General features: G+C 39.8%; 2 protein-coding genes across 2 annotated transcripts in view; one reads left to right on the top strand and one right to left on the bottom strand.

Moving 5' to 3' along the window:
• Positions 1–13,328: 13,328 nt before the first annotated feature.
• MTTP (microsomal triglyceride transfer protein) lies at positions 13,329–51,401 on the bottom strand. The gene is made up of 18 exons (XM_060779178.2): positions 51,242–51,401; positions 42,654–42,841; positions 40,715–40,858; positions 38,385–38,492; positions 37,448–37,555; positions 35,852–35,991; positions 35,043–35,193; positions 30,601–30,761; positions 29,332–29,500; positions 27,485–27,592; positions 25,890–26,102; positions 23,845–24,056; positions 22,379–22,476; positions 22,160–22,281; positions 19,991–20,218; positions 16,330–16,454; positions 15,517–15,687; positions 13,329–14,605 (listed from the first exon to the last, which is right to left on the bottom strand). The coding sequence occupies exons 1-18, from the start codon at positions 51,300–51,302 to the stop codon at positions 14,434–14,436; spliced, it is 2,679 nt and encodes an 892-aa protein (XP_060635161.2). The 5' UTR covers positions 51,303–51,401; the 3' UTR covers positions 13,329–14,433.
• A 7,958-nt stretch (positions 51,402–59,359) lies between these two features.
• The window catches only part of TRMT10A (tRNA methyltransferase 10A), a 12,872-nt gene continuing 12,312 nt past the window's right edge, over positions 59,360–59,919 (top strand). Inside the window, exon 1 of the mRNA XM_060779180.2 lies at positions 59,360–59,580. Within this exon, the coding sequence (XP_060635163.2) occupies positions 59,372–59,580 (209 nt within the window). The 5' untranslated portion in view covers positions 59,360–59,371. The remainder of the gene's footprint in view (positions 59,581–59,919) is intronic.

Raw genomic sequence — 59,919 nt, 5'->3', positions numbered from 1 at the left:
TTTGCCATCATGCTAAAGCTTAAAGATTTACCTCAAAGTTCTTTCATGGGAGAAAAGTGAACACTGTAGCGGGCTTTCGAAATTGGAGAGATGTTTTGTAGGAGGTTTACTTGGTGCTGAAACTGCAAACTTAACTATGCTAAGGACACATCCGTGCAAAAGAATCCTGAGTTTTGCAGAGGGTGCTTTAATGTAAAAGCAGCAGGGCAAGAAGTAACATCCAGAGAAACAGATATCACGTTGTATAGATGCTACCATATCCTTCTCTTCCTGATGCTAATCTTAAGATTCTCTCAGTTTGCCATATCAAATAGATACCTTGTGGCTCATAAAAGGTGCACGTACATGGACACCTCAATCTAGGGGCAGGTCAGAGCATTGCTGATCCAGATCAGCCCCAAATTCAATGGAACCGTTAAGACGCTCCCCCTGAACTGCAGCAGTGGCGGCAGCAGAGTCCTGATCATTCTGTTGGATTCTCACCTTTACCTGGCCTATTGTCTCTGCAATAATTGCTACCAGCTAGGGATGAAACAGCCCCATGAGCATAGGGGAAAAGGGATGGCGACATCAGGCCATATGGACAAGATTAGAGCCAGTTCAGCTGCCCACACTAACACTGAAGTACGGGGCAACTTCAGAGTTTCATCAAATCTCTGGAGCATCCCCCAATGTCCCCTAATGGAGGATAAAATCGTGTTAACTAGTTTTGCCCTACATTATGAAGTGGAAGCCCTTGGATACCCAGGAGCGATGTCTGGTTGACTCCGGAGTATAGAGGCAGTGTAGACAAATCCAAAGAGAATACATGATCTATTTATTAAGCTCATAATTCATATTATTACTGTAAACTGCACTGAAATCTATACAGTTTAATAATAAGTCAGAGTTGAGGTGCTATTTTTCCTCGTGTGGCATGTCATTTACTTGTCTTGAAAGCAGAGTTCTCATTACAGTCATTTTTCTTTTCCATCAAAGAAAGCTCAATGGAAGCTAAAACAATGTCCATAATGTCCTCAGGATGACTTCACAGATCTATTAGCTATAATGATATTTTGCCTAAAGTGAATTTGAAGAAATTCTGAAGGAATTCTTTAAAGCAAGCCAAAAGGGTTTCAATATAACATGTAACATTTCTCAGGGGAGTTTGCATGCATCTTTAAATTTTGGTGAAGGTGTTTGTGCATTAACAGTACATTATCAATGAATATGTGTTTATTAGTTGCATTCATTCTGCTGCTCTAAGTATAGTAGAGATTCATTAGCAGTGTGTAAATTAGCCTATACAAGGGAGAAAATTTTAAAACTCTGTAAGTAAATTGTCACTATGTAACTTGTTTGGGATGCCAGATCTTAACATAAGATTATCTTTTATTTCATAATGATAAGTGGATTTGATGAACCAGTCTTAACGAGTGCATGGCCAAGACACTTCATAGCTACAGTTGGCCCTCCACACTTGTAACTTTAACTTTTGTGGATTTGATTATTCATGAAGTTGATTAATATGTCTCTTTAGGTATCTCTAAGTCTTCCATCACAACTCTGTGGTCAACTACTGCCAAAAGCTGACCATATACTTGTCCTGAAGGGCCTAGAAATGCATAGGGAGATGTTTTCTCAGGTAATAAAAAATATTTGTGGCCTTTCCATTTGTGGCCCTTCCCATGCAAAAATACATCGTCTACTGTATAGTATGCTCCAATGCTATAGCCAACAGCAAGCTACACTGAAAGTACTGCCATACATTCATCCTTCCACATTTGCAGTGTTGGCTTTTGCAGATTTGATTATTCCCAGAATTGATTACAAATGTTCTTTCTTGGAATGTCTATGTCAATGGTTCTCAACCTGGGGTCCCCAGATGTTTTTGGCCTTCAACTCCCAGAAATCCTAACAGCTGGTAAACTGGCTGGTATTTCTGTGAGTTGTAGGCCAAAAACATCTGGGGACCCCAGGTTGAGAACCACTGGTCTATGTCTTTCAGTGTGGCTCCACGGTCAACTTCCTTCACTCATTCTGGAGGACCTAGAGATTTCTAGAGAGAACAGCTCTTAAGGAATGTGCAGGTTCACCAAAGCAATTCCATGGCTACCTTCCACCAAAAGTTGACCATAGAGCAATATCCTTCTGAATTTCAGTTCGTTTACTCTAGCTGATGGATCTTCTGCAGACATAGTAAGTTTATAGATGCCACTTTAAACCAAAATCATTTTTTCTGATATGTATATCTGCCAAAGGAGCTATCTTGTGCCATCTTAGGAATGGACCTCAGTTGTTTTTTTCTATTTTATTGATTTTTTTTAAAGAATGTTTTAAAAGTTACTTATCACTGTAGTCACAACCCAACATTCTGTGATATAAATTTGTTTAGTAGGGCTCTTGATGGTGGCCTTGTTTGCAAACCCTCGCTCTGATACTCTGATACATTTGCCATGGTATAAGAACATTTTCAGACATGTTTTCCCACCCCCAGCCCCCAAATCTCATGTCTGTGATTTTTTTTTGTATGGCCTTTGCTGACAGCTAAATAGGTTTAATGTTGTACACATAGCTGTGTTATTTTAAACCATGTCTATGACATGGTTGCTGCAGAAAGTCATGGTGAATGAAAGATCTTTCTTTTTCACAGGTGGCACACAAATATCTTGAACGGTTGCAAAAGCAATCTACCATGGTTTCATCAGTTCAGTTGGAGCCTCATCATAATCATTTACTTGTGCTTACAAATAACATGAGAAGCTCAGAGATACTTTCTGTGGCATGTGTGAAAAAGCTCTGAGGTCTTATATCCTTATTAAATCCCCTGCCAGGACATTACTTGTCGATGAGACCTTTAAGATGTGCTGTTTTCATTGTCTTTTATTACAACACGAAAGGAAGTCTTGCTAACTTTGAAGAATTAATATAGCTTTCTATGATACGAAAATTTTATTTTTCTAGCTTGGGTTTGTTTTTCAGTGAAAAAGAAAAAAAAATGAATGCTTATGGGCTGTTGCTTTTTAAAAATATAAGATATCCCCTAATTCTCCTTGGAATGCTACATAAAATACTTTGGTAAATATATTCAGTATTTTCAGATTTATAGACAGTATAGTTTCCTATGTAGTTCAGGTATATTCTCAGGCACATGTAATGTAATTACCCCTTCCCAACATGGTGCTCATAGATACGTTTTATTCTGTTGTTTACAAGATACAGGTTTGCATATGCACACAAACACACCGAAATCCAGAGTTAGGCGCAGTTAATTTGTGGATTGTGGACCCAGACTTTCAGGGGTTGCTTTGTTCAAAAGTAAGTGTAGAATTATAGGTTATTGGAGGGTGGGTCTGCTTCTGAAAATATCGCTCCTTCCCCAAAGCTTGACTTTCCTTCGTACCTTCCATAAGAAGTCATTCAAATTACCCAATGCTCTCATATCAGATAAGTCTTTCTGATAACATAGGGTGCTTGTACACTCTAGAATTAAGGTGTTTTACACCACTTTGATTGTTAGGGATCAATGCTATGGAATCATGGAGTTGTAGTTTTATAAGGCCATTAGTCTTTGTTCGTCAAATCTCACCAACCTAAAAAAATTCCAGGATTCCACAGCATTGAACCATGGCAGTTAAAGTGGGGTCAAACTGCATTAATTCTACACTGTAGATTCAGCTATAATTGCATCCTGCAACAAAGATAGTGAAGAACTCGGAGTTTGCTTTTTAAGTGTTTGTAGAGATTTCCATGCCTGTAAAAATATTTTCTCAGGGCACATTTCCTCAGTAGGGCAACTAAATGCAAAAGAGGACTGTTCCTCTGTTTTGGAGTGTTGTGTCAACTGTAGAGTTTCGGTAGGTGTAGTAAGCTGTGGTGCAAACTACATCAGAAAATTACTTTATGTACACGTTTTAAAGGTGGAGGATTTTCTTTTTGCTTCTGCCGTCCCTCCTTCTCGACATGAAACTTTTACATATCAGAGTATGCTTAATTTCTCCTTAAAGTGCTATAAATATACTTTGTAGTTGTAGAAAGATTGTGGTTTAATGTGATTGCTGTGTGTTTCTTGACTTAATGTTCTGAATCCAGGCTAGAAAGGTATTAAGTATACAGTTTAATGTATTTCTGAAGATTGTTAAATTCAAGAGATGAAAAACAGCCAAAAACTGGGTGCTCTGCTTGTATTTCAGTGCTCAAGTAGAGCAATAGTATATGTGTTCTGTATCATGTTTCGGATTCAATGCACTTGAAAGATCTCAGGTGGCAAAGCTGCAAAATCTTGTCTGCTTAAGACCTTTGAGAACTGCTGCCAGTGAACATATATAGTACTATAGTAAATTGATGGTTGGTCTGATATAAGTAGCTCCTTTCATCTAATAACACAGGAGTGATCAAACTAGTTTAAAAAAACTATTGCAGATACCATATTTCACTGCATAATAGTCGCCACCGCATAAAAATCACATCCTCATTTTTTGAGTGCCAAAATTTGTATTTTTGTTCTCCTCACATAAAGTGAGGAGAACAAAAATTTTAGGCTGTTTTTTCCTTCTTTCCTTCTTTCTCTAAAGGCAAGGCAGTTTAAAAACTATAAAATGGACACCTCTGAAGCTTCATTCACATCCCTCCTCCCCCTTTCTTTTGGGGAAAGGCAGTTTATAAAACATGGAGTAGTGTTCTTTTGAGAAAGGAAGAAGGAGGGCATTTTTTTTCCTTATGTAATAGTTGCACCCCTCTTTATTCAGAAAAGTGCAACTTTCAGATGAGGAATACTCAACATATACCAAAAAATCACATAAAATTTCCTTATTTGCTCAAAGCTTTGCAAATGCATGCTATTTGGAAGTGGGGATGGTGAGGGCATCAAGAGTCAGATTTTCTGAGACCCTTCATGCTTCTCCATTTATCCTAATATAGTTCCATCTGTTTTGCTCCTGCCTGGAATGCAGGAGTTTATAACTGTTCAGATCAGGACAATAATTTAACCTCTCAAAACTGCCTTATTTCAAGAGATTTGTTACCACAATTGTTGATGTAAAGCAGCATTTAATAAATCACATCATCAAATAAACAAAGTGTATTCATTCTGCTATGCATCAAAGCTACAAGATTGATGAATAGGTCTGTAATCAGCAGAACTACTCATGCTATTGTGTGAACACCTAAGCACTTTTTCAGTTCTGTGATAAAAAATATTCTTTAGTCTCAAAACCAAACCTTTATCAAAACTTTCTAACCTAACTGAACACAGTGGAGCTTTCATCTGGCTAGACAAGCATGGAAAAGCAGTCTAAGATAATTATTAGAGTTGTGTGCGGAATTCGTTTTTTACCATTTCATTCATGTCTTTCATTTCTTTGGGAGCATGAAACAGGAAGCCCTCTCCCCACACAAAAATCAGCTCAACACAACAGCAATCTGGAGCCGATCCTGGCTCCAAGCCTGCTTTCATCCACACCTCCCAGAACTTGCCTCCTTGTCTTAGAAAGAGAGAGTGTGTGTGATGTGCAGGCCCAGAAAGCATATGCGCCTGCCAGTACCTGCAGCTGAGCACCTCTTGCTCAGTGTAAGGTACTCAGATGCAGGCACTGGCAGACACACATGCTTTCTGGGCCTGCATGCAATGCCACGTGTGTGGCGTGGTGTGCTGGTAGCCTCGGAAAGTGTGTGCACCTGCCAGTACCTGCAGCCAAGCATCTCCTCTAAAGTAGAAACAGCAGGTTAGAACTTGAAGCCTCCATAAAACATGTGCGGGGATGGGGAGCCTGGGTGGGAAGCCCCCCCCCCCAATTGGTCCAATAGAAAACAGATCTTTCGGGGACCCAAAACAAAAACAGCTATCTGCCCTCCCGAGTTTCCAAAAAATGGATCAGGGCCTCCACCAAAAACCAGGTCACGAAACATGTTTAGCTCGAATGCACAACCCTAATGTTTACATCAAATTAGTTAATATCATTTCCAGAGTTGGTGCAAGTTACAGTTCCTAATCAAGTGTATCAAGTTGAATTTGAATTTCAAGACCATAGTCGTTTGGTTTTTTATTTATGGTGAACCATGGCATTTCTGTATACAAGTGGAACTGGTAGTAATGTTTTGGTTTTCAGATTGCAATTCTGGCAGGTAAAATTAGTTTCACTTGGAAAGGAAACAAAACTTTTAGCACTTAAAATGTTTAGGTCTACACCAGAATCCACAACATTTAAAAGAGCAATTAATCTCACAAGTTTTAAATGAGACTAGCATCATATCTAAAATGTTATAGTTACTGTCTCTGCAAATGGTTTTTACATTTGCTACTATTCAAATGCACTGTATGGTGTAGCTGCTTCAGGATATCACTAAATCATGTCTTTATGGATCATAGTCATGGTGTCATTCCATTTCTTTATTTTGTTTCTTGTTTCAAAGTGCATCACAGGTTTGGTTACTCAACAGCAGCAAAAAGAAAACCCCTTGGTTTTTGTTTTAAATCCTTACTAGTGCATAAGGTGTTGTTAATGGTTTCCCACCCGCTATTTTTGTACAGGGAGCATCAGCGTCAAGGGATTGAAGAGTGGAAATGTAAAGTAGGTGCAATGCTCAAGACAGAGAATGTTGGTTGTGTGATTGAGATGAATGCAGTGGAACCAAATGGAAAGGACAGGATGCTTTGGAGACAGTTTTGATGAAATGAACTGTTGCTTATGGGAAATCTACAAAAACAATTATCTAGGATTTGTTTTTGTTTTTAACTCTTGTTTGCTGCTTTAAAAATAGATGCTATTTTGGCATGTCTCCTTAGCTGATGCCTGAAGTGATGCCATTATAGAATTTAAGAACAGCGAACCTAGCAAAAGAGATTGAGGAATTCTGCTTTGGGTGTGTTGCGCATAGTGAGGATTTAATTGTATGAGGATCATGAGAATATATAATAAATTGTTTAAATACTTTAAGCTTCAATAAACCCTTGTAAGCATACCGGCAAGCTTTTGTATATTTTTTGAATGTTATGACAAATAAAATGTATTTTTCAATAAACTATATTATAAACAACCTATTCTTATACTGCCTGGCTTATTTAAAAGTATGACTGAGGATAAATCTGGAAATCTAAAAAGCTAGGTCAGAAATGATTGATTGTATTTATCTTGACAAAGCATATCAAGATATTTAGCATAAAGGGAAAAATTCTCATATAAAGAATTTTTCAAGGACTTCTGTTCATATGATTCAGTTGTTGTTACTGTGTGTTTTCAAATAGTTTCCAGCTGATGACAATGATAAGGCAACATATTATCTCTGAAAGGTAACAATTTAATCAGAAAAGTCTTGTAATAGTTGCAGTTTTTAAATGTATACAATTTAATGTGATTTTGCAATTCTGGTAGTCCCACAAGGTGCATTTGGGCCTCCTTTTGGCAGTCAGCATTCTATCTGTGCATATTAAGTTTAAAAACAATGTTCAGTCCTCTTATCTGATTGATTATCAAAGAAGCCAGAAGAATTAGGATCTCATTTATTTATTATTTTATTTATTTATTTGCTTTATTTCTATACTGCATTTTCAGCCTAATTAGGCGACTCAATGTGGTTTACACAATACAGGTTATCACAACAATATCCTAAGCAATTAAAACACATCATATACAGCAGACAAAATCAAACAATCATTATCATATCATAACGCCTCAATAACAAATCAGAATCCGTTCTCATAATCCTTGTACCATTTCCTATGTTCAATTTTACCGTCTTCCTGTGTTCAGTTGCACTGCTTAGCCGAACGCTTGTTCGTAGAGCCAGGTCTTCACCTTCCTCCGGAACGCCAGCAGCGAAGGGGCCTGTCTGATGTCTACAGGTAAGGCATTCCATAGCCGAGGGGCCACCACCGAGAAGGCCCTGTCCCTCATTGGAACTTGCAGGGAATTTAATAGAGTTGTGCATGGATCCATATCCCTTCATTACAGCCGTTCTTTTGTTACCTTTGGGAGCACGTAACGGGAAGCCTCTCCCGGTACAAAAAGCACCTCGGCTCCCACTCTGCTTTCGTGAATACTTGGTGCTCCATGCCTCCTTGCCTTGGAAAGAGAAAAAGTGTGTGTAGTGTGCAGAATCAGTGTGCAAGCATACCTGCCTGCACCCAAGCAACTCCTCTAGGCAGGCATGTAGCCGGGGAGGGGGGGGCTTGAGGGGCTTCAGCCCCCCCCCCTGAAATTCTCATGGTGGTCCGCGAGAAGGCCTTACTGGTGCATTATTTAAACTGTTATGTTTATTCATATCATGGTCTGATCGCCATACTCAATATATCACATATGCATGGGGGTATTGGGGTAACAATACAAAAGGTTTGCTAGGGTAGACCCTCTTTAACTCAGACTCAGCCCCCCCCCCCAAATCAAACTCAGCCCCCCCCCCCAACCAAAATCCTGGCTACCAGTATGCGTCTAGGTAAGAAATTCAGAACTTGCCTCCTTGCCTTGGAAAGAGACAGTGTGGCACATCGGTCTGTAGCTGACTGCCTCTCCTCTAGAGTAAAACAGCTTATATGCCTAAAATGACAGGAAGGGGAGCTTGGGAAGTGTCCCCCCCCCCCATAATGGGCTGATAGAAAACGGATCTTTCAGAACCCCAGAGTGAAAATAGATATCTGCCCTTCCTATTTCAGGAGGCTCCCAAAGATATTGATACTGAATGCACAATGTTCTATGTGTTCTATGGTCCTATAGAGCTAAATTTGACCGTGACCATGTTTTTGTTCATTGTACGGTTGCCATAACAACATGGTTCTTTATGTAAGTAAACCATTATCTTTTGACAGCCAGCTGTTGAGTGAAAAAAATCTGCCTGGAATCCCCATTATGTCCAGCTGTTTGGGGTCAGATATCTTCAGAACCAAGAGCATGATTATGGTATGAGGAAGACTCTGCAAGGGCATTTATCACTTTGAAAGGAACAAAGCTGGACTCAGAAGCTTGCATTTGCTGATCTGTTTTGATTTAACTGAAAGAAATACTTTCAAGAATAAAGGTTGCTGGAGCTCTAATGCTGGCCAAGCAGAGCAACTGTTGGACTGCAAAGGGCTTGTTTACACTAATAAGATTTTCATTCCCCTACCCTTCCCACCACACTCATGATCACTGATAATTAACCGGAAGATAATCTGCACTACACTATTGTTGGAATGTAATTGCATATCATCTTTCTGTCTGGCAGGGAATTTGACATTGTTGTTTGAGGAAGTTTGTTTCAGAATTGAGGAGATCAATTCAGAATTTCTTCTCAATCCTTAAACAGACTCCAACATGATACAATGTGGAAACCAAGGACAATTGCTTCAGAAAGAGTAGGGTGTTTTAGTAGAACAAAGTTGGGGAATGTGTGGATTTCCGGTTGTTGTTGCCATGCAATCATTATCAGCTATAGCAGTGTTTCTCAACTTGGGGGTCAGGACCCCTGGGCGGGTCACGAAGGGAGTGTCAGAGGAGTCGCCAAAGACCATCAGACAACACAATATTTTCTCTTGGTCATGGGGATTTTGTGTGAGAAGATTTGTCCAATTGTAGGTGAACTATAAATCCCAGCAACTACAACTCCAAAATGTTAAGGTCTGTTTTCTCCAAACTCCATCAGTGTTCACATTTGGGCATATTGAATATTCACACCAAGTTTGGTCCAGATCCATCATTGTTTGAGTCCGAAGTGCTCTCTGGATGTAGATGATGCCTTCCGGTATTTACTCTTAGTCATGGGAGTTGTGTGTACCAAGTTTGGTTCAATCCCATTGTTGGTGGAGTTCAGAATGCTCTTTGATTGTAGATTAACTATAAATCCCAGCAACTACAACTCCCAAATGACAAAATCAATCCTCCCCAACCCCACCAGTATTCAGTTTTGGGCATATCAGGTATTTGTGCCAAATTTGGTCCAGTGGATGGAAATACATCATGCATATCAGATATTTACATTACTATTCATAATAGTATCAACAATTACAGTTATGAAGTAGCAACAAAAATAATGTTATGGTTGGGGGTCACCACAACATGAGGAACTGTGTTAAGAGGTTGCGGCATTCGGAAGGTTGAAAACCACTGAGCTATAGGCGTCATTACCAATGGTCAGAATTGGTGCGAATTGTAATCCAACTAAAATGCTGGTAGTAGACATTGCCAGGGAAATATGAGTGGTGCCCCAGCAGGTATGTTAGTATGCTTTTAAAAGCAATTTTATGGCCAATGGGCCGATTATTAGTGCTGATAACTAAAGAGAACACCCACTTTCAAGTTACATTGATCACAAAATAATGGAAACAATAATAACAAATTGTGATTTCTATATTCTACTTCTGAGTTTTCCAGAGGCATTTAGCTCTCTGCTTTTAGATGTAAAATGTTGGACTAAATGGCTATTTAGCCATTTAGCAAGGTTGGGTGAGCAACCACAACTAGAACTAGAGATATCGTGTCAGATGTCCACCTCAACCCCTCAAAATCTATATCTTCATAATCTGACAAGATCAAAGGAATCACAAACAATCTGACAGATCAAAGGAATAATAAAAATCACTATATTATTCAAAATCAAAAGCATGACAATCTTCTCATTCAACTTTTCCAGTTTTATTTAATAGGTTCTGTATGGGCATGCAAGTTTGTAGTTGTTGACGACAATATATAATGTTTTTAAAAAGTATAATCATCCTGTTGAAATGTGATTCACTAGGCAACAAAGGTGAACACATCTTCCATAATCCAACACCTCATTGAAGGCAGGAATTCCAGTGCATGGATGCAGCCTTCCCATTTATTTCCATGCAGGATCCACAGGTATACACAGATGGAAAGTACGCTTTGGATTAGCTGGATGTCCTTGCCTTTCTAATCATCATTGGATGGTTTATGGAAGAATGTGTGTGGTGTTTCCTATTTCATCTTTTTCTGCTGTTCCTCCAAGATGCTCAAGGCAAGACACACAGATCTCCTTCTAGTCCCCCAAGACCTCTATGAGGTACGTACATTAGGGACTGTCCCAAGCTAAAATGTCTAAGGACTGAAGTCATATCTGTCTTGTCAAATTCCAACAGCAGATCTTTTAATTAGTCTCAGCAATTTTATGATAGACTTATGTCATGATTATTTTACCTGACAAGAAATTACAGGTGAGTAGTCATTTCAGGAAGATCAAATATTCAATGGGGGACATCTATCTATCTATCTATCTATCTATCTATCTATCTATCTATCTATCTATCTATTTCACAATAGTAATAAAAGTATCAGGGTAGCTGCGGTCATTTTGATGAATTTGGCCAGCAAAGTATTTGAGGAAAACCAGAGAACTAATGTGTAAGTTATGGTTATGCAGAAGGATTTTACAGATTAAACAGAATAAATGGGACCCATAGCTGTCTTAATGCAATACAATGTAAAAATGAAGTATCTTAGGTAAAGGTTTTCCCCTGACATTAAGTCTAGTCGTGTCTGACTCTGAGGGTGGTGCTCATCTCCATTTTGAAGCCAAAGAGCCGGCAGTCAAATTTGTGAAATGATCATGAGAATCCATTCTAAGCCACACAGTGATCCTGTGAACCCACATCAGTTTTTACAGTACACAAGGGGCCAGTGCCTTCGTATTCTTCTTTGGTTATTCCAGGCATAAACAGCTCCCAAACCACTACATTACACTGGCTCTCAATATTTCTATACATAGGTAAAGGTAAAGGTTTCCCCTGACATTAAGTCTAGTTGTGTCTGACTCTGGGGGGTGGTGCTCATCTCCATTTCTAAGCCAAAGAGCCAATGTTGTCCGTAAACGCCTCCAAGGTCATGTGGCTGACATGACTGCATGGAGCACTGTCACCTTCCTGCCGGAGCAGTACCTATTGATCTACTCACATTTGCATGTTTTCGAACTGCTAGGTTGACAGAAGCTGGGGCTAATAGCAGGAGCTCAGCCTGCTCACTGGATTCGAACCACCAACATTATGGTCAGCAAGTTCAGCAATTTGATGGTTTAACCCACTGCACCACTGGGGGCTCTACAGTATCTTAGGAAGACATTAATAAAGTATAGGGAGTATTTTGGCCCTGATATTTTCAGATCTTCTCTTGATCCCCAGTCAAGAGATTTGTTTCAAAACTACAGACCAATACAGAATATGTATTTTTACTGAAGTCACATGTTGTTTGCCATTTTTGAACATGAGGAAGAACTTCCTGACTGTGAGAGCTGTTCAGCAGTGAAACTCTCTGCCCTGGAGTATGGTAGAGGCTCCTTCTTTGGAAGCTCTTAAACAGAGGCTGGATGGCCATCTGTCAGGGGTGCTTTGAATACAGTATTCCTGTTTCTTGGCAGGGGGTTGGACTGGATGGCCCATGAGGTCTCTTCCAACTCTATGATTCTATGGTTCTCTCAACAAATACAACCAACACTTTATTTAGTGTTGTATCATTTCTGAGTGTACAGTTTGTTAACCTAAATTCTTAAGAATGGAGAGATGGGGAATGTGGTGGTGAAGCAAAATGAACATCCCATTCCCCATCTAGAATCAGGCTGTAATCTTAAATGCACTATTAGAACATTGAACACTAGGGGTCTTCTGATTATTCTGTAAATTACAAATTATATCTCATGGAGCCCCCAGTGGTGCAGTGGGTTAAACCCTTGTGCCAGCAGGACTGTGGACTGACAGGTCAGCAGTTCGAATCCGGGGAGTGTGGGTTGAGCTCCCTCTGTCAGCTCCAGCTCCCCATGCAGGGACATGAGAGAAGCTTCCCACAAAGATGGTAAAACATCAAACATCTGGGCGTCCCCTGGGCAACGTCCTTGCAGACAGCTTCACACCAGAAGCGACTTGCAGTTTCTCAAGTCACTCCCGACATGAAAAAAACAAAACAAAACTATATCTCATGTGAATAATATGTAGAATAATTATTTATGAACATATATAAATGAAACATAAAAGGTTTACTGCTGTTAAAAATAATTCCCTAACACTATTTTGTCTCTCTATTCCAATTAAACAAATCATGCAACAATGTGCAAGGGAGAGGGAAACATCCATTAGGAACATCTACTGTTACCCCATTAAAATGTATGGGGTTGCCCTAGAACATAACTCAGCTTTTCTATTCAACTAATTTTGAAAAATATGCCAAAAATAAAAATAAAAAATGCCCACAAATGTGCATGTTAATTTGTACATGCACAGAAAAATGCAAAAATATAAAAATGTGCATAAAAATACATAATAATTTCTGTGCAGAAAAAAACTCTCATACTGAACTGTACAAGTTTGGCAGTGGGGGGAAATGATATATCTCAAGGAGATCAAGGTTCCAGTTTCACCAATGATTTGCACAGAAAAGTGTTTTTAAGAATGTCATCATTTTAAAAAAACAACACCACTAAAACGATAATCCCTTCAACAATGAGTCTACTGTGGATGGCAAAGCGATAAATACACCTATAAATAATAACTGTTGTACTGCGTGACTTTCAAAATTGCCTATCACAGTATTTCGTACTTCCTGGTTGAGGAAACAATGTACATTTGCTGTGGAGCCATGGTGGTGCAATGAGTTAAACCCTTGTGCCGGCTGAACTGCTGACCTGCAGGTCAGTGATTCACGAGATGGGGTGAGCTCCCATCTGCCAGTTCCAGTTTCTCATGCAGGGACATGAGCCTCCCACAGGATGGAAAAACATCTGGGCAGCAACGTCCTTGCAGACGGCCAATTATCTCACACCAGAAGCGACTTGCAGTTTCCCAAATCACTTCTGACACAGAGGAAAAAATAACATTAAAGTGACATGGATCTTTTGGGATAAGCTAGATATAACAGGACAATTCCCAACTATATCTGCAATCTTTGGTTTTCTATAGTTAAAGGAACTATAGCAGTGTAATGTTAAGCAAGGAAAGCTCATGCATTTCCCTGCATTCCCCTTCCCTGACATGATTTTCTGCTATTACATTACTTGAAATATTATTAAATAGGGAGAGGAGAGGAAAGATACAACACAAATGTCTTTATTTTCCTTCTGAGATGAGAAACACCTTTAGAGGAATTTTTAAGTTTTGGGATTGATGGGAGGGAGAATGAGCCAGAAAATATCTTTGCCCAGCATTGTGACCCCAATCCAAGTTACACCTTCATTTTACACTAGATACTTTTGGGGGGGAAATCAAAGAAAAATACGTTGTGAAACATAAAGTGAGGTGCCATATCACATTATCCTGTGTGAATCCCTTGAAGCAAAACCCGCCCTAACCCACCCTAGCCCAGACACCCACTTCTTAAATATAAGTAAATATGTAAACAAGTATATATACACACTCAAGACTTGATTCTGGGCCTCTTGAAGTTGACAGCAAAGTTCTCCTAGACATGACCATCACAGATTCAGGCCCTAAGTTGGCACAGCAGTACATGGAAACCAACATGAGGCATGTGGTTGGTCAAATGTCTATTAAAACCAACTTTCTGATGAGGAGTCAGATTGGTCGCTGAAAACTTTCCTGCACATATGGGAGTTTTCTTGGTGGAGGGGATATTCAGAACCGTCCAGAAGCCCCACTTTTCCTTTCCGGGTTACATAGGGTTTTCCAGGTGTTAGACCTTCGTATTTAGTAACAAATTGCCTATCAAAAACAAACAAACAAACCAAGGTCGTTATATACAGTAGAATCCCACTGGATAAGTGAAAATGTTGGATAATAAGGAGGGATTAAGGAAAAGCCTATTAAACGGGAAATTACGTTATGATTTTACAAATTAAGCACCAAAACCTCATGTTTTACAACAAATTGACAGAAAAAATCAGTTCAATACATGCTAACATTATGTAGTAATTACTGTATTTACGAATTTAGCACCAAAACATAGCAATGTATTGAAATTGCTGTGGATCCGGGCAGGAGGCAGACTATGTTGGATAATACAGAATATTGGATGAAGAAAGGTTGGATAAGTAACTCTATTATAATACAATTTGCTATACTGAAAAAGTATCTTATCCTTTGAATGATCCTTCTTCACTATACAGTCAACTGCAAAAGTTTATGGGAGAATTCCTGCCTTTCCAGGATCTTCTAAAGCAGGTGTGGGCTACCTATTGGAAGTGTAGGGAACAGCGTTCATAATTCACTGAAGTGGCATCTGCAGCTTGTAGTAGCTGCTGAAAATGCAGATTGAGGCCCCTTCCACATATCTGGAAAAAAATCCCACATTGTCTGCTTTAAACTGGGATATATGGCAGTGTGGACTCAGATATTCCAGTTCAAAGCAGATATTGTGGGATTTTCTGCCTTGATATTCTGGGTTATATGGCTGAGTGGAAGGGCCTGGCATCATCTTCTTTAGTCGGTTCTCTCTTCTGAACCGGTGAACTGTTTTAATGTATATTTATAACTGTTTTTAATTTATGCTAACTGTATTTTATGTTATGTTTTATATTGTGTCAGCATTGAATAGTTGCTTGTTGGAAGCCATCCTGAGTCCCTCTTCGGAAGTTGAGAAGGACAGGGTATAAATGTTCTAAATAAATAAATACCTGAATGGGGTCTCTGTTCTGTCCATCCGTATGCAGACTAAAAAGGGATACTGTGAAAACTGTACAGTGGTGAGCACATCCAGTGTCGCTTCGACTTCAGAACTGGTTTCCATGCCAGCCTTCACAAAGGAGGCGTCCACAACAATGTTGCCAACGATTGCCGCAGCTCCCCTACAAGAAGAGATTGAGAAACAAGGAGAATGTCAGAAACACTGAAAGGCATTGAGAACACCTGAAGGACATCTCCCCAGCAATTGTCCATAACATGTTATTGAAGGCTTTTGTGGCCAGAAAGACTGAGTTGCTGTGAGTTTTTTCAGGCTGCATAGCCATGTTCTTGCCTAGTTTCCAACAGACCTCACAACCTCTGAGGATGCCTGCCATAGATGTGGGTGAAACATCAGGAGAGAATGCTTCTGGAACATGCCCATACAGTCTGGAAAACTCACAGCAACCCAATCACCCATAACTTTTAGATAAAGTTGCATGATGTCATTATATTATCAAATCATTCTCCCAGATGACATACTTTCTTTGCCCAACATTTACCAATTGTTTTTGTTAAATCTTTACCAGTTTTGATGACTGATTAAGATTTCTACAGTTACATTGAATTTAATTTCCCTAGGTTGATAGCATTATTTAGTGCAAAGGTATCTTGGAGCACCTTAGAGAGAATTAAGCTGTTAGAATAAAGTTTATGCTACCAAAGTTGTTCTCTCAAGATCCCTTTGCATACCGACATTCCAGATTAACACAGCTATGTCTTTGAATTATTCAGTGCATTTTCTTCAATGATATTTGATAGCTTACTGGGTTTTGACATTTGTTTTGGATTCTCGGTACCAAAGGCTGAATTCTATCCCGCCTGAGACATCAATGGCAATGCCTCCCTGGAATTCAGTGCTGCAAGTCAGACCAGATTGCAGCTGGATTACCTGAAAGCAGAAAGAAGCTCATAATTAATATTCCTTATATTATTCAATGCATAATACTGTGGTTCTATGTCTATAAGTGGAAAGACAAACATGAAACAATTCTGGTTCATTTGAGGCTGTCAATGGGTGCACTGCAAACATCATTTGTCTAATTTAAAAGCAGCAGAAGACAGAGCAAGCTAGTTTTCCGTTGTTCAAGACTAGAACTCAAACCAATGGATTCAAATGACATAAGATTCTAATTAAACATTTGGAAGAATTTCTTGCATGTAAGAGCTATGTGAGAATGAAAGAAACTTTCTCAGGGTGTGATGAACTCTCCTTCTTTGGAAGATTTTAAACAGAAGTGTGATATACCGTACATACTTCAGTATAAGCCGAGTTTTTCAGCCCCCGCCGGCTTGTACTCGAGTCAAAGTTATTTATTATTTTGCTCTGTTATTATTATTATTATTATTATTATTATATTACATTTATTATTTTACTCTATTTATTATTATTACATTTACATAATTTTACTCTAGTATTATTTTATTATATTTATTATTTTACTCTATTTATTATTATTACATTTATTATTGTACTCTAATATTATTACATTTATTTACTCTATTTGTACTGTTATTATTACATTTATTAGTTTACTCTCTTTATTATTATTGGAAGGATATGTAAGCACATTTACACTGAAGAGCTGGACTGTCATATCTCAAATTATAGTTTTATGTAAATATTCAAAAACATTTCACCTACCGATACCTCAATTAATGTAATTTTATTGGTATCTATTTTTATTTTGAAATTTGCAAGTAGCTGCTGCATTTCCCACACTCGGCTTATACTCAAGTTAATATGTTTTCCCAGTTTTTTGTGGTAAAATTAGGTGCCTCGGCTTATATTTAGATTGTCTTAAGTCTAGTTGTGTCTGACTCTTGATGGGGATGGTGGTTCTCATCTCAATTTCTAAGCCAAAGAGCCGGTGTTGCCTGTAGACACCTCCAAGATCACATGGCCAGCATGGCTGCATGGAGCACTGTTGCCTTCCCACAGAAGCAGTGCCTATTGATCTACTCACATTTGCATGTTTTCAAACTGCTAGGTTGGCAGAAGCCGGGGCTAATGGCGGTGGCTCATCCCACTCCCTGGATTTGAACTGCCAACCTTTCGGTCAGCAAGTTCAGCAGCTCAGTGGTTTAACCCACTGCTCCACCAGGGTACCCGGGTTGGCTTATACTCGAGTATATATGGTAGCTTGAAGAGTGCTTTAATTGTGTGTTCTTATCTGCACTAAAGACTTAGGAGGATTTTAAGCCCATTGCCTTTTCTCCAAAGGAAGTTGTGAACAGGACTAGTGATCTGCTGCATTAAATGTTCATTGTTCTAATCAAACACAACAAAGCTCTTTTTTGTTGATTTTCTTATCCAGAAAAGCAAGAAAGAACCCATACTCATTTGAACATTACATGTGAGATATGGAGCAGCTTTTAATTGCCCAGCACTGTGTACATACTCCATAGTGCCAAAATTGTTTTCCAAAGAGAAAAAAAAGCCCTCTCTTCCTCTCCAATCATATACCACCTACTGTGATCATAGCATAAAAGAGATTCTGTAAGAAGTGCCAAACGATTTTCCACATAATTCGGCAGGAGACCCAACTTCATGGGCTGGCAGGAGGTGGTTGCTTTCGCTGAGCTTTCTGCCAAAGCTGGCTCCCAGCTGTCAGAATCTTTTACAGCTGGACTGGAACTCCATCCCTCAGAGTCAATTTTGGAAGTGATAATAGCTCAGGGTCAGAGCAAGTCATTTCATTTGAATGCTGATAGACAGCCAAGATTTTAAAGTTCACACAGCTTGGAAACCAGATTAACGTTATATATAGCCACCCTACAGAGCATATAACAAGGTAAAATACAGTCCTAAACATGCAAATTTATTTGGAAGTCCTGTATCTTAAACTCAATGGGGTTTGTGTGTCTTCAAATAATCTGTCAGTTTATGGAGGTGCCATGAATTTCATAAGAAGGTTAAAATATACCAAGAGATGGTGTTGCCAGAAAAAGAAATGGGGGGGGGGGGGGGGGTGATGGAACAGCCCATTGGAAGTGAAATGAATATTCATCTGAAATATAGGTAATAACAACAACAACAACAACAACAACAACAACAACAACTTTAACCTTATATCCTGCCACCATCTCCCCGAAGGGACTCGGGGCAACTTACAGGGAGACCAAGCCTAGCATCAACAAGGAATTCAAAGATACATAATTAAAAACATAGAAATAAACAATATAATTTACACAATTAAAACCAGAAAAGTCAAAACATCATAAATTATATCAATCAACCACCAATAACCGGAAACAGTGGGCATGTTCAGATTCAAGATGGCAGTGTAAGGCTTATGCAAGATGCAGAACAGCTGGGGCTGGAAGTAAAGTGCTGGAAAAGGCCAAAACAATAATTAAGGCTGGGTAGACCTGATCGGGAGCTAAACAGACATTTAAAGGCACACTGGAACATCCAAGTATTCAAGCCTTTATGGAAAGTGGACAGAGTGGGGGCTAATCTAATCTCCCTGGGGAGAGAGTTACAAAGTTGGGGAGCCCCCACCGAGAAGGCCCTCTCCCTCATCCCTACCAATCGTGCTTGTGACAGAAGTGGCAGTGAGAGAAGGGCCTCCCCGACAGATCATAGACCTCACGCCAGTTCATAGAGAGAGATAGGGTCACGAAGATTAGCAGGACCCAAGCCATTTAGGGCTTTATAGGTTATAACATGCAATTTGAATTGGGACTGGAAACTTATTGGCAGCCATTGGAGCTGCTTTAGTAGAGGTGTCATCTGCTCCCTGTAACTAGCTCCAGTTGAAAACCTGGCTGCTGATCTTTGCACCAGTTGCAGTTTCCGGGCCATCTTTAAAGGCAGCCCCAAGTAGAGTGCATTGCAGTAATCCAATCTAGATGCAACCAAGGTGTGGACCACCATGGCCAAGTCAGGCTTCTTGAGGTACAGTTGTAATTGGCACACAAGTTTTAACTGTGCAAAGGCCCTCCCAGCCACCACCAACACCTGAGCATCAAGGCTCAGCGCCAAGTCCAGGAGGACCCCCAGACTGTGGACCTGTGTTCTCAGGGGGAGTGTAACCCTATCAAACACAGGTTGCCATCCTATGACTGACTATAGTACCTAGTATATTGGCCAGCCAAATACTAACCAGAGTAGCCTAAGCTTCACTTCCAAAATCAAGAAGTAAACTTAGTCTACAAAAGTTTATGCTACCGATTTTGTTCTCTCAGTTAGAAGGTGTTACCAAACACCTCTGCGTGGTGATAATGAGCTGTTGCACATCAATCATTAGTTTTGACGCCTCTGCCTACAATGGCAGAACATGTTGTACAGGGAATAAAGAAAACTGACTAAAATTGAAAATAAAGTTAGGCATCCTTAAAACCCATTGCATTCAATGGCCTTAAGCATGTCTATGTCTGTACTCCATTTAGGTCATTATGTACAGTTGAATATTTAGTGCTTACCTGGGAGTAATCCATCAGGAGGATGAGTCCTTTTAAAACATTTACGGGGTCTCCAGTGGCTGAGAACATTTTAGACATTAAATCACCATATCCTTGGAAAAAGGTGACTGGTCTAAGCTGAACATCACACACAATTGCTGACACACCAGAAAAGGACTCCAAATTTTCTTCACCTTCATCTGCATTTGCAGCTATTAAGGATTCCAGACCCTGGGCCTCAAGGACCACCTATAAGAAGACAATGGTATATTGTTTGTTTGACAAAGGCTGGCCACATGCATGTAATGACATTGTTTCCATCCAGGCATGCATTCCAACCAAGCCTGTGTAACTTCACCAATGTTGTCCATTATGCATCTTCAAGAAGACCATGCCCCACATTTTTCTTAAGAGCAACTAAGTGTGGGAAACACAGGGCTCCTTTAGGTAGCAATTGCACAGGAGAAGAAAGAAGACCCAGCAGCTGCAGATCTTGGAAGTAACATGTTAAAAATAACATTGTTACTCATGATTTCTTTTCTTAGTAGCAAACACTTTAACTCGTTTTAATTTCAATAACATACATCAGTAAACACAGCAAAACAATATTTGAATGGCAGGTAATACTCATTCAAAACATCTTAAAGCAGTCATCTGGGAATTATTATTTTTTTAAAAAAAAAATCAGTTTTCAAGTATTACATTAATAACATGTTACCCACTACTAACATAACTGTAGAATATTTAAATTGTGTACTAATGCATTTATGTTAAGCTGCTTTGAGTCCCCTCCAGGAGAGAAAAAGCGGGGTATAAATAAATGTAATAAATGTAGTAACAACAACAGCAACAACAACAGTTATGATCATGCTAACAATTAGGTTAATTACAAATAAATATTTTGGAAATCCAACAATCTTTATGTTTTTGCCACCACGGCCTACTTCCACTTTCAAGGCAGTGACTGTGATAACTCCTGTTCATTTTTTGGAAAAGTGAATTAGGTAGCTGATGGGCTCTCTCTCTCATGTGTGAGAGAGAAATGAGAAAGCCTGGAGAGAGACCCAAGGGTTTGTGAAATGGTGGGAGGAATGGATTTGCACTGAGCACTAATATGGATCCTCAGTCCTCTTCAATAATATTTGCAGAATGATTCCTATCCTGGCAAAAGATAGCAATTGCAGGGAACTGCAAACACCAAACAACAGAAGGCACTTCTTTGTTTAAGAGCTGTTTGACAGTAGAGCAGTGGTTCCCAACCTTTTATCGACCCGAGACAACTTGACCAGGGACCACTCGCCAACATTAGTACCAAAAAATTACAAATCGGTTTTTGGTCAACTTTAGATCAGTTTGGTTATTTGGGGTGCCAATTCAGAAAATTGTATTGGATAGACCACATCAGCTCTAGTACAGAACACATGACATCCAGTAGTCACCATCTGCTCGCCCACAGAAACCCATATTCAATCAGCCTCAGCACTACAAGAAGTTTTTTGCGAAACCAGTTGCTCTTGTCGCAACAGTGTATTAAACATGAGGCCGTGGACCATATTTTAGTTCTTGTGGACCACTGGTGGTCCACAGACCACAGGTTGGGAATCACTGCAGTAGAGGAGATGATTTGCTCACTTCTGTTAGAAGTATTTAAGCAGTGCCTGGACAAGCCATCTACAAGGGATGCTGTAGCACTACCATACTGACCACCCAAGGTCCCTTCCCACTCTATATTGTATCATTCCATTAGAGTTTGATAATAGATGTGAGTCTGATATTCAGGGATGAGAAAAATGCAGCAACACCCATTCTGATCTTCTCCACAATTATTAAAATGCAGGATGTTTGTACTCTTTTGCATTTGCCTTCATTTCAATAAAATACTTTTTAAAAGGAGATGGCAATTCTATTCCTTAAAAAAGGACCTAAACTTCAGCAACACTGCCCATGCTTTACATGCCAAAAGTCTCAGGTTCCTTCCCATCTCCACTTACAAGGCTCAGGTGATGGGAATAACCTTTCCCTGAAACTCTGGAGGAACTATGTTGGTCAGTATTAACACTTCTAAGCTGGATGGACAAACAATTAGATGAGATATAATGTTTGCAAATTGAGACCTTGCCCCTGCTACACCACCTTCTTGGCTCTCAGTATGGTATAACAGATTTGTTATATTATGTACAGGGGTCTTACCTGGGTGGCTTGCAGCCGAGCAAAGTCATTGAAAAGTAAGATATTCATGTTACTTCTTCTAAAGATGCCTGAGCCAGAGTAGAGGATGTCAAGGCTATAGGTAGATGAGGCATCTGGGCCACCTTGAATAAGCAAAGGCATACATTGTGATTCTTTTGGGTGGAAACGGAGCACCAAGAAATAATGCCATAATTATATCCAATGTTTAGTCACACATACGTTTTAGGTGTCCAGAAAAGGCTGAAGAAGAACCCATCTTTGAGAATCGGTCATAGTTGTGAATCAACATGTCCTTCAGAACTCCGCGAATCATTTCGCTGAAACACAAAGAAGTGTCCTTAATTAGCAGTAAAATTACACCAGAACCAGCTTACATGACCAGATCTTGCACTTTTAAAATATTTAATATCTAAAAATAGGGGGGAAAGGTATCACAGGGATTGGGGATAAAATGGCACCGCTACACGACTGCCAGGTTAAATAAGGGGAAGGTTCCCTTTACTGTTAACAATAAGTATCACTCTTATATGAGGGATGCCTTCTTTCCTCTTTTGTGCAACCATTAAAGGGACAAGAGCTCTTTGTAGGGTTGCCAGTCCAGGATAATCCCAGGTCATGAGGTTTACAGGCCAAAACCTGAGCTCTAGACACAGCACCTGGTGAGTCAATTAAGCCTCATGCATTAAATACTAATTAGAGTTGCTCACAGATGGCCATTTAAAAGATCACACTGAGGTCATATGTTCTTATTTGCCAATTAAGGACCTCATCCCATTAGCAGGAGAAAAGCAGAAGGAACCATCTTACTTTGTTCCCTACTGCCAAGGTCCATCTTCTGGGGTTTCCTGCCATCCCACATCCTTTTCCTGTCTATCCTACATCTTAAGCCATTTAGAGTTGGGTAGCACCTGACTCCTGAAAATGCATTCCGGTCTCTGTTTCCATGCGCTGCAGAAACAGAGTCACATCAGAAGTGCCCTTACATCATGTGATGGCTTCTGTGGGACTCTGTTTCTGAAGCACATAAAAATGGAGCTCAGAAATCATGGGATGAGGTCCTAAGAGAGAAATTATAGATAAAGGGGCCATTTCCACAGCAAGGTCAATTGAGGGAATTATCCTTCTTATCTACTCAGAGAGAAAACCAAGAATCATTTCCTTCAAGCCAAACGGTGACTGCAGAGCCAAGTGGAAAGTGAGCTCTGGCCTACAACAACTGATAATGAAGGAGAAAGCCAATTAAGTAAATAAAGAGACATTATGGAGAGGTTTTGCAAGTTGCAGGAAGAAATCAATTAGGTCTTGGAAATTATGGCTTTGATAGGTGAGCTTGAGATTTTTACATAGCCCTTTTCTCTTTCCTGGAGCTGTACCCACCAAAACTGGAGAATTTGCATCCTCATCTCCTACCAAGACATAATCCATGAAAACTGGAGACTCAGTGTATGCCTGAGATGCAGTAGCTCCTTGCTCTCTCTCACTAAGCAACCCTACATCACAATTGTGAATGAAATAGGATGGTTCATAAATTGGTTTTAATTGCAAAGAGTCAGAATCTTTCCTCAACTGTAAACCGCAGAGCAGAAAAAGTATGTTCATGCTACATCCCAGTCTACAAATCTCACTCTTGTCTAACATGTGGAGGCACGCATGGATACATAAATAACAAATGTAATTTGATATACCTGGCAGGCATTTCAAAATGCAGAATGTCCTGGACTAGAGAAAGCATGTACTTATTCATTTCCAGTGGCAGCTCTCCAATTGAGAGCAGGAGGTTTTTAACTTCCATAAAGGAAGGATTGTTGCTCAAAATAATAGCAGCCGCGGTGACACGCACAGTTTTCTCATGGACTTTGCGGTTCTGGTGATAAATCCTGTTCAATGTTTTCTTCACCTAATTGAGATAAAATCTTAGTCAGTTACATAGCTGGTTCAGAATAGGCCAAAAGGACAGTCTCCAAGCAATTGAAACGGCTAAGTTACAGGGATTTCACAATGCATCTCAAATACATGTATAAATGTATTACCGAAGGCTTTCATGGGTGGAATCACTGGGTTGTTGTGAGTTTTCCAGGCTGTATGGCCATGTTCCAGAAGCATTCTCTCCTGATGTTTCACCTGCATCTATGGCAGGCATCCTCAGAGGTTGTGAGACCTCACAACCTCTGAGGATGCCTGCCATAGATGCAAGCGATGCAGGTGAAACATGGCCACACAGCCTGGAAAACTCACAACAACCCAATAAAACAAAGATAATTTTCAGGACAGATCTCTTGCAAGGAATATTGTTTATCTCAAACGACAGTGGAGAAAAAAATGAAGTGTAACATCTAACAAGTAGAGTACACATTTGAAGTTTTGGTATTTGCAGATTTGATTATTCATGGATCTGATTAAAATGTTATCCCTAGGAATCTCTAGTTTCGCCATTGTGACACTATGGTCAACTTCCTCTGTTCATGATGGAGGACCTAGAGATTTCTAGAGAACACCACTTTAGGGACCATTTTAAATGTTCAGGTCCAGCCTACCTTGCATTAAATGGGGTCTATTTCCCTTAGGGTCATTCCATACAGATATATAACCCAGAGCATCAAGGTAGATAATCCACAATATCTGCTTTAAATTGGGTTATCTGAGTCTACATGACCATATAATCCAGTTTAATGAGGATTTTATATCACTGTGTGGAAGGGGCCTTAGGCTTCTTGAGGTTAGAGTGCAATTTGTCTTTCAGCAAAGGAAACAACTGTTGTAAGATGTCACCCAAGTCGTACTTTGCTCACTTTTGCCCTAGTTCAGTGTTTCTCAACCTGGGATCAGGACCCCTGGAGGGGGTCGCAAGAGGGGTGTCAGAGGGGTCATCAAAGACCATCAGAAAACACAGTATTTTCTGTTGGTCATGGGAGTTCTGTGTGGAAAGTTTGGCCCAATTCTATTGTTGGTGGGGTTCATAATGCCCTTTGATTGTAGATGAAGTATAAATGCCAGAAACTACAACTTCCAAATGGTGGAGTTTCTCCAAACTCCACCAGTGTTCATATTTTGGCACATTGAACATTTGTGCCAGGTTTGGATCAGATCTATCATTGTTTGAGTCCATGGTGCTCTCTGGATGTTGGTGAACTCCAAAACTCAAGGTCTATGCCCACCAAACCCTTCCAGAATTTTCTATTGGTCATGGGAGTATTAAGGGGTCGCAGCATTAGGAAGGTTGAGAAACATTGCTCCAGTCGGATATATCTTGTCTAGTGATAAGGGTATACAAATGCACACAAACATCCATCCCTCCCCACCAATCCTCATTCTTGGTCCCTTGACTTGGAATAACACTTGTCCAGGGCAACAAGTAACTTCTTAGTGCAGCCTTCCTCAACATATTGTCTTCCAGGCATGGTAAACATTGATCTTCAACATCCCCAGAGAGCACAAGCAATTGCTGGATTGATGAAGTTAAAGATGATGGGCACTGTAGTCCAACACATGAACTAGTTACCTCACCTATGCCTTCCAAATATTTATCAAAAGGTCTCCTTGGGAAATATTTTAGAATGATGTCGTGTAAGACTCTTCTGGATACATAATGAGATGAAGGAGTAAAAACAGATGGCAATATTTTGCTTTGCTTTTAAAAAAGACACTTACTATTTAAAATACAGGGTCATCAGGCTAGAATGTACTATCTGAAAGATCATCTAGCACTTGTGGGATTTTTTTTTATTTTTACCTCACTGGTAATGAAGGAATAGTCATATCTCTGCAAGGCAGTCACAGCAACGGTGCTGATGGGCCCCTCTCCTGACTCCGCATATTTCAGAAGCACGGGAATAGCTTCAGGCAAAAGAGCATTCTTCAGCGCCAGAAGGTAGACCTTCACATCATCAGCTTTTTCTGCCCTGTTCAAGCCCCCGAAAATCAGTTTCTTCGCCTCCATAACAGCCTGGAAAAAAATACATTTCTGATTTCCAAAATGCTGTTTTACTAAGAAGCAACCCACCTCTTTATGGGTTGCTAAAGTATAAAACTGGGGGAAGCTGCCAAAATAATGCTTAGAAAGAAAACTAGGAATCAATAAATATACATGGAAATATTCAATGAGGTTCTCACATGAAGTTCATACTCTGTCATGACTGGGTTTGATCTCAGAGCTATGAAATGAATGCAAAAAGCATCAAGTATTACAATTTAGGAGACAAAAACAGGTATCTGTGAGCTCTTTCCAAACTTAAGAACACCTATTGTTGTTGCTGCTATTATTCTCATTTTATACATATCACCAAACTGCATGCTATAGCAGCATTCTGGAAATGAAGTGATTTCCAACTCTGGGGTTTAGCAATTCCCATAGATGGACAAAACTAGAAGGACAGGAAAAAAAAAAAAACAAGAATAAAGGGTTGATAGGATTAGTAAAAAGGAGATACAAGTGATGTAAAAGAAACCAAAATAGGGATGGAGTACTGCAAGAAACAGAGGAAACTGCCTGAATAGAGAAAGGCTCTTTCAGATAAAACATTCAGGAATAACAGGACTGTGGTAGTGCAATGGATTAAATTACTGATCTGCTGAACTTGCTGACCAGAAAGTTGGCAGTTTAAATCTACAGGATGGGGTGAGATCCTGCTGTTAGCCCCAGCTTCTGCCAACTTAGCAGTTTGAAAACATGCAAATGTGAGTAGATCAATAGGTACTGCCTCCGTGGGAAGGTAAATGATGCTCCATGAAGTCATGCTGGCCACATGACCAAGGAGGTGTCTACGGACAACGCAGGCTCTCCAACTTAGAAATGAAGATGAGCACCACCTTCAAAGTTGGAAAGGTAAGCCTTTACCTTTATCCGTGTTGTTTCTAGGCATTGAATGCTTGCCTTTGTGTTTGTGTATGATGGAATCCACCCTGATACATAATACTTTATTTGTATTCCACCCCGAGTCTCCTCAGGGAGATAGGGTGGAATACAAATTAAGTATTCTGGTTATTACGATTATTATTAGGCACCAATGGGCCAAATGAAGTAAAGAAGTAATCTGATCTGCTTCCAGACAGACTCTACTCTGAATTTACTTCCTTACCATTGAAAAAAAATTAAAGTATTTTTATGAAAAACAAAAAAAGTCAGAGGAAGCAGAGTGTGTACAAATGTGGATGCTATTACTTAGACAACCAAATACATGGTGTTAAAACAGTGTAAATAAAGCAGAGTGATTCAATGACAAAAGCCTAGTATGGAAGCCTTCTTTAATGTGACTTCAAAGCTGCTTCACTCTCTTGTCCTTTTCATCAACCAGTGTTATGATGGTGGAAGAAAAAAATAATACATACTGGTAGTTTGCAGCCTCCTCTGTCACACAACTTCCTGATGAGTGCTCCAGTAATTATAACAACGATTTCTCGGATTTCATTGCTGCCGATTTGACTGTTATAAGTATTCTGTTATTTAAAAAGAAAAAAAGAGGAAGAGATTATTAATATTTGCCATTTAAATCTAACTCTCTGAAATGTCCCTAACTCTTCTGGCTGTGTTAATACTTGCATCTAACATTAATTCATGGATGCATTGAAAAGAAATGTATTATATATTTCTGTAGAGAAGTATCCAATTTGCATCTCTCAAGACTATGTACTATGAATCAGAATTCCGCCATATCAACAGGCATACATTGCTGGATGGAATCCATACCTGAATCCATAGACACAACCAAAGGCTATTTAATTACATGACTTTTGGTCCCAGGATACCAGAATCATCTTGGAGGACCTAGACATTCTTAGGCATTTTCTCTAGGAATGTGCAAGGTTCTGCTGGGTAACTCTATAGTAACTTCTGAGAGCAAGTATACGATAGAATTGCCTGAAGACCTAGCAAATTCCCAGAGAGGCCATTTCAATCAAACTATGGATGTGTGTTACACAGTTACAGGTATACTACGATATGTAGACATGCAAGGTTTTGATACAGTTCAGACAACAAATGCACATGTATTATGTATACATTTCAAAAATATACACTAAAAATGCCTCCATACCCAAGCACTCATGCCCTTTAGTAAGTGCAAAAAGTGTGTAGGTTAATGTGTGTTAGAAAGATTTTATGCATGTGTGTGTGCACCTTGATTTATGGCAAACCCATGGATTTCATAGGATTTTCTTAGGCAGGAAATACTCAAATATAGTTTCTTGGAGCCTTCCTAATTAATAGTTATACACCTGGGAAAAAGGCAATGCAAAAGGGCATCCTGGGGTTAGTGGGTAAAAATTTTGCCACCGAGCTTGAAAAGACAAATAGAATGAGAATACTGGAAGAAAACTGGGAAACTAAGAGCCCTTCCACACAGCCATATAACCCAGAATATCAAGGCAGAAAATCCCACAATATCTTTGGCAAGACGATATGTATGAGGATACAGTTTTATGGTTCTATCAGTGGGTTTGTGGACTGAGTATTGTTTTAATGACTTATGATAATTTGATTATAATTAACTGCTATTGTTTTAACTCTGTATGTATTTATGGTTTTATACTGTATTATTGATTATGGCATCAAATTGCTGCCTTTGTTAGCCGCTCTGAGTCCTCTCTCGGAGGTTGAGAAGGGTGGGGTAAAATGTTGTAAATAAAATAAATAAATAAATCTGCTTTGAATTGGGTTATTGGAGTCCACACTGCCACATATTTTAATTAAAGCTCCAGGCCCTGAAAAACATAGGCAATAAAGCTCAATGTGCAGGGGAATGCCTTTTCTTCTCAGACCCCTCTCAGTAATAATCCTCCTTTGACTGAATGGCAATTAGCCCAAGGAATTTCACCATCATTGCAATGTTATTTGCTATGTTGTGGATGGGATAGATAGGAATTGTTGCTGGGAAAAGAAGGCTTTGATCTCTGCTTGTATAGATTACAATGTTGACCGTAAAACATATATCCCATCCTCCATGTAGGATTATAACTGATCTCACATTTACAAGTACAAACACTTGTTATTATCTTTACTGAAAATGAGGCCCATTGTTGACAATATAAAGACATTAACAGCCCAGGTCAAAGAATGAACTGCTCTGTCCAAAAAGACTGATTTCCAACAGACAACAATATGGGATTCCAGCCTTAATCTCACAGAACCTCATTCCTATTTCCTTTTTGGACCATAGAGTTGTGAAGAAAAATCTTACAATTAAAGACTTGAGTAGGAACTCATTAGGATGAGAAGCAAACCCAGAGGCATAGAGGAACCGCTCTTGAAGGACAGATCCATTCTTGTTCTTGAAATCCAGAAAATCCAGCATGGCTCCTAGAGATGCCGTGGTCTGTGCAGAGGCTACAGCGTCAACTAACTGAGGCCTAGAAAACAGAACAAGGCAGTAAAGTAAAAACAAAGAACCAAAAAACACAACTTTGAAGCACACAACACTCCCCTTAACCTATCTAGTTACCTACCTATCTCTTTAATTTTATATCCCATTTTCTACCGATAGATATCCAAGACAATGTACAAGATCAAAACAGAGCAAAACATTCCAACACTACATAAGCTTTAAACATAACTATCATATACAAAGGTTCATGAGATCTTGAAAATTTCAATAGACTACACCATGTTTAACACTTGGATGAAAAACGGCCTAGGAATACCAGGTGCTTTAAGATATATTTCAGAGGAAGAAATTGGCAAAACTGTTGGAGTATGTAAAAATCAGTTGGTGAGTGTGTTAACTGAAAAATGCAAAGCATGAAGGTGATTGGTTGGGCCACGCCTGAGAGGATAGCTGAGCCTGGGTGTTTTGACAACAGTTACATGTTTAAGTTTTCTGTGCAGGAGTTTGCCTTTACAAGTTTGTATTATTTCTGCTTCTGAGCTACCGCAAGAAGATTCTTCATATGGACACTCAAGGACCATTTGAATATCTCTCAAAGGACATTGTGTGAGTTAGTGCAACTGTCACATGACTGTATATATGTTGCTACGCATAAGAGTAAAGAGCTTATTCTTTACTGATCATCTGCGCGGCATATCTTTTCTCTAACAAGACAGTGTGTGGATTGATAAAGATGTGAACCCTCAAAATCCCCTACTTAGGAAAACCCTTTGAAATTCATGAGGTCAACATAAGTCAGTGGGCAACTTAAAGACACATATGTACACATACGCGTGCACAAAATCCATATTTGAATACAATATAAAATAACTTAAAAGACATAGCAAGTATAGATATGTTACAGGGAGTCCTTTAATTTGTTTTAAAATTAATTTGTTGCATCTGAAGGCTTTGCATAGCAAAATTCCACCTTTTTTTTTTGTCAAAGCAAGGGTTTTTATTACAAAGATCTAGAGGTGTTGAGAGCCACAAACAAAACTTTTGGGGCTATATGCAGTCCAAAGGCCACATTTTGCCCACTCCAGAGCAAAAGAGACGCTGCAAAAGGAGTTGCCAACAACTCACAGTATTCCCATGTTTCGTTCACTTCTGAGTATCTGCAGGATTTCCTCTTTCGTAGCTTTTCTTAAATTCTGAATAAGGTACAAAAATCCTCTTGCAGCATCAGCTTTTGAAAGGTTTTCTGGTTCCAACTGTTTTCGGATGTTCTCCCATTGTTGAGAAAGCTGCAAAAAAAAAAAAAAAGGACATGTTGGAGATACATTATTTCATCTGGTTTGTGGGTTCAAGTTACTTGGTTGGTGATTTCCACTGAGCAAAGAAGAAGAAGAGGAAGAGGAGGAGGAGGAACTTTATTTTTATACCCCGCCTCCATCTCCCCAAAGGGACTCAGGGTGGCTTACATGGGGCCAAGCCCAAGCAACATATAGTTAAAAAACATAACAAATAAAAATTAAAACAACATAAAAACAGCATCGTAAACAATAATTAAACAAGCATCACAAGCAACAACCAGAAATACTTCAAGCCTCATTTTGCCGGGGAGGGGGCTGATGTGTAAACAAGTAAAGAATAGGCTGGTCAATAAAGTGGATAGAACATACAGCAACATAGGAATAGAACAGTGATGATAGGGTCATTTCAACTTAAAAGTGCAGTAATCAAATACAGGAACTTGATTTTAGGCCATGGTTAAGGACCATTTGTGAAAGGACTTGTCAATCAAATGCACAACGGAACATCCACATCTTTAGTTCCTTACGAAACGTGGATAGGGAGGGTGCTAGGCCGATTTCCCTGAGGAGGGAGTTCCAGAGAAAAGAAATATGGTATACATAGGAAGTTCCTACTTATCTGATAGATTAGGGACTGAGGTGCTGTCACAAAGAGGAATTGGTTGAAAAGAGGAACCTAAGGTATTTCAGCTTGCAAATGCTTATTATTATTATTATTATTATTATTATTATTCCCTACTTTTATCTCTGTGATTGAGATGTAAAGTGGTCTTTGAAAAACATAAAGAACACTTTAAGAAGGGCTTTTGCATACATTCAGAAATGATTCAATGAAAGATTTGTTCTTTCCATAGAAAGCCTTGGGACTGCACATGTGCACAAGTAAGAACCTGACGAAAGAATGGACCCCGTGTCAATTTAATGGAACCTGTCTGTAATCTGCAAGAACTGAAAGAGTGAGTCATCACAAAGTAAGGTGTCAGAATGGATGCCTGTATAATGTTCTATATCATGTTTAAAGCTGGGAGTAAATGTTACTCCCTTGGGGACAGTGTGTGTATATATGTATATGTCTATATAAATTTAGAGAAGCCTTTTACAGTATTGGACTATTAGTTTCCAACAATATTTTGACACTTTCTGAACAATCCTTGGCAATTTTTCTCACAGTAGAACAAAGGGGCTTCCTCTCTAGTTATGTTTTATAGGTTTTCAGTCTTGAAGCTACTGATTTTCAAGAACACTGTGGATATTCCGTCTTGTGGCTTTTTGTTTCCTCAAGCTTGCCCTTTCAAACAACCTCCCTGAGAGAAACTGAGTGGGTATTTTAGCCTCTGCTATCACATGCCTCCACTTCTGTTATCTAGAGTTATCTATAGCATTCATTGGAGAAAGCTCAGCTGTTCTCTCCAGTAATGTTTATTGCAGGTCTTCTAACTGAGAAATCACATCAACGCCAGCTCAGCCTTTGCTAAAATACCCTATCTGCTGCGTAGGGTCAGTGCCATTAAGAATGGCAGCTGATGCTAACCACAAATAGCACCAGGATAGCACAGAGTTCAGCTTACCTGAGTTGTAAGTAAACATAATTTGTTAATGATGAGTGAGGTGGAGGCTATTTCCTGTGGATCAGTGACCAACAGGAGTGCGTTAATGGCCCAGGACACAGGTGGAGACATTTGGTCTCATCTGGTCCCTGCTGAATAGGACTGTACAGGTTGAGTATCCTTTACTTGGGACTGGAAATGTTCAGTATTTCATTTTTTGGGAGCAGAGCGGGCTTTTGGGATACTTGCATATACATAATGAGATATCTTGGAAGTGGGATCGAATTACACAAACTCTTATTTTGAAGTCCTCAAAATAATTAGACAAACTAGGAACTGATATCTCATATCTATTTCTAAGCTAAAGAGTTGGCGTTGTCCGTAAATGCCTCCAAGGTAATGACCGCATGGGGCGCCATTACCTTCCCACAAAAGTGATTGATTTATTCACATCTGCATGTTTTCAAACTGTTAGATTGGCAGCAGCTGGAATTGACAGCAGGAGCTCACCCAGCTCCCTGGATTTGAACTGCCGACCTTTCAGTCAGCAAGTTCTGCAGCTCAGTGGTTTAACTATATTAGGGACCTGGTGCTGGGCAGTAATGTGTGGACAACCTAGATATAAATTTACATGTGAAGGATAAGTATGTTATTGGAACAACATCCAGACCAAATGGGAAAATAAAGAGATTTCGATTCGGTATTCTTTAGCAAGGGCAACACATCTCAATATATGTAGACCAGCTCTGATCAGATAAGTGGATTAGTCTATCATCACTCCCCCCCCCCCCCCCCCCCCCCCGGGCAGAAGCCAAATTTGGATAGTCTAGAATTCTGAAACAGAGCTATGTTACTTATTTTTATCTGATGCTATAGTTACGTTTCGGTTGTTGCAGGCAAACTCTAATTTGTGTGGCTACAGTTACAGCAGCATCCAGTTACTGTCAGGCAAAGGAGAGCTAGTTGGCCTGACCTCCTGCTGGAGACACACCCTTGTCTTATTTCTAGAAAAGACTGGCATGGAGTCATATTGGTTTTCCCTTGACCCCAATGGTTCTTTGGATGATAAGAAGGACTGGAGGGCACCCCAAGCTGTTAAGAAACCAGAGCTCCAAACTGGGAGTTCAAGCACTAGACTGATATTCCTTGCCAAGAAAGGAATATCAGCTTAGTCTGAGCCTCAGTTAAATGCCAGTTTATAGATCAATGCTTTTTTGAAGAAACAATCTGTCCTTCCTCTTCTTTTTTTCCCTGTGCTCACTCTCCCCCATGTGTCTTGTCATTTTAACTGGTGAGGTTGATAGCAGGGATTCTGTCTCAGATGTGAGTTGCTTTGGATAGGGGAGAGAATAATTGCCTGATACATAAATTAATAAGAAAAACACAAACAAACTGAAAGCAGGCATATCTGTTTAAAAGGTGTTTGGTCCCTTATTTATTTTGATGGCATAGGGATGTCATGAATCTATAAAAATAAACCACACTAAGTTTAGCTGGAAGTTATTTCAAGGAAATCTACTAATAAATAAGGAACATTTATTGGTATTTGAGCCTGGAAGGTTCAATATGGCATCAGATCTAGAATGATTGTTACTAAATGGATGGCACAATGGGTTAAACCCTTGTGCCAGCTGAACTGCTGACCTGAAGGTCAGCGGTTCAAATCCACGAGATGGGACAATCTCCCATCTCAGGCCCAGCTTCCCATCCGAGGACATGGGAGAAGCCTCCCAAAGGATGGTAACACATCCAGGTGTCCCCTGGGCAACGTCTCTGCAGATGGCCAATTCTCACACACCAGGAGCGACTTGCAGTTTCTGAAGTCACTTCTGACATGATTTTTAAAAACCTAGTTGGAGCAATACAACAGGGAGAGTAGCTGGAAAGCACTTCCTCCATTTCTTTCATATTCCTTTGGTTTTTTACCTCCAGGACCTAGAGGCAATCTGTTGATGTAAACACCACTTTCAACAGAGCTGGGAAGAGACTTATTTTCCTCTTCCTGAAGTCCTTTATGCCTCCAGGAGAACTTTCTCCTTCCTCTAAATCCACACGGAAACCCAGCCCACAAACTAGTTCAGAACCTTGGATAGCGCTTTCAAAATCTGGAATAAGTCTCAGAGGAGATGTCACTGCCCCACAGATAAGGAAATTGATGGCTGTCCCTTCACTATAGCAATATTCATCATGAAGTTACCACCAAGCAACCAAATTCTCACCTCAAACAGAATGCTGGTTAAATCTCTAGTGCAACTCCCAGAAATCCCAGCCAGTTTACCAGCTGTTAGGATTTCTGGGAGTTGAAGGCCAAAAACATCTGAGGACCCCAGGTTGAGAACCACTGCATGTGTATAAAAAGTCCTTTATTGACAAGTATCACATATGTCAAATAGACCCCATTGAGGGCTGCTATGAAGTCCAGAATTACCCTTAAAGTCATCGTGACAATTTAATGACCTGAATTTATGGCAAACTCTTCAAACCATTAGCAATTCTTATAAAGGTTATAACCCTTAATGAAACAATGCCATGATATATTACCACATTGTCACGAGATCTGCTATGTTGTCCTGGCAGAGCCACAAAACACTGAAAAGTTCAGAAAAGATTCGTGTTTTATACTTAGAAATCAAAAATCTCTCTAGTGTATTGATTAATGATAATTTTATTTCAATGAGTTCAACTATTTTGATTTAATATGTGTGTTAACCTTTTATTTACCTACCGAGGGACAGTTTCTGCATTCCTCTGAGGCAGGCTCTGCCATGAGTGAAACCGCAACATAATTTGAATCCAGAGCCTTGACAATGCTGGCAACTTGTTTCCCAGCCATCATCCTTGGCCCACCTTCTGTTGATTTCAGTTCCATTTTCTGCCTGTATACACACATATTGAAATGCTTGTTTAAACTTTGGGTTTGACCCAACAGATTAGGTCCTCAACACTGACAATGACCTTATAATTACTTTAAGCACTACTTCATACCAGCATATTATTCTTTCCTACTACAGAATACCTATTGATGCAATGAGATGTATTGACTCAGCAGTCAGCAATTGATTTAATGAGTCTGTTCTAGTCAAGACTAAATGATAGGATTCAGGCCAATATTTTTAAATAAGGTAAGGCTGTCACATTTTAAGTAATCAATTTGAAGCTATCTATAATGGAATTATAGTCATGGACAAGGAATGTGTAGTACCCAGCATCCTGAGAAACTTCAAGCAACTTACACCTTTAAACTGCAACATAGATTCTGATATATAGAGAACTGACAGAAAAATAGGAAATTCAAATAACACATTGAATTCATTTTCCTCATTGAAAAGCAACAACAAAAACATAATAAATGGCTCTAACATTCATACAGTACAAAATGCTTTCAAAGTGTTTCCTTTCCTTTTTCTTCCCCTTTTACTTATAATTATAGCATGTGTATCCACAATAAAAGGTATCTGGTTAGCTATAAACGGCACATCAACTGGGTACAGGAACAAAACATTTTCTGCAAATAAATCAAACAAGCCACCTTACTTTGAAACTATTTTTGCATCACTTTTTCGATGAATGTTTGCTTTTAAAATGTGATTTTCCTCTGCCCGCACAGATTTAATGAAGGTGTCCTCCAGCACATATATTGTAGCCGAAGTGGATTTTTTGCTGATGTCAAAGAGCTGAAAAACATTTTGCATTTGTTATTAATTATGCATACATGAAATGAGATCCCAAAAACACACAAAATCTTTACTCTGATATGCTTGATCTATACTAATATATCTTGGGGGGGGGGGAGGGTAATCAAATTATATTTCCCTTATCACATAGCAAAAAGACAATTCCCAGCCTGACCAGCAACCTTTATTCCTACCCACTTGACTCTCATTTAGGAGGGTAAAATGGGGTATGCATAAAGATAAAGATGAGATTATGATAAATTACACTGCATTTCTTAGGATATACAGCAGAGTCTCGCTTATCCAACATAAACGGGATGGCAGAATGTTGGATAAGCAAAAATGTTGGATAATAAGGAGGGATTAAGGAAAAGCCTTAATTAAGCACCAAAACATCATGTTTTACAACAAATCAATACACATTCATGTTATGTAGTAATTACTGAATTCTCTAATTTACTACCAAAACATCACAATGCATTGAAACAGCTGTGGATCCGGGTGGGAGCAGACTGTGTTGGATAATACAGAACGTTGGATGGGCGAAGGTTGGATAAGCGAGACTCTACTGTACTGTGTTTCTTCAATTGTATAATAAACTGATCCCTCCCCATATAAACATCTCTAAAAATGGGGTGTGTCTTAGGATCACAAGTGTTATGTATATATAGAGAGAGAGCTGGGGGGGGGGGGTTCTTTCTTTTGGTGGTACGGAAACCAGTGTGCATCTTACAATCGATGACATCTCAGAATTGAAGGATTATGGTATTAATAGCTATTGGCTCTGACAACCAAAAAAGTGCAGCCTCTTTCTTCAACATTTCTGTTGAAATTAATGCTGGGTTGTTGTTGAAATTAATGCTCATTCTTTCAGTTTGTGGTGTTCCCAGCTCAAATTAGATGTCCACTGCAGAAATGGAAGTGATGTCCTTGACGGATCTTTGGTGGGAGCCAACAAAAAAAATTCTTATATCAGATTGAGAATGGGTAACTTGGAAGTCTCTGAACTGCAGAAGTGGAGTGGGCAGATCAAAAGACAACCTGGCAAAATGGAATTGCCTAAAAAGAATCCTCCACCTCGTGTAACTGTAGAGCAGAACAAACAACTCCACGACTGTATGCTTGTCCACAATGCCCTGCTTCATGTACAGAGGAAGAGTTGTTTAAAGCAACAGATAATGCGGTCTCTGCTGCCATTTTTGGTCAAAAATTATTTAGCCGCTGGTACTCCTTCCATTTTTATCAGTTTTATACTTATTTATGCAATGCTTTTGACATTAAATAAATAAATCAGATTGACATGTTTTAATCATATCAATGGGAAAGATACATTGTTCTTCTATGTAAGGCATTTTTCATTATCTTTTTCCAAGCTCAACTGTATGAGAAATGCCAGGTACGCTATAATTTGACATTGTGTTTGTATCATGTATAGAAGGTGTTAAAAATACTATACCTGATTTTGACTGGTGAAACCCATCCGTTCTAACTTACAAGCTTTTGTTTTAGTAAGTTGGTTTTCTCGAGCTTGGTAAGTAACATTGCATTTCCCACAGATATCCACCTACAGAGCAATGACAAAACAAAGTCAAATTGATGTGTCTTGAGCGTTCAAGGCCACGATGTCAAGTTCAGATTAGATATGATGTTTGCTTTGGCAGAAGAAGGAATCTCTCATTGGAGCTGAAAAGAAAATTTCTTCCCCATGCAAACACCAACTTCAGAAAAGTGGTTTTCTTTAGATAATCACAGAAAAAGGAAAACAGCAAATGCAACCCAATAAACCTCCAATCTGCTATTTATCTTTTTTAAAAATGCCTTTATAATGTTCTGGCAAAAATACATTTAACTCCACATATAATCCAACTAACCATCAGTAAATATAGCAGAAAACATAAACTTGTAGTTATGTTATCATATATATGCCTGGCCTTCTCTCAGAGGTTTTCCTTCTCTCTCCCACTTTTCCCTCTGTCTTCTTTTTTATTATGTTCAGTCACCCAGACTCCTTCCACACAGCTGAATAAAGTCCCACAGTATCTGCTTTGAACTGGAATATATAGCAGTGTGGACTCAAATAACTCAGTCCAACGCAGATATTGTGGGATTTTCTGCCTTGATATTCTGGGTTATATGACTGTGTGGAAGGACCCTCAGAGCCAGACTAAATGCAGCTCATCCGTGGAATTAGCAATAGTGTGGATGGCTTTTAGAAACATAAACTTCTGTAGGCTTTAATCTACTTCATCAGATGCCATCTGATGAAGTAGATCTAAGTATATGAAAGCTTAAGCTACCAACTTCTTTCTCTCAGTTAACCTCAAAGCCACTACAAGATTCCTTTCTGTAGCAATTATTTAAGATTGCTTAACTTGCGTAATTTAGTACAGTACCTCACTTGCAGTCCCAGAGTGCAACTGTATCTGAAACAAGCTCGCCAAACCTCTCTTGAGATTCTGGATAACTGCAGGTTCCTTTTCATAGGAGTAGAAGGTTTTAATCTGAGGAGGAGAGGGAGAGAGGGAGAAAAAGTGAAATACGATATGCACATGCTTTTCCTTAAAAATGACATTTCATAATTCAGTCAGGTTACATCATTATTATTATTATTATTATTATTATTAAACTTTATTTGTACCCCGCTAGCATCTCCCGAAGGACTCAATGCAGCTTACAAAGGCCTATTTATGTAAATAGTATTCAGCCAACTTCAATTGATTCAACCACAGTTCAACACAGATATACTCAAAGAGGTTGAAAGAAAAGCAATACAAGAACTTATCAAAGCAACATGGCAATAAACTGACTGATATCCAAACATTTCCAAGAATAAATACAACAATCCAAATAAGAAACCATTCATTTCAACAAATGTAACATAGTAATATTGAAAATCCATCACAAAATATATGAGAACATTCACGACAACTCATTAAAGGTAAAGGTAAAGGTTTCCCCTGGCAGTTCTGTCTGATTCTGGGAGGTGGTGCTCATCTCCATTTCAAAGCTGAAGACCTGGCATTGTCCATAGACACTTCCAAGGTCATGTGGCTAGCATGACTGCACCTTTCCGCCAAGGTGGTACCTATTGATCTACTCATGTTTTTGAAATGCTAGGTTGGCAGAAGCTGGGGCTGACAATGGGAGCTCACCCCGCTCCCTGGATTTGAACCGATGAACTTTTGATCAGCAATTTCAGCAGCTCAGCCGTTTAATCTGTTGCGCCACCAGGGACGCATTAAACTCTTTAAATTGTGTTATTTATACATTGTTAAAATATAGCAACCAAAGAGAGAGAGAGAGAGAGAGAGGATCTCTTGTATAATTGGATATGAATAAAGTGCTATGTGCAAGAAATAGTATTATAAAAAGCTGGGTGAACAGGTATATGACGAACAGAATCTTTGATAATTATTTTTTTGAAATGTGTGTGGAGGAATATATACTTTTTGTTTGTTTACAGTCAGCTCTACACAATTGTGGGTTTGACTTATTTTCTGATTTGATTATGTTCTCTCTAGAAAAAAACCTCTAGGGTCCTCCAGAGGAAGTTGACCACAGAGTTGTGCTGGAGGGCCTAGGCATTCCTACAGAGATTTTCTCTCGGATACAAAAATAATTGATTTTTATTTACATTTTTTTCACTTTCATTGGGGGTTCTGTACCACAACCACAACGAATGTAGAGAACTGACTATATTTCATTTCTAATGATGCCTTTCTCTCAAAGTGAGAGCTAAGACAGCTCCAAACAGAACCAATTGAAGAACCTTAACAATAAAAACATAAAAACAATTCAAAATCACATTAAAAAGGATAAAATCATTTAAAAGACACATAACATGTGTTATAAAAGAACCACACATAAATGTGTTAAGAAGAGCATCAATTCAATTCATGCAGTCTCCAATTCAAAAGTACATTAAGTAGTGGGATAACTTTTTCACTTAAGTTCCTGAAGAGCACTGCTAGTCACACTTTGCTAGATGGAGAAATAGTCTTAATTCTGACCTAGTATAAAATCACTCCCACACTCCCTGTCACTGACTTTTGAAAAGTGCTTTGAACTCGAGGAAATTAAACAGAATATATCTAACACTTTTACATTTCATCATAAATCCTGCCTTCACAGCACAGCAGAAATTTCAAGATAACATATATCTTGAACTTTGCCTGAGCTATATCAGACAAAAGTGAGGCTCAAGTAAAGAAGCAGTATAGAACGTGTCAGTGGACTCTGAACTGCCACATATATGTACTTAACACAAGACTTTGTACCTTTACCTACATACTCAAGGAGCAGGAGCCTGCAAGATTTCCCTCCCCACAGCCCTTACATTACAAAATGAGACTGCAAGCAATACATTCTCTGTTTTGCAAGAAGGAAGGGATATACATGTATGAATATATGTGTGTGTGTGTGTTGGACTTGAACATCCATAGACGTTGGTATCCAAGGGAGTCCTGAAACCAAAACCAGGAGATATCAAGGGCCCATTGTATTATGTGGGCAAAATCTCTTTTGCTTTGCAAAAGAAAAAGCAAAGAGGACTGGTAACACCTGATGGATGTGATTTGAAGGGACAGCAAAGTCTCTGGATGTGAACTTGATTCTGAAAAACAGACCAAAATGTTCTTGCCTCATAATATTTTTATGGTCATCTTCGAGGGATTCCAGCTTTTAAATTTTTCTGAAATAAAGACTTCCCTCTTAGCTTCCTTACCTTTCCACGAATCCAGTGCAAAACCACAGGCCTCTTTAAAGCAGTCAGATGTTCTTTTTCAATTACTGCATCTATCTTTTTGCCTTTAAAAACATTTTTTCCTGGAGGGCGCTCATTCACATGTTCAACACCTACATCTTGAATCTGGGAAAGGAGAAAGGTGAAAAGCATTAAAATGCCTGTCTTGCAGAGTTCTGAGTATTACCTGGGAAGGAATCCCACTGGAGCATTGAAGCACACCAGAATACCTGGGAGTCACTCTGGATTATGCTCTGACTTATAAGACGCACTACCTGAATATCAAGCAAAAAGTGGGTGCTAGAAATAATATCATACAAAAACTGACTGGCACAACCTGTGGATCACAACTAGACACAGTGAAGACATGTGCCCTTGCACTTTGCTACTCTGCTGCTGAATACACATGCCCAGTGTGGAAAAATCTCACCACATTAAAACAGTGGGTGTGGCTCTTAATGAGACATGCCACATTATCACAGTACAACTGGAGAAATGTCACTGTTTAGCTGGTACCGCACCACCTGACATCCGTCGGGAAGTAGCAGCCAGCAATGAAAGAACCAAGGCATTGACATCTCCGGCCCAGCCTTTGTTTGGATATCAACCAGCATGTCAATGCCTTAAATCAAGAAACAGCTTCCTATGATCTACAGAGATACTCACAGGAACACCTCAGCAAGAGAGTCCAAAAGTACAAGTGGCTGAGACTGGATGAGAAACTCCTTCCTGGGCACACCGAAGAGTGGACAACCTGGAAAGTGCTGAACAGGCTGCACTCTGGCACCACGAGATGCAGAGCTAACTTTAAGAAATGGGGCTACAAAATGGAGGCCACAACATGCAAGTACAGAGAAGAGTAAACCCACAGACCACATACTACAAAGCAACCTGAGCCCTGCCATATGCACAATGAACCTTCTCGCAGAGACACTAGAGGCACTCCAAGTGGCCAGCTTCTGATCAAAGGACATTTAGCATCATGCCAAGTTTTTAAACTTTATTTTTAAATGAATTTCAACTGTACCCTCAATTCACTTCTGACACAATAAATAAATAGAGACAGATTTGCAGAGAAAATTTCTCATTAGTATGCATTTTCACTTCTCCCACGCTTATGCTTTCGGTGTATACCTACCAGTACTGTACTTCAGTAACTATAGATTATGGAGACAGTTTTCAAAACCATCATATAATCTGGAACATCTTCAAGCTACTAGATTCAGACACCTTCTGAAATGGTGACAGCCCAGGCATGAGGCAAAGAGTAATATGATACTTTGAACCTAACCTATGTTCAAATACCTAACATTGGATTTCAGGATTCGGATCCCTGTTCAGTTATGAAAATCCACTAGGACATGTTGAACAAATCATATGAACCCAACCTTAGAAAAAGGCAATGTAAACCACTTTTGAATCAATCTAGTTTAGAATAGGGTTTTAATAAGTTGGAGTCAACTTGAAAGCACATAACAAACAAAAAACTTTAAAATTGCAATTTTGAATACCAAGGGTTGCATCTTAGATTTAAAGACATTGATTCCACCACATGTGCGGGTTATCCTTTTGCGGATTTGATTATTCATTGATTTTGTTAAAATGTTCTCTCTAGGAATCTCTAAGTCTCCTGGAAGATGACCACAGAGACACATTGGAGGACCTAGATATGTTCTCTCATGTAAAAAAAAAAGTTTAAAAATTCACAATTTCCCCACTTTTCATGTGTCCTTCACCCCTAACCCTGCAAATGTGGCAAGCTGATTATATAGCAAATATTATTGTATTTTCTATTCTATTTAATATAGAAGTAGTAAATTACTTTCATTTTCACTCTGTATCACACTATATGCATTAAGCTTTCTTTATAAAAACAAACAACACAATGTGCTAAATATGCTGTTTCACATTAACTGCCTACCGCAATTTTGATCAGCTGGTCGTCATCATTATTGGGGTTCCTCCATACTAAGTTGACATCCACTCCAGATGAAATTCGGTAGCCCGCACTCTCCTGTGGTGCACCATTCACCCTGTCAATAAGTACTTCCGTAGAGTAAGCAAATTTGTACAACTTGTCATTGTTTATCCGTGGACCAATATTGTGGCCTGTATGGGGAAGAGGAGAACAGACATTTAAAAAGATCATGTCACTGTGTGAGGGCTCTTCCAGACAAGCCCTAAATTCCAGGATCTGATCTCAGGTTTTCTGTCTATCCCAGACTCATATAATCCAGTTTAAAGCAGAAAACCTGGGATCAGATCCTGGTATATGAGGCCTGATTGGAAGGGCCCTGAGTCATACATCCAGATCATATTTTCCTCCTTTCCCTCTTGTATTACTTACACATGAGAAAGGACACAACTCAAGCCTGTCTAGGGGTTTATACATTCACATGAAGCCAGGGTCTCTTAACAGGCTCAGAAGTATTTCCTTATTTATTATAGTATTTAACATGTGGCACTGAACATGTATTTTGAAGTATCACATTATAATACTGAATCCATGTCTACTGTCAGTGATGTACCACATAAGGGCAGACCAATTGAATCCTAATCTAGACAAGACAGAGGTGCTTCTGGCCAAAGGAAAGGCAGCTCAGTGTTGCTGGGGTTGTGTAACTGCTTCAAATTTGTCTTAACTTTACAGGAGTTATCCAAAGTGCTGAACCTATTCTGGGGTTCAGAGCTATGAATTAAAACCTATAACAAATTTACCTCTCTACTGATATAGGAACTACCTGCTTGTTATGGTTTTGGTTTTGGTCTCAAAATATATTTTGCTTGTCCCACTTATTATTCAATAACATCAGGGTGGTATAAGATGGCTGGCATTATGAATTCACAGCCTAGACTTGGTATCCAGCAGAAAAAAATGAACTGAAGCTGGTCCTTGCCCACAGGGCTTTATACTACATGGGGAGTGTAGGCAGGGCCTCTGCCAAAATGTTTCATTCCTAGAGTTTTGAAATGCTATTCATACTCAAGAAACCCCCCTATGTGCGATTTTCACAGACACCACAAATATTCTTTTAATACTGCTAGCCAGATTTTGTTCATTTTCATGGTTTCCTCCTTTCTGTTGAAATTGTCCACATGCTTGTGGACAGAAAGGAGGAAACCATGAAAATGAACAAAATCTGGTTAGCAATATTAAAAAAAACTCTAAAATTACAACAGCACAACAACAGAGAGGAAACAAACAAGGACATCTAATCACCTCTCAACAAAAGTTTGCTCTAGGCACTGTCAGGCCATTATATGCTAATCAAGCTGGTCAGTTGCAACATTCACACCTAGCTCCAACAGACAAGAGTCCTTTGTCTTACCCTGGTCATTCACAGATATATAAACCCCTTTTCCTAATTCCAACAGACCTCACTACCTCTGAGGATGCTTGCCATAGATGCAGGTGAAACGTCAGGAGAGAATGCCTCTAGTCCATGGCCCTATAGCCCGAAAAAACCTACAACAACCCAGTGATTCCGGCCATGAAAGCCTTCGACAATACACAGAAAAGGGGATAGTTCCTTATTTTATAATAGTTCTTACTTACACTGACCCATAGATAGGCTGACCTGCTTTTTTGGGTTGATTTTTTGCTGGAAGTTCTATATAAATGAGTATATAGTTATACATTCGTAACTAGTTAAGCATTTGTAACTAATTAGATGATGTAGAGTATCAAGCAACTTTACCACTATGTGTTCATTACATGCCAGCCAAGACTAGTGACTTATGGAAAGCTGCAAATCCCTCCCTCCCTTTCCACATTACAGAAGTGACAACAGAGCCCTTGAATACATGTAAAACCCTATTCTGACCAGAGATTTCCACTCGGTCCACCTCCACCTCACTATTTTGCTGAAAACATCTTCTCCACCTGCTGTGTTGCTTTCATTTATTCTTCTGCAACAGCCACACCTACGCTGTCTTAAAAATGCTCTGTGTACAGAAACTAGCCAATAGAACTTCCTTCAACTGAAATGTAAGCATGTTAATAGACTATTTAACATCTTCTGGTTGCCCTTAAAATAGCTGCAACTCAAACACATTTTGCTAAGCTTAACTCACTTCCTCAGTAAATAGTGGGAAAAGAGATGGTGATAAGTACACTGAACACTGCAATATGCTCCTTGTGCCCACGTCTACTCCAAGATTTGAATCAAAACAACAAGCACATGTGTTACCCAACACAATGCTGAAATTCTAGAAAGGGATTCATCACATCTCCCGCCATGGCAAAAGGTGTAAGATTAGGACAGTGTTATAATTAAATAGATATACTATGCCCATGTGTTCCATAAAGGATCCATTCTAGGGACCTTCACATAATATGATTTTTGCATAATTTGGAGCCCTATTTTCTTACCTGAAATGAACAAGGTTTTGGGCTTCCAGCCAAGGCACTCCATAGCATTAATCTGGAAGACCTAGAGAAGTATTCAATTTCTAGTGGATATAATTGGAATAATTTTTGCTTGTCTATTGGGACAGGGACAGTGGTTGAGGTGCATGCAGCCTCCCAAGACCTCTTGAAGTCACCAGTGCTTCAAAAGCCCCCTGAACCCCATCCTGAAATTTTAGTGTTTTTTTGTTGTTGTTGTGATTGGTTTTGGGTTTTTGCCCATAATAATAATAATACTTTATTTGTATTCTGTCCTATCTCCCCGAGGGGACTCGAGGCAGATTCCAGGATATACAGGCACAAAGGCAAACATTCAATGCCTAGAAACAATCAAACACAGATACACAGATAAAGGTAAAGGCAGCTACTAGGGATGGTGCCTCCCGCTACTAGGGATGGTGCCCATCTCCATTTCTAAGCTGAAGAGCCTGCATTGTCCGTATACACCTGCTAGGTCATGTGGCTGGCATGACTGTATGGAGCACCATTTACCTTTCTGCCAAGGTGATTCAATTTCCCCACATTTTGTAGGGAGGGGTGGTCTGTTATCTAGTCTTCAACATTTCACAGACGATAATAGCAAATGTGTGGCCAAACAACATTGGAATATGGTCAAGATGGCTAAAGACAAGCAAGAACACACACATTAGTAGAGGCTGCAGAAGTATGCTTTTGGCTAAGCCTACTGCGAAGAGTATTATTCTGCCCCATCCTTTCCTCTCTTCTCCATACTGTTGTGATAACTGAATGTAAACTACTTTTGTACACTACAGCAACAAAAGTAAGTCAAGGGTGATGCATTAAAAACTAATAGGAAAAGTGGTATGGCGGGATTAATTAGGCCAGTCCCTCCCAAATCAGGACAATTGTTGGGCATACTTTTAAAAGCAAGAGCCATTTTTTTACAAAGAAGAAGTGAAACAGAAGGCCTCATTGTAATTTTTTGAAAAGATAAAATTAGGGTGAAGTGCCTGTATGTGGAAGTCACCTGCTGAGTTATGATGACCCTGTTGATTTCATAGCATTTTCTTGGGCAAGGAATACTCAGAGGTGGTTTTGCCAGCTCCCTCCTCTGAAATATAGCCTACAGGCCGTGGTATTCATTGTTGGTTTCCCAAGTACTATCCAGGGCTTCTAGAATCAGGTGGGATCTGGGGCCTGTAAGATATTTAGGCCCTGTTTCTAGCCACTACTAATTTATTTATCATATCAGAAGTGAACCAAGGGTATTGTTGTAATGTATTTTAACAAGGTTTAAAAACTTGGCATTACATTAAATGCCCTTTGACATTGGAGTGTCTTTGATGTTGCTGTAAGGAGGTCCTCCATTGTGCATGTGAGGTGTTCCTGCTAGTATCTCTGTAGATCTTAGAAAGCTATTTCTTGATTTAAGGCATTGGCGTGCTGGTTGATATCTGAACAGAGGATGGACTGGAGATGTCACTGCCTTGGTCCTTTCATTATTGGCTGCTACTTCCCGGAGGATGTCAGGTGGTGCAATACCAGCTAAACAGTATAATTTCTCCATTGGTGTTGGGTGGAGACATCCTGTGATAATGTGGCAGCCACTACTAATGATATCCATAAGATTTTTTTCAACCTATTTTGCTCTCACCCTCAATTATATTACTTTTTCTGCTATTGTTGCAGAATGCACCTATTCTTAGTTCTTCCACTTCCTTAATAGTACTAGAACTGGTCTTTGTCCTATTTTAACATAGTGTCTTAGGGTCACGAGGACCTCTGTGATCATTTCCTACAAGGAGGCGTGGATATACATACAGCCTCACTTACAACCTCAGTGTCTGTCACAGAGGCAGTCTATAATTAAATCATGATACTGTATAATACTGAAAGTTATGCTGCCTGAACTGAGGCAGCTGTCAGGGTTTGTACCTTTTATTAGCACTCTTGGCATGCACAACTTGAGTTTCTCTAACCACAAACTGGTTCAAGGGGTATATATTTACATTTTCTGTTTCTTGCAGTGTTAGTTAATGTTTTAAGTGGGAGCCAAAAGAGCCAAAAGTAATTTAGAAGAAAAGATGGAATATATAGCTAGATAATAACACATTGATGTAATATCATTCAGTCAGAACATTATTATTAAAATTATTAATGAATCATGTATTGAGATACAAACAATTTGTGATCTGATTGATTCTACCAGTTAAGACAGAATGTCTTCAAGCATGATCCATTTGAGCTCAATTCTGCCAATGATTATTTGACAATTTGTAGTAACCATCTATCAGTTATAACTGGTAATAGGCATGTTCTATAGAAACTATGGGCTGCTTAAATGCAAATAAATGCATATGACAGAAAGTTAAGGCTTAACTGTCACTTGAAACCAGAATGACTAAACTGAGGATATCATGCATTGGACATATCATGAGATGATTTGTCTCCTTGGAAAAGATTATAATGCTTGCTCATGTGAGAGGCAGTAAAATGGATTTAATAAAGGAAGCCATAGCCCTAAATCAGGATCTGCAGGAGACACCGCGGATTAAATTTGCTACCGGCGATTTGAATCTGGGGAATGGGGTTGGCTTCCCACTGTTATCCCCAGCTTCTGCCAACCTAGCAGTTAGAAAACATGCAAATATGTGTAAATCAATAGGTATCGCTCCAGCAGGAAGGTAACAGCACTCCATGCAGTCATTTTGTCCTAGGAGGTGTCTACAGGCAATGCTGGCTCTTTGGCTTAGAAATGGAGATGAGCACCACCCCCCAGAGTCGGACACAACTAGACTTAATGTCAAGGGGAAACGTTTGCCTTTACCTTTAGCCCTAAATCAGACTTGAGCAAGCATTAAAAGTTGGGGACTGAGGTTCTCAAAAAATCTTCATTCCTAGTGTTGATCTAAGTGGAAGCCCACTTGAAGACACATACCATCAACAAATAGGCATGCCATTTTATATTATGTACATAGATAATATTTTAAGACAGAAATAGAAACTTCAGCTCACCACATGCTGAAGAGATTGGACCAAGAAGCCTAAGGAGTCTTTACTCCAATGTAAAGTCTTTAGAATCAGGCTATCCTTTAATTATACAATGCTTCATATTCATCACAAACAGCCTTTGTTCAGTCAGACTTTATGTACTCTTCCATTAAAGAATGGAGCAAAAACTCCTTCTCACAACACTGACCACAGGATATACTGCCCACAGGTTCACAGTTGGCCACACCCATTTGAACTGGTGAAGTGTGCCCTGAAGCTTACTTTACAGGTCGTCATAACTGTCACATGCTAATTTACTCATCATTGGTGAATCGTGATAAACCATTTCCACAGTCTCTGATTAGACCAAAAGACAACTGGAGCTGATGGCATCCATGAGCGGATGACAACAAAGTTAACTCTGAGGAGGACTTCATGTTTCTTAGAAGCATTAAGCAACACAGAGTATAATAAAGAACCTTGCAAAGAGTCCAAAGTGTAGATGCTGTGGACTCAAGGAGAAATACCCCAGCACCAGCTTCTAGAGATGGCTGTTCAGATGTCGTTGGAGCTACTGATGGTCAGTGACCCACACAACATCATATAGTTCATTCAGAAGGTACAATGTTAAATGGGACTGAAATCTCTAGAAGACGAAAAATACAAAAAGAGTGCAATCTCCCATCTCTCTTCCATCAAAGAGCTGTGAGATGATCAAAGCAGACATGGGCCACTTCCACACCGCTGAATGAAATCTCACATTTTCTGCTTTGAAGTGGAAATTATGGCAGTGTGTTCTCAGATAACCCAGTTCAAAGCGGATATTGGGGGATTTTCTGCCTTGATATTTTGGGTTATATGGTTGTGTAGAAGGTCCCTCAGTGTGAAAACCAGTCTATGTAGATAAAACTCTGATTCATCCAAATATGGCCAGCAACCACTTATTTAAGTATCATGTCCAGGAAGGTGATATTAGTAACTAGTTGTCTAGATTTGGCTCCAAAGAATATTTTTTCAGGGATGATTGACCCTCTTTGTGAAAATGTAACCACATCCTGGACCTAGCTAAATGTTAGACATAATAAACCAAGAATGGGTAACCACATCACATTTTTAAGCACAATGTTTGCATCCTCAGGCCCTAAAACCTAATGTCATTCGGGACCAAGTGATGCTCTAGATACCTCAACTGATTAACTTCTAGGCTATCTCAAAAGTCTTGATACATAGGGAAAAAATAACAAACTCATATTATATGTTATATTACATGTATACTATATTTTAGAGTTCTAATATTTTTAAAGTTATATATAGACAGAAAAATTGACTTGGAAGTGATCTCGTGGGCCATCCAGTCCACCCCCTGCCAAGAAACAGGAAAATAAAGGACCTTTGTCCTGAGAATACTATAGAATTATGCTAAAGGACCCAGAAAATGCTTATAAAAGAAAGATGTTGTTGGACATAGAGAAATGAAATTGCAGATACCTGTCCTGGTGATACAGGTGTCGCACTGTGCATGGTTTTAAAAAGCTCTCCAAGCTGTTTTGTTTGAACTGTTCAAAGTGCTTAGATAGAGTCATATTTAATACTTTCAGCAATGCAACACATAGAGATGATTTTGTAAATATTTTGAAAAAAATTGTAATGAATATTTTTCCCATTTTTCCTATGTACGTTGATTTTTGGGACACCCTGCATTTTAATCATGTTCAGATCATGACATATAAAAGCAGTTTTGTCTTCAAAATGTCTCACAGAAGGGTTACAGAGTGCAATCAAGGATTCCACAATCGACAGTTGGCAAAAGACCACAAATCATGCAAAAAAACCTCCACTCTATGACATTGTGAGGATGCAACAGCAATGGAGAAAAAATTCCTGCTTTTCCCTTCCATAAGAGGAAAAGTCAATCCATAAGAGGAAAAGTTAACAAGTCAATCAAGGACTTGTTAAAAGGTATCTTCTGCTTTCATTGTAGATGTCTTCTAAACTACAGCATCAATCAGAACTATACCACAAGCTCTGATCAATAGGAGAGGTCACTTGGGAACAAGTATGCCAACCACACAGGTGATCCCTGCATTCCCTTTCTGCTGCCTCAGCATTACACAACTTCAAGACTGTACAGGAAATCAATGGCTGACACTGTACTTCTATGGAACCTATTCAGATGTAAACTAGGTTCTCACTGGATTCCATGTTACCATATATATACTCATATATGTTTTATATACTCATCTATAGGAGCCCCCAGTTGCACAATGAGTTAAATCCTTGTGCCAACAGGACTACTGCCCAAAAGGTCAGCAGTTTGAATCTGGGGAGCAGGGTGAGCTCCCGTCTGTCAGCTCCAGCTTCCCATGCGAGGATATGAAAGAAGCCTCCCACAAGATGGTAAAACATCTGGGTGTCCCCTGGGCAACATCCTTGCAGACAGCCAATTCTTTCATACCAGAACCAACTTGCAGTTTCTCAAGTCACTCCTGACATGGAAAAAAACCTCATGTATAAATCGTTCTCATGTATAAGTCAAAAGTAGGTTATGAAGGCCAAAATTATGGATTTTGATATGACCTTTGTATGATACAAGGGTCATTTCGCGGAGATGGGAAAACACCAATATCAATTCAAGGGACCAGCTGCCTTTTGCCACTGCCATCATTTCCCTAACAAAGCATTCAAATAGCTAATGTTGAGAAGTGCTGGGAGTTGCAGTCCAGAACCTCTGGAAGGATGTATTTTTCCTCATCTCAATTGTATCAGATGTCAGGTTACATTAGGAAACCCAATGTCCTAAAACTACTTTAATGGATAATTCTTTTCACAGGATAAGGTTTGAAGTTCAGATCAAGATCCCAACAGTTTCATATCTGCCATAAAAAAAATTCTGCTTACTTTTTCAAACTGTAGAAACAGTAGACTTAACCTGCCCCAAAACACATAGGTCTCAGGAGCAACAGTTGATAAATCGTGTATTATTATGTAAAGCTTTAGCAACTTCAAAATATCAGAAATATGGTTTAACCCACAGTAGAAAGATTTTCAATATGCTTCCCTTTCTTTTATCAGAAAGTTTGTTTCTACATAGTTTCCCCCAAAAAGTTTTTTAAAAAAAGCCCTTTAGAAAATCTAGATATACAACTTACCCTTCACAGATGCTGAGTAGGTTGAAATGATGCAAGGGAAAAGCACAGTAAGAAGAATCATCCCTGGCTCTTTTAAACTGTAAACTTCAATGCTATGAAATACTGTTAGGCTATTGAGAAGTGAACTGCTCAGACTGGAGTGAAGTCTGAAAGAGGGCTTCTGAATCTGTCACAGTAATGTTTATCTAGATGTAGTAAGGGTCAGATTCCAAACTCCAAACTTGAGTACTAAGTTCATTGAAGGTCTTTGCAGTTAATTATTAAGGACTGCATGGCATTCAGAAGTGTCATTGTTCTCCTTAGCTTTCATTAATATAGACTAAAACTCAGGGCAATACATGGTGACCTTTACCAATTCCCTGACTATATAGTAAATAATATAGGCAGTGTTATAAGTAACAGTGGAGAAGTACTCCTGTTGACACTTAGAGCCCTTCCACACATCCCTATATTCCAGAATATCAAGGCAGAAAATCCCACAATACCTGCTTTGAACTGGGTTATTTGAGTCCACACTGCCATATAGTCCAGTTCAAAGCAGATATTGTGGGATTGGAAGGGGCCCAAGAGCTACTCGGGCAAACATGTTGGGCAGGAATTTTAACTTTAAACAATGTAAACAAGACAATCTCCCCTCCTTGTGCTATTCACAATGTGATTGTTTTAAAGCACAGTATGAGCAAGGATATGTAAGGATCTCTTGATCAAGAAACACCAAACTTGCACATTAGAGAGTGCAGAAACAATCCTTTAAGGCAGGCCAGCATTATTATCCCCATTGTCAGTCCCGATGATGCAAAGAACATGTAAACAGCACATGACTTAAATATCTGACATGTCAAGGATAGAATTCCAAACCCATTAATTGCCTATGGGATACAACTTCCTCACTAAATAACTTCTAAATTGCCTCATGTTGTCCTCTCATTTCCAGTCAACATTTTACATTGGCAGCATTCAAGATACCTGGATGTTAGGGAAAATGTAACATGTTGCATGTGTAGATAGCTGGAAATTTCCTGGTTTTGGCAAACTGTTGACTCTCGCAGCCAGCATGTACAAATTAGTAAATTTTCCACTTTAAAATAAATTATGTTGCTGTGTGCCTTTAAGCCACTTCCAACTTATAGCAACCCTAAGACAAACTTATTATGGGGTTTTCTGGGGCTGAACATGTGTGATTTGTCCAAGGTCACACAGTGGGTTTCTACGCCCAAACAAGAACTTGAACCCTGCTCTCCAGAGTCATAGTCCAATGCTGAAACCAATACATTAAGTTTGCTGGTATATTCTATTGATGGATAACATTTCTTCTTCTGCAGTCAATTGTAAATTCAGGAATTTAAGTGAAATCAGGGGAAAGTGTTAAGGAAATTGTTACATTCATTTTCTCAAGTGCTACAACTCCAATAAATTTATGCAAATATTTTAATGTAAAAACAAAGACCGTTTAGCTATAAAAAACTACAGTGTAACCTTGACTTAAGAGCACCCCAGCTTAAGAGTATTTTGAGTTAAGAGCCATCATTCAACCCTTGTTTGCTTTGCCATAAGATCAGTGTTTTAAGTTAAGAGTTAACACCAGAGAGAGTACAGGGCTTTAGGGCTTCAAGGAAGCAGCCTCTGTGCCTTGTGCTCTTGTCTACTTTGGGCGCTTGTTGTCTGTTTTACTCTTGTCCACTTTGAGAAATTTTGGGTTAGTTGATTTGGCATGGATTTTATTCCTGGTATGTTTGGCTTCATAAAGAGAGAGAGGGAGACAGAACAAGAAAGGAAGGGAGGCTGGAATGAGTACAGTAGAGACACCTTTCCCCCCTGATAACTCTTTCAGGAGTGAATTCCCTTCTAAAGTGCAGGTTTCTCTCACTTCGTGTTGTCTCAACCCTATTCTTAACTAGGAGATGTTTGTAAGTCAGATGTTTGTAACTTCGGGAACTGCCTGTACGTCATGCAGTGGATCCATGAAGAGTTCTCAAAATATGAAACTGCTGTCCAATTAATTATCTTTGATTTGAAGAAGGATCCCCTTCCTGTACACATCAAACAAGCCTTGTTGGCCACTGTTCCAGGGTCAAAGTACTACCACTGCCATAAATTTCCAGAGTCCAAGTCATAAAAGTCTTACCATTATCACTTAATGAAACTAATTAGGCTTCCTTTGACCAAACTGAGTTCCATAAAACGTCTTCATTCTGTTCCTCGCACAAATCAGAGTACATCTTTTGTAGGTCAAATGTCGCTCACAGACCTGTAATTTCTTTAATACAGTCATTCCAGAAATTTTAAGTTTATCCCAGTGGGTCCAGTGAATGACACAAGGTTTATCTTTTTACAGAGATATAAACCAGTAGGAGGTATAAACCAGTAGGCTGTTAGGAATTGTGGGAACTGAAGTCCAAAACACCTGGAGGGCCCAAGTTTGCCCATGCCTGGTTATAGACCATAGCCACTCCAAAAATAAAAACCAAACAATGTGTCAAGTAAATAAGAATGAAATTGAATGTATTCCACAATTATAGAATGATAAGGGGGATGGGAAGGGGCACCATTTCTCCTTCAAAGGAGACCCAGCATGGCTTGTCACTTTGCGGCTCTTGGGTTGGGCCACGATAAAACAATAAATATACTATCTCTTTAGTTGCGTACGATGGATGTGACTTGTCGAGGTCAATGTCTGAAGCGAAACAGAGTGCTGGTCTCTTGTTGGCAACTGCTGAGCAGGCGCATAAAGTGCGGGATCGAGGTGATCAGGATTTCTGTTTGGATGAGTGCAGGAAAGCTTATTTCTCCCCCAAAATGTATACATATATATTTGAAGTCTTGGAATTGATTTAGTCCTTTACCACTTCTTCTGAGATTTGTCGTGTCAGGGCAACCAGTCAATTGAGATATGAGATAGGAAAAGAATGGGTTGTATTTTCGAAGGCTTTCATGGCTGGAATCACTGGGTTGTTGTAGGTTTTTCGGGCTGTATGGCCATGTTCTAAAAGCATTCTCTCCTGACGTTTCGCCTGCATCTATGGCAAGCATCCTCAGAGGTTGTGAGGAGCCCCCAGTGGCGCATTGGGTTAAAGCCCTGTGCCGGCAGGACTGAAGACCGACAGGTCGCAGGTTCAAATCCAGGGAGAGGCGGATGAGCTCCCTCTATCAGCTCCAGCTCCTCATGCGGGGACATGAGAGAAGCCTCCCACAAGGATGATAAAAACATCAAAATCATCCGGGCGTCCCCTGGGCAACGTCCTTGCAGATGGCCAATTCTCTCACACCAGGAATCACTCCTGACACGACAAATAATAATAATAATAATAAATTTAAGGGTCTTCCAAGGGGAAGATTCTCAGGCAAAACACTAAATCTGTGTTAGAGTAGCCAGTGTTTGTTGATAGCATGAGGGAATGTGGTTATTTTTGTACATCATTTATTGAATTTGTTTGTTGTGTAGCACTTAGGCGATTCCTCATAGCTCAAGGGTGATGTGGTGTCTTGACGGTGGGTTTGTAGATGGCTGTGGAGCCCTATTCTTGATAGCAATGTATTGTCAAAGGCTTTTCATGGCCAGAATCACTGGGGTGTTTTAGGTTTTTTTCGGGCTATAACGCCAGGAAAGAATGCCTCTAGAACATGACCATATAGCCCATAAAAACCTACAACACTTGATAGCCATGTTCTTCCACAGTGAGGACATCAATTTCCAGGTGGAAGGCAGACCCGGTCAGGGTTGGCTTGTTGTGTCTTCCTCTTGGCACATTTCTCCCTTTCACCCTCCTATTGTGCCTCTTTGAATTCTGCAGCACTGCTGGTCACAGCTGACCTCGAGTTAGAGTGCTCAAGGGCCAGGGCTTCCCAGTTCTCGGTCTCTATGCCATAGTTTTTAAAGTTGGCTTTAAGCGCATCTTTAAATCTCTTTTCCTGTCCACCAACATTTCATTTCCCATTCTTGACTTGAGAGTGGAGTAACTGCTTTGGGAGATGGTAATTTGGATCATGTGGCCAGTCCAGCGAAGTTGATGGTGGAAGAACATCGCTTCAGTGCTGGTGCTCTTTGCTCCTTCCAGCACACTGCCTGCCTTCCTAAGAGATTTGCAGGATTTTTTGGAGGCAACACTGATGGAATCATTCCAGAGTTGTATGTGAGTCTATAGACCATCTGTAAGCCGCGTCCAGCTTGTTATTACTGGATTGTTGTAGGTTTTTTCGGGCTATATGGTCATGTTCTAGAAGCATTTTCTCCTGATGTTTCACCTGCATCTATGGCAAGCATCCTCAGAGGTAATGAGGTCTGTTGGAAGTAGGAAAATAGGTTTATATATCTGTGGAATGAACTCTTGTCTGTTGGAGCTAGATGTGAATGTTTCAACTGACCACCTTGATTAGCATTTGATAGCCTGGCAGTGCCTGGGGCAATCTTTTGTTGAGAGGTGATTAGATGTGCCTGATTGTTTCCTCTCTGTTGTTTTGCTGTTGTAATTTTAGTTTTTTTAAATAATGGTAGCCAGGTTTTGTTCATTTTCATGGTTTCCTCCTTTATATTGAAATTGTCCACATGCTTGTGGATTTCAATGGCTTCTCTGTGTAGTCTGACATTGTGGTTGTTAGAGTGGTCCAGCATTTCTGTGTTCGACAATACTTATTATTATTATTATTATTATTACTATTATTATTTTACTGATACAAAAACACAGTATGCCACAGCAAATGAGATATATATACTGGATTTCGTATCAAGAAATCACAAGTCGAACACTTCCCAAGCGTCTAGGACCGTGTGACGTATTTCCAAATGTCAACATGCAGTTGACAGATTGTGATTTTGTCAATGTTTATTGTTTCCAAATGCTGGCCGAGATCTTTTGGCATGGCACCCAGTGTGCCGATGACCACTGGGACCACCTCTACTGGTTTATGCCAGAGCCTTTGCAATTCGATTTTGAGGTCCTGATAACGGATGAGTTATTATTATTATTATTATTATTATTATTATTATTATTATGAAAAGACTTATGTTTTTTTTCTGCTGTAGCAACTCAGATTTCCCCTATTTTGATGTATTTCCAGTTTCTAGTGACCCTAAGGGCCCTTCCAGACAGCCATATAACCAAAAATCTCAATTCACATAACCCACAGTATCTGCTTTGGACTGGAGCCCCTTCCACACAGCTGAATAAAATCCCACATTTTTTTATTTTGAACTGGAATATGTGGCAGTGCATATATTCCAGTTCAGATAACCCAGGTCCTTCCACACAGCCCTGTATCCCAGAATAGTAAAGATAAAGGTTTCCCCTGACATTAAGTCTAGTCATGTCTGACTCTGGGGGTTGGTGCTCATCTCCATTTCTAAGCTGAAGAGCCAGCGTTGTCCGTAGACACCTCCAAGGTCATGTGGCCAGCATAACTGCATGGAACGCTGTTACCTTCCTACCGGAGCGGTACCTATTAATCTACTCAGATATTTTCAAACTGCTAGGTTGGCAAAAGCTGGGGCTCACAGTAGGAGCTCACACCACTCCTCGGATTCAAACCACCAAACTTTCAGTCAGCAAGTTCAGCAGCTCAGTGGTTTAACCCACTATGCTACCATATCCCAGAATATCGAGGCAGAAAATCCCACATTATCTGGGTGTGGACTCAAGATGCACTTTAAGAGAGATTTAGAATTAGGTTCTTGTGGGTTTTTTCGGGCTATATGGCCATGTTCCAGAGGCATTCTCTCCTGACGTTTTGCCTGCATCTATGGCAAGCATCCTCAGAGGTAGTGAGGTCTGTTGGAGTTAGGAAAATGGGTTTATATATTAGAATTGTCTGCACGCCCACCTATCCCTAAAATATCCATCCTATTTCTCTTGAACATGCCCAGCATTTTAAAAAATTAATCATTACATTTGGCCCTGCCACAGGTTTTAAATCCGTCATGATATTATTGTTATTGTTTTGCTTTGTTATGAGTTATTTATTGTTGTATTGTTGTTGTTGTGTTTTATTGATGTATTTGGGCTCAGCTTCTAGTAAGCCGCACCGAGTCCTGTGGGAGATGGTAGCGGGGTATAAATAAAGGTTTATTATTATTATTATTATTATTATTATGATAACCCAGTTCAAAGCAGATATTGTGAGTTATTGGGCTGTGTGGAAGAGACCTGGGTTATCTGAGTCCCTTTCCACACAGCTGTATAAAATCCACGTTGAACTGGATTATATGGCGGTGTGGACTCAGATAATCCAGCTTATTTATTTATTTACAGTATTTGTATGCCGCTTTTCTCACCCGAGGGGGACTCAAAGCGGTTTACACATAAGTAATGGCAAAAATAAAAGGCCAGTACAAACAATTCCAATTATACACTACAATTAGACATAAATCAAATTTAAAAATACATTCACGAGCAATAAAACAATCTATTGTCGAAGGCTTTCATGGCCGGAATCCATGGGTTGTTGTAGGTTTTTCTGGGCTATATGGCCATGTTCTGGATGCAATTTTTCTCCTGACGTTTCGCCTGCATCTATGGCAAGCATCCTCAGAGGTAGTGAGGTCTGTTGGAAGTAGGAAAAATGGGTTTATATATCTGTGGAATGACCAGGGTGAGACAAAGGACTTTTGTTTGCTGGGGCTAGCTGTGAATGTTTCAGCTGATCACCTTGATTTGCATTCAATGGCCTGGAAGCGCCTGGGGGGAATCTTTTGTTGAGAGCTGATTAGATGTGCCTGATTGTTTCCTCTCTGTTGTTTTACTGTTGTAATTTTAGAGGGTTTTTTTTTAATACTGGTAGCCAGATTTTGTTCATTTTCATGGTTTCCTCCTTTCTGTTGAAATTGTCCACATGCTTGTGGATTTCAATGGCTTCTCTGTGTAGTCTGACATGGTGGTTGTTGGTGTGGTCCAGCATTTCTGTGTTCTCAAATAATATGCTGTGTCCAGGCTGGTTCATCATGTGCTCTGCTATGGCTGATTTCTCTGGTTGGAGTAGTCTGCAGTGCCTTTCATGTTCCTTGATGCGTGTCTGGGCAATGCTGCGTTTGGTGGTCCCTATGTAGACTTGTCCACAGCTGCATGGTACACGGTAGACTCCTGCAGAGGTGAGAGGATCCCTCTTGTCCTTTGCTGAACGTAGCATTTGCTGGATTTTCTTGGTGGTTTTGTAGATTGTTTGTATGTTGTGTTTCCTCATCAGCTTCCCTATGTGGTCAGTGGTTCCCTTGATGTATGGCAGGAACACTTTTCCTCTGCGTGGATCTTCATCTTTACTCTCGTGGCTTGTTCTTGGTCTTGCAGCTCTTCTGATGTCTGAGGTGGAGTATCCATTGGCCTGGAGAGCCCAGTTGAGGTGGTTCAGTTCATCTTGGAGGAGGTGGGGTTCGCAGATTCTTTTTGCACGGTCTGCCAAGGCTTTGATGGTGCTTCTTTTTTGACTTGGGTGATGGTTGGAGTTTTTATGTAGATATCTATCTGTGTGTGTGGGTTTTCTGTAGACGGTGTGACCCAATTGTTGATCTGGTTTGCGGATGACTAGGACATCTAGAAAAGGCAGTCTTCCTTCATTTTCTTTTTCCATGGTGAACTGGATGTTTGGGTGGATGCTGTTAAGATGGTCCAGGAACCTGTTGACAGACCTCATTACCTCTGAGGATGCTTGCCATAGATGCAGGCGAAACGTCAGGAGAAAAATTGCCTCCAGAACATGGCCATACAGCCCGGAAAAACCTACAACAACCCAATAAAACAATCATTAAAACAATAAAACGGTTCAAAACCCAAGGAGCCCCTGAGGGTGCAATGGGTGAAACCCTTGTGCTGGCAGAACTGCTGACCGAAATCCAGGGAGCGGGGTGAGCTCCCGTCTGTCAGCTCCAGCTTCCCATGCGGGGACAGGACAGAAGCTTCCCACAGGATGGTAAAACATCCGGGCGTATCCTGGGAAACGGCCAATTCTTTCACACACACACATTTCAAAAGAAAAATACTCTGAAACTGGTTTCCACTTCCTTGGGCACAACCTTGTAGAGAGGGTGTGCCTCCAGCGCAGGGTGGCCTGGGAAATGTAGTTCGGATGTCTCTAGCTGAGAATCGCAGAGGCCCCGCCCTAAAACTACGTTTCCCAGAGTTCTGTGAGGCAGCGAGTGAAGCATGAATGCTGACGTCATCAGGAATGGCGCCGGAAAACCTTGCAGAAAGCAAGATGAGTGATGTGGGAGAGAGTAGGAAACACGACCTGGATAAGAGAGAAGGAAGCAAGGACTTGGTCCTTGAGAAGATGGAGAATTGTGACACCATGTCCAAGAGGCAGAGGAAAAAGCTAATGAAACAGAAGCAGTGGGAAGAGCAGAGAGATTTGCGCAAGTATGCCTCCTGGTTTGGATAGTAATGGGCCATTCTGTGGGCTAGTCATTCATTGTGGGGAGATTCAGGCTGGCCTCTGTATTCCTGCACATGCCCCAGACTCAGGCCCCTGCTCCACTGCCATATAATCAGGATTATCAGATCATATAATCCACATTTGAACCATTGCCATATTATCTGGATCACCAGATCACATAATCCACATTAGCTGATCTAAACCTGATTATCTGAGTCTACACTGCCATACAATCCGAGTTATCAGATCAGATAATCCACATTATCTGCTTTGAACTGGGTTATCTGAGTCTACACTGCCATATAATCCGGGTAATCAGATCA

The sequence above is a fragment of the Anolis sagrei genome, chromosome 5, assembly GCF_037176765.1.
Source record: "Anolis sagrei isolate rAnoSag1 chromosome 5, rAnoSag1.mat, whole genome shotgun sequence".
Lineage (NCBI taxonomy): Eukaryota > Metazoa > Chordata > Lepidosauria > Squamata > Dactyloidae > Anolis > Anolis sagrei.
The sequence above is the reverse complement of the archived record's forward strand: the minus strand, read 5'-3'. Positions and strand labels throughout refer to the sequence as shown.

Excerpts from the sequence above, each read along its gene's own strand:
- MTTP (XM_060779178.2), bottom strand. The coding sequence starts at position 51,302 with ATGATTCTTCTTACTGTGCTTTTCCCTTGCATCATTTCAACCTACTCA. Across the intron at positions 42,842-51,241 it reads CTACTCAGCATCTGTGAAGG|GCCACAATATTGGTCCACGG; the intron begins GTAAGTTGTATA and ends TTCCCCATACAG. Across the intron at positions 40,859-42,653 it reads ACCAGCTGATCAAAATTGCG|ATTCAAGATGTAGGTGTTGA; the intron begins GTAGGCAGTTAA and ends CTCCTTTCCCAG.